At 54.3% G+C, this 69,536-nt stretch overlaps 1 protein-coding gene across 2 annotated transcripts; it reads left to right on the top strand.

Annotated features, from left to right (window-relative positions):
- Window positions 1-9,328: 9,328 nt before the first annotated feature.
- Window positions 9,329-63,453, top strand: USP46 (ubiquitin specific peptidase 46). 2 transcript variants are annotated; one of them, XR_008630196.1, is made up of 10 exons: window positions 9,329-9,529; window positions 33,773-33,853; window positions 36,008-36,221; window positions 38,824-39,053; window positions 52,012-52,088; window positions 56,159-56,242; window positions 57,102-57,299; window positions 58,808-58,886; window positions 60,535-60,852; window positions 60,897-63,453. XR_008630196.1 is itself a non-coding variant. In XM_055138294.1 (9 exons), exons 1-9 carry the CDS (start codon window positions 9,494-9,496, stop codon window positions 60,634-60,636), a joined length of 1,101 nt encoding a protein of 366 aa, XP_054994269.1. In that variant the 5' UTR covers window positions 9,329-9,493; the 3' UTR covers window positions 60,637-63,453. The 2 variants fall into 2 exon arrangements, 1 of the variants encoding a protein (XP_054994269.1); XM_055138294.1 differs by having other exon boundaries at window positions 60,535-63,453.
- The last annotated feature ends 6,083 nt before the right edge of the window (window positions 63,454-69,536 follow it).

The following is a 69,536-nucleotide window of genomic DNA, read 5'->3' as shown; positions in this document are numbered from 1 at the left end:
CCACATGCAAATCATGTTCTCAGCTTTTCCTGCTGCCTCTCCTGCCCATTACAGCAGATTTCTAACCTGCATCACCAGAGCACTTTGACTCTCCCTTCTTCTGTATAAGCCAACCCATTTTTTTTTTTAGTTCATCAAAATACATTACCAAATAAAAGCCAATTTGTGTGCCAACCTAGCTTTGGAATTCTTCATTTCAGTTGGCACTTCAGAATAAGCCAGTTGTTTCAAAGGCTTTGGGATCATCATAAAGACTCATGATTTCAGACGCAGGAACTGTTATCATTATATCACTGTATCACTGTCGTCCTGTTGCTCATCGATTTGCTTGAGCTGGCACCAGTAATGTCTCCATTCATTCCTGTTGTGCTCAGAATCAGGGGAATGAAGCCCATTATTGTTATTGTTTTTGGCATATCGAATACGCCATGGGTAGCTTGCCAGGCTCTGCCGTGAGAGATTCTACATCGCTCTCTTCCGGGAGCTTTGTTTTATAGTCTCTGGATCTTGGCCATTGATGAGGTTACATGGCGCCAGGGGCAGTTTGTGGGTGTGATTGCCTAGCTACTGGAAAATGGGGGATCTGGGTGGAGGAGGCCCAGTCCCTATCTGAGCAAACTTGGAGATCTCAGCCACGGGTCCTGCATACCTGGGTTTCTCTGTTGGTTCCATCACAGGTGTGGCTCATCCGAACGTGTGGAGAGTGGCCTTGAGCTGGGTTGTGGCTGGTTCTGGAGGTTTTTGGCTGCCAGGGCTCTGCTTGGGGTGGGGAGGGAAACTCAAACCGCTCCCCTCCGAGGTGCCAAGACAGCTTGGTGTAGGGGCAGGAGATTCTGCTGGAACTGTTATAGGAACTTTAGATTGATGCCGACTACCAAGCTAACTTATCCTTATTTTATTCTAATCGCATGCAAAACGTATTTGCCAATAATGTCAATGGGCACTCCAGGAGAGATGGAGGAGTTCAAGCCCAGGGATCTCTTTTTATTTTATTTTTGTTTGGGGACCACACCTGGTGGTGCTCAGAGCTTACTCCTGGCTCTGCAGTTAGGGATCACTCCTGGCGGGGCTCGGGTGACTATGTGGGGTGCTGAGTATTAAACCCATCCTCTGTGTGCAAGGCAGCTACCTTATTCACTGTACTATCTCTCTGCCTCAGAAATTAAATTATAAATTCACAGGGCTGGAGCTATAGCACAGCAGGTAGGGCGTTTGCCTTGCACGTGGCCGACCCGGGTTCAGTTCCTCCATCCCTCTTAGAGATCCCGGCAAGCTACGGAGAATATCCCGCCCACACAGCAGAGCCTGGCAAGCTCCCTGTGGTGTATTCGATATACCAAAAACAGTAACAAGTCTCACAATGGAGACGTTACTGGTGCCTGCTTAAGCAAATTGATGAACAACGGGACGACAGTGTGACAGTGTGACCCAGCAGTGCGCAGGTGCACCTGACTCTTGCCTCCGTGCCCAGGGGACCATGTGTTGCTGCAGATGGAACCCAGCTGGATATGTGCAAAGCAAGTGCCTTAACCCCTGTACTGTTTCTCCAGCCCTCCAGAGACTGCCTTTTATCTAAGGATCGCCAGTGTTTTATTGTACAAAGAATGCTTTAAATAAATATTTGTATATGACTTTAAAAAAGAAAAAAAGGCTGTCGTAAAGTTCTTCACAGAGGGGCTGGAGTGATAACACAGTGGGCAAGCACACGCTGCCCACTTGCCTTGCACACGCTGAAAAGGGTTTGATCTTTAGTACCCCATATGGTACCCCGGGGACACGCCTGGCGACCACCTGCCCCCACCCGGAGTTATCCCTGTGTATAGAACCAGGAGTAAGCCCTGAGCACTGCCCGATGTGGCACCCCAAATAAACAAACAAACAAAAAAAACCCAAACCAAAACAAAAAATTTCTCAAAGAACTAAAATATATTCCGGGGCTGGAGCGATAGCACAGTGGGTAGGGCGTTTGCCTTGCATGCGGCCGACCCGGGTTCGAATCCCAGCATCCCATATGGTCCCCTGAGCACCGCCAGGAGTAAATCCTGAGTGTAGAACCAGGAGTAACCTCTGCGCATCGCCAAGTGTGACCCAAAAAAGCAAATAAAAAAAATAAAATATATTCCATGGCAACCAATTTGATAATCCAACTATACTGTATAGCCAGCAAACCAGGCCCCTCTTCCGGAAAAACCAGCATTTACTGGTATTCGCATATCAAAAGAACTGCATTAACCTATTTGGCAAAGAAGGAACAAAGAGAGGGTGAGTTTTTATTTTCGGGGGCAACACCCAGTGATGCTCTGGGATCACTCCTGGCAAGGTTCACACCATACAGGGCGCCAGAGATGGAGCCCGGGTGGGCTGTGTGCTGGGCAAATGCCTTACCAGATGTAATATCCTTCTAGCCCCCGATGATATTTTAATTTGGCTTGAGCCAGAGAACAGCAGGTCAGGTGCTTTCTTGCATGCGGCCAACCTGGGTTCCATCCCGAGCTTGATAGGAGGGATCCCTGAGCATAGAGCCAGGAATAAGCCCTGAGCACTGCCAGGTGCCACCAGCAATGTTCAGAGTTTACTCCTGGCTCTCTGCTCAGGGGTCTTTTGTGATGGTGCGTGAGGTGCCCAGGATCGAACCAGAGCCAGCTGTGTGCAAGGCAAGTGTCCTACCACTGTACTATGTCTTTGGCCCCCTGATGAGATTTTTTAAAAATGTACAAGGCAGGTTCCTTCATCCCAGGAACTCCCGTGCCACTTGGGGAGAGGCAAATGTCCCAATATTTTATGTCTGATTTCTTTTTTTCCTTTTGCTTTTTGGGTCACACCGAGCAATGCACGGGGGTTACTCCTGGCTCTGCACTCAGGAATTACCCCTGGCAGTGCTCAGGGGACCATATGGGATGCTGGGAATCAAACCCGTGTCGGCTGCGTGCAAGGCAAATGCCCTACCCGCTGTGCTATCGCTCCAGCCCCCTATATCTGATTTCTTTGCTCCTAGCTACTGAGTCTGTAGGTGTGAAATGGTGCATAAAAGCAGTCCGGACATGTGCCAGAGTATAGGGAGGAGAAGGGCAGAAGGAAAGAAATTAAGGAGGGAAGAAGAGGCGATGGGAAGTGGAGGGCAGGAGCTCATGGGCATGGGGGTGGTGCAGAGAATGGGTATTTCTATATCCAAACCACAAAACCAACAACACTGGCACATGAGGCTTCAACTACATCAACCAAACTTAAAAATTGTGCCCACCAAGGAGGCAGACTGTGGGGTAGGAGGGAACTTGAAGACACTGGTGGAAGGAAGCTGATGCTAACGGTGGGGTTGGTGCCAGAACACTGTATGTCCAAGACAGCTATGCATAACTTTGCGAATCATGGGGCTTTAGTAAACTTAAAAAAAAATGTTTAATAGTAACAAAATCTATATCAAGTACCTAAAACTAAGCCAATACACCAGCCCTGTCACTGGGTATCTGATGGGGGGAGGGGGTTACGGAAAGTCACTCACCAAATGCAGACTAATAATAAGAGCTGTTACTTAGCTGTGGTCAGATTGTGCCAGACAGAGCTTAGTACTCGCATGAATGACTTTGATCACTGACCAATCACGGTGAGGGCGGGCCCTTTGCAGACAGAATGGGGGCGGAAAGAGTCTAAGAAATGTGCCCTGCGGTCATCCAGCTAGTCCGTGCTCCCGCCACTCCTTCCAAACCCGAGTGCTTGGCGGCATCAACCTACAAATAGGAGTTGTGATTTGTCCTCCTCATGAATGAGGGTGTGATAGATGGTGCGATTAGAGCGTCTAAGGAGGGGTGTGGGCAACCTCAACCTGTCCAGGGTGACACCTGAAGGCTGCTGAGTGCTCTCGCCTAAGCCCAGGAGGCCCAACAGGAAAATGCTAACAGATCAGGGTGTGGGTGAGGCTGGTACAAGAAGCCATCTGGAAGACTTCATGGAAGAGGCAGATCTGGAGGAGGAAAACCTAGAAAGGAAGGTTTAGTGGGCGGGGAGAGAGATTCAGAATCAAGAACTAAGAATGAATTTAATTGGGGAGGGGGGGGAGGGGGAGGGGGAGGGCACGGAAAGGGATCACAGTGTATCAGGATTCTTTCCGTTGGGAGGAGCAAGCTCTTTGGAATTTCCAGTGCCACGTGGAACTGAGCAGAGAGAACAAGGACTTTTCCTGGCTGGAGTTGCTGAAAAGCCCAAGATGAAGCGGGGGCTGCACGATGCTGTTACGGTCTCCCTGACGGTTTTGTCTGGTGGCAGAAAGAGGACAGCTCTAGATGTGATCCCAGTAGATCAGCAGACTCAGGAAGGCGAGGACTCACTGTGATTGGCCGAGCTTGTCTGACATCTTCTTCCCTGAACCAACATGAAGACTCTGGTGGAGCTCGGAAGTGGGCTCAGCGGCCGGCGCTGGACACCCAAACCCAAAACTTTAGCTCTGGAAAAGAGAGGGTAAGTTCCAGCTAGAGTTCAGGAGCTGTGAAGCGGAGGAAGAGCAATGTCTGAGGGATTGGTAGTAAAAGAGGATGTCACCACAGGCCTGGCTGCGGCTGTTTCTCACACTGAGGCAGAATCTTCTTCCATATGTCGGGGCTGGGAACTTGGCCCCACTTTGTGGGCGAGAATACACAACTTGCTGCTCTCCACTCACAAAGGCTGCTTGGTGCTTGCTCCCACCCCATTCGCCCACCTTTCCCCAGCCCTAACTTTCCTTATTTATTTTGTTTGGGGGCCACATCTGGCGGTGCTCAAGGTTTACTCCTAACTCTGCACTCTGGAATCACTTCTGATGGTGCTCAGGGGACCATATGGGATGCTGGGGACCCAACCCGGGTCAGCCGTGTGGAAGGCAAACAGCCCACCCGCTGTACTATGACTCCAGCCCCTCCTTCTCCAGTCCCGACGCTAAACCTTTCCTCAACCTGGCCCTGAACATGAAATACCATTCCTTGTCAGCATTTCCATCATTTTTAATTTTTAACAACTCCAAAACAATGTTCCCTCTTTGAGTGGAAGCTAAGGTTAGAATTAGTCATCTTCAACCGATGCCTTTTCCAATTTAGACCTGTGAATACCAACCTTGTAGTAGTGAAAAATGTATTTAATTATTCATGAGTCTGACAAGATCGACTGTGTTCAATTGATTTGTTGTGTATGTAATTCACGGCCGAGTTTCAGTCTGGGTGTTTGTCTGTATTGAACACTTCAATTTTAAGCTACAGGCTGTTAAAAGACCTGCAAAAGATCCTTCTAACTTGCTGATAAAGCACTCAGTAATCAGATTATGTTCCATTTTCATTATGTCGGTGGTGTTTTCAGTCCTGTGGACCAGGCCATCCATCGTGCCAATGTTGGCAGAAATACGGAACTCTATTATGGTATAAAATTTCCATATCATTTAAGGCTTTGGATTCAAGCCCTTATAGTGGAATGCCTATGAAATTGAGTGACAAGGCCTGGGCCTTAGCCTGGAAGTTGCCCTAGAACTTGTTTTGTGAATTTCTCAAGCCCCCACTTTCACTTTTCTAAGCCTCGTTCCTCTACTGGCTATAGTTGGGGTGTTCATCTTCTCATGCCAGGAGAACAAGGTAGCTTCTTTTTAACACGAGTATATGAGGAGGGTAGGAGACTTGATTGTCTTTCTTTTTTTTCTTGTTTTGCTTTTTGGATGCACAGGGGTTACTCCTGGCTCTGCACTCAGGAATTACCCCTGGCGGTGCTCAGGGGACCATATGGGATGCTGGGAATCGAACCTGGGTCGGCCTCGTGCAAGGCAAATGCCCTACCCGCTGTGCCATCACTTCAGCCCCTCTTTCCTTCCTTCCTTCCTTCCTTCCTTCCTTCCTTCCTTCCTTCCTTCCTTCCTTCCTTCCTTCCTTCCTTCCTTCCTTCCTTCCTTCCTTCCTTCCTTCCTTCCTTCCTTCCTTCCTTCCTTCCTTCCTTCCTTCCTCTCTCTTCTCTTTCTTTTTTTTTTCTTTAGCTTTTTGGGTCACACCCGGCGATGCACAGGGGTTACTCCTGGCTCTGCACTCAGGAACTACTCCTGGCGGTGCTGGGGAGACCATATGGGATGCCGGGGATCGAACCCAGGTCAGCTGTGTGCAAGGCAAACGCCCTACCTGCTGTGCTATCTCTCCGGCCCCTCCCTTCCTTTCTTTCTTTCTTTCTTTCTTTCTTTCTTTCTTTCTTTCTTTCTTTCTTTCTTTCTTTCTTTCTTTCTTTCTTTCCTTCCTTCCTTCCTTCTTTCTTTCTTTCTTTCTTTCTTTCTTTCTTTCTTTCTTTCTTTCTTTCTTTCTTTCTTTCTTTCTTTCTTTCTTTTCTTATTGAATCACTGTGAGATATACCCTTACAAAGCTGTTCAAGATTGGATTTAAGTTGTACAGTATTCCAACACCTGAGACTTGATTTTCTAAGTTTATTTTACTATTCAAAAGACCATACATGAGCTATGGCAATGACAGAAATCATGTGTAAAGTGCATGAGGACGGGCAGTGGTCAGTAATAAGTCAGGGGCTGGGGAGACAGTTGCAGTGAGCAGGGCGCTTACCTTGTATGCAGGTGAACCAGGTTCGGTTGCCAGCAATGCATTTGATCCATTAAGCTCTGCTGGGTATAAACCAACCTCCTGCCGAGTGAAGGCCAACCCCACCCCCAGCTAAAGTTAGTTATCACCAAATCAGGATGTTTGGAAGTAAGCTTTAGACAGAAAGACCTACTAGCAGGAATATTATTCCTTCAGTTCATTGACATAAATAGAGGCTCCACAAAACTCTGGTCAGCATCTGTCCTTTCTTCACTCCAGGCCTGGGAATAGCAACCAGTGGTCCTCAAATCGTAATGTACTACAACTAAATACTGGAGACTAGGAAACATAATCTTTGGCCCATGTGTTACCCTGGGTGAGATAGATGTTCAATTATGTCTATTTCTCTTCTGATATCTCCTGTCCTTAAGCAGATAGTTTTGAGAATGGATCACCCTTTCACTGCTAACTCTTCTGTGCTGAAAGCACAGAACTGCAGCTTGCCATGTAGAATGATCTGGCTGGAAGAATGTCGTATGTTCAATTATCTCTCACCTTCAGAAACAGGCTCCTTTACCCTATGCATGTCTCTGCATGTGTGTGCACTGATCTGGTAAGCAGTGTACAGACGCAGGAGCAAGACCTTCTTGTAGAAAATGTGTCAAAGCGGATCCAGACCCCTTTCTCAAGACCTGGAGGTGCTGGGTGGGCCCTGAACCCGGCCAGGCCTTTTTCTTTATTGGTTTGTTTTTGTGTCATACCCGGCAATGCTCAGGGCTCACTCCTGGCAGTGCTCAAGGGACTGTATGGGATGTCAGGGATTGAACCCTGGGTTTTCTGTGTGCCAGACAGGGACCCTCCCTGCTGTATTATCGCTGTGGCTGTTATTTTTTTTTGGGGGGAGGGGAGAGGGCAGGGTGGGGGCGCACATCCCAAGATGCTCAGGGCTTACTCTTGGCTCTCAGTTCAGGGATATAAGCCCTGGCGATGGAGTGCCGGGAATCGAACCCGGTCGGCTTCGTGCAAGGCGAGTACCCCACCCGCTGTGCCATGGCTCGGTCTCCCAGTGCTGCTGCTTTTGAACCCGCGGGAAAGCTGGGTGCCCCTTCCTTCTGCATTCACACTGCTCCCTGGACAGACTCTGCCACCGTGCACCCAAGACTCCCGCAGGCCCAGCTCACACCCAGACCCCTCTTCCTCTGCAGGCGCCTGGGTGCCCACAGTCGCTGGCTTTACTCTGCGAGTCCCTGCCGGCTTTGCAAAGAGGCTGGAAAGTCTCCTTTTAGGGAGAATCTAAGATGCTGGGGGTTGGAGCGAGAGTCCAGCGGTAGGGCGGGCGCTTGGCCTGGGTTCAGTCCCCTGGCATCCTGTGGGGTCCCCAGAGTCCTGCTGCTCAGAGAGATCCCTGAGCAGAGAGGCTAGAACACAGCCGGGTGCGACCCCCTCGGCAAACAAACAAAACCCCCAGAGAAGTTGATTTTATTTTTTTGGTGGTGGTGGTGAGGGGCACCCCCCGGCGATGATGCTCTTGGGGCTACTCGTGCTCTGCACTCAGGAATGACTCCTGGCAGAGCTTGGGGTGTGTGTGCATGTGTGTGCATGTGTGTGCGTGTGCGCATGTGCGTGAGAGAGAGAGAGAGAGAGAGAGAGAGAGAGAGAGAGAGAGAGAGAGAGAGAGAGCGAGAGAGCGCAGGGGCATCCCGGCGATGCTCTGGGTCTACTCGTGACTCTGCTTAAGAATGACTCTAGGCAGAGCTTGGGGTGTGCGTGTGTGCGTGTGTGTGTATGTGTGTGTGTGCAGGGCACCCCGACGATGCTCTGGGGCTACTCTGCACTTAGGAATGACTCTTGGCAGAGCTTGGGGTGTGTGCTTGTGTGTGTGCGTGTGCATGCGTGTATGTGTGTGTGTGTGTGTGTGCAGGGGCAGCCAAGCGATACTCTGGGGCTACTCCTGGCTCTGCACTCGGGAATGACTCCTGGCAGAGCTTGGGGTGTGTGTGCATGCGTGCTTGTGTGTGTGTGCGTGTGTGCTTGTGTGTGTGCATGCATGTGAGAGTGTGTGTGTGCGCGCTCAGGGGCACCCCCGCGATACTCTGGGGCTACTCCTGGCTCTGCACTCGGGAATGACTCCCGGCAGAGCTTGGGGTTGTGTGCGTGTGTGTGCGTGTGCATGCGTGTGTGAGAGAGTGTGCGTGTGTGTGTGTGTGTACAGGGGCAGCCAAGCGATACTCTGGCGCTGCACTCTGGAATGACTCTTGGCAGAGCCTGGGGTGTGTGCGCGTGTGCTTGCGTGTGTGTGCGTGCGTGTCAGAGTGAGAGAGTGTGTGCGTGTGTGTGTGTGCAGGGGCACCCCGGGGACACTCTGGGGCTACTCGTGGCTCTGCACTCGGGAATAACTCCTGGCGGAGCTTGAGGTGTGTGTGCATGTGTGTGCGTGTGCTTGCGTGTGTGTGCGTGCGTGTGTGTGTGTGTGTGTGTGTGTGAGAGAGAGAGAGAGAGAGAGAGAGAGAGAGAGAGAGAGAGAGAGAGAGAGAGAGAGAGAGAGAGAGAGAGAGAGAGAGTGTGTGCGTGCGCAGGGGCACCCCGGCGGCACTCTGGGGCTACTCGTGGCTCTGTGGCTCTGCACTCGGGAATGACTCCTGGCAGAGCCTGGAGTGTGTGTGCGTGTGCGCGCGTGTGTGCGCGCGCGCGTGTGTGTGAGCGCGGAGTGGGGGCCACGGGGTGCGGGGGCCGGAGCCCGGGCCGGCCAGTCCGCCGCCCCCGCCCCCCGCGCCCGCGCCCCCGCGGCCCGCGAAGTTGGCGGCGAGGCCCCTCCCCGCGCGCGGCCCCTCCCCGCGGCGGCCCAGGCTCCCCCGCTCCGCACTCCCCGCCCCTCGGCCCGCCCGCCGCCGGCCTCCGCCACCATGGCCAGCGCGGCCCTCACCCCGTAAAGATGGCGCTGCGGGACGGCCGCGAGCACCGCTAGCCCCATGACTGTCCGCAACATCGCCTCCATCTGTAATATGGTGAGTGGCCCCGCGCGCCCGCCCCGCGCCCGGCTCGGCCCGCGCCCGCCCCGCTCCGGCCCGCGCCCGCGCCCGCCCGGGGCAGCGTCGCCGCGGCCTGCGGGGAGCCGGTCGGGGCGGGGGGGGGGCAGCGCGGCGCCGGGGTCCGCGCCGGGAGTGGGGGGCGCCCGGGGCTGGGGGGCTCGGGGCGCCGCCGTCGGGAGCCGGGGGCCCTCCGGGGCGGAGCGGGCACTTGTTATCGGGGGCCGTCCGAAGGGCGCGGCCGGCCGGAGGCGTGGAGGAGGAGGAGGAGGAGGAAGAGGGGGAGGAGGAAGAGGAGGAGGTGTGCGGGGCCCCCCCTCCCGGGCTCCGCGGACCCCGGCGGGGCAGGTGGGCGTGCCCGCCTCTGCCCGGGGGACCTCTCGCGCCTGGGCCGGCGCGCGGGTCGGGGCGAGGGCGGCCCGTGGAACTTGGGCTCCTGGCATTGCCGACCGCCCTTTGCAGTTTCTGTCGGAATCGCCTCCAACTCGCCCCCCTCCCCCCAGCCAACCCCCTCCCCGGCCCCCTCCTCCTCCGGGGTGCACCTTGCCGGCACCCTGCTCGCTCCCCCCCACCCCTCTCTGAGTAAGGCACTGCCCCCCTGGGCAGCGTGGGAGGGTGTGAGCCGGACCGTCACTCCAGGCATCGCCTGCCCCCCCTTATGAAAATGCCTCAAACAGCCCCCACCCCCGCTGCTGAAATCGTGTGCCAGTCCTGTCCTTTTGGGGGATGCTGTGCTAATAATTCAGTCCTCGGAAGGGATCCAGGGGAGCCTGGATGGAGAAGCCCCAGCGGCGGCGGGTGGGGGTGGGGGGTAAGGTGATCCGCTGCCCTTTCTCCATCTCGTTGGGGTTTTTTTGTCTTTTTTTTTTCCCCGTTCTCCTGCCCCACATTCTGGGGCCAGAGGAACACCGGGCACAGGAGCACTCCCGAGCCGAATGGAAGCGTCAGGCTGGCATTGGGTCAGCCGGCTTGGGTGTGCGGCTCAGCTGGGGGAGAGCCCACCCGCGCCCACGCTGCCCAGAGCAGGAGCAAGCGGGGCGGTGGGCAGCGCCTGGGGAGGTTTCCCCTCTGCGTCTCTGCCCCTCGCTGGCAGACCCCCGCTCCCGCGCCCGCTGTCCGAGGGTTCTGTGTTGCGGGGTGTAGGGAGAAGGTCATGCCTCTCTGCTCACTTCCTCTCTCGGCTCCGGCCAGCTGCCCAGGGGCCAGGGGGGTGCAGGACACACCATGAATGTCATGCCTGCGGTGGTACAGCGCATCAGGCAGGTCCCGCTTGTGGGTGGTGCCACCTCTTGTCCTTGTTGGGAACTTGAGAGCTGGTGTGTCCCAAGAGGTAGCCGACCCTCTGCCTTTCTCCTCATCCCCTCCCCGGCTGGGGCTCTGGGTACTCCGGGCCGAATGTCACAACCTGTTTATGGTCAGATTCAGCCAGTCAGACTCAGGCGGGGTGGTGGTGGGGGGGCGGAGAGGACGACAGAAGGGGAGCAGACCAGGACCGTGTCTGTAGAGTCACCCCTCATGTGGTGTCCCCCACTCCCACCCCCTCAGCCCCCCAGTACACAGTTCAGGATCCTTGCTCAGGTGAAGTGAGGAATCATTCACAAGTCGAGTTGTTTGGCCAGGGGTGGGGGGAGGGGAACATAAGCAGCGGTGCTGGGTGCCCTGCAATGCCAGGGATTGGGCCCTCCACAGCTCCCATAGCACTGTCGTCCCGTTGTTCATCGGTTTGCTCGAGCGGGCACCAGTAATGTCTCCATTGTGAGACTTGTTACTGTTTTGGGCATATCCAATACGCCATGGGTAGCTTGCCAGGCTGTGCTGTGCCTGCGAGAGTATCTCGGTAGCTTGCTGGACTCTCCAAGAGAGGCGGAGGAATCGAACCTGGGTTGGCCACGTGCAAGGCTAATGCCCCACCCGCTGTGCTATCGCTCCAGTCCTAACACAGCCCCAGTATGCAGGTAATTTCCTATTCTTTTCTTTTTCTTTTCCTTTTTGGGTCACACCCAGTGATGCTCAGGGGTTACTCCTGGCTCTGCACTCAGGAATTTCTCCTGGTGCTGCGCAGGGGACCACATGGGATGCCGGGGGGATTGAACCCGGGTGGGCTGCCGGTGGGCTGGGCTGCGTACAAAGCAAACACCCTACCCGCTGTGCTATTGTTCCACCCTGATTTCCTGTTCTTATTTGGGGAAGGGCAACTTGCTGTTCAGGTGCTGTTCAGGGGGCCGTATGCAGTGCCAGGGATGGCGCCGTGGTTGGCCTTGCCAAGGGACCATCTTGAGCCCTGTAGTATTTCTGGTCCCAGGACTCTGTGATTTGAGTGATGGATGAAAAGTTGGGGTTTAGTCAGACGATGTCTTGGCTCAGAGATTTGCTTTTTTTTGGGGGGGGGGTCTTGGTTTTGCTCTTGTGACATATCCAGCAGTGCTCAGGGCTTACTCCTGGCTCTGTGTTTAGGGGTCACTCCTGGTGAGCTTACGGGGACCCTGTGGGGTGCCAAGGATCAAACTTGGGTCAGTTCCATGCAAGGCAAGTGCCCTTGCCCACTGGATGGTCGCTCCAGCCCCCACCGATGTGCTTTTTTGTCCTTGAACGAGCTGCTCTCTGCCTTTACTCTCCTTGCCTCCCCAAGGGGGAGAATGGTTCCTCTTGCCCAGGCCTTGGGCATGGAATGGGTTAACCAGGCTCCGGTGCTGCGGACGTACCCTGCGAGTGTAAGCCGTGTTACGGGCATCGTCTTTCTCATCATGGTGCCACCTTCCAATTATTCGAAGGACAATGGGAACGGTGCCGTCTTGGACCTGCGGGCAGCGGCCAGCCCACGGCCCACATGCTCACTTATGCAAGCCCAGCTGAGTGGCTGTGCGGAAGGCTGGGGTGGGGATCCTTCACCCCGCCCCACCCACCGGGCTATGCAGGTCATCCCTGCCCCTCCCGCCCTCACTTCCCAGAGGAGTTCCGTGCTCCCGACCAGACCTCAGCCTTCACCGCGACTCCTCTTAGAGCCTTCCTCTCTTGGTGATGAATTGCTTCCAGGTACGTCTTCGGGGGTGTCTGTTCATGGTGGGGTGCCTCCGTGGCGCTCTCGGATTCTTCCTCTCTGCCTTCAGTGGCTCCCAGCTGGGTCTGAGCACTTGCAGGAAGAGCAACTAGGGGGAATTGCATTATCCATGTATTTTTACACACTGGTCAGTGTTGGGGTGTGCGGCGCCCCTCCTGGCAGAGGGGCCGCCAGAGCCACACACCCATGGGTGCCAGGGGCCGGGCAGGTGGGCTTGGCATGTCCTGTACCTCTTGAGCTGTCTTCTTGACCCTGCAGTCCTTTTTTTTTTTTTTTTTTTAAGGATGGTTGTTTGGCCTATTTTAAATAGGCTGATATGTCCAGAAAGACATTAGATCCTCCTTCTAGGTGGGACTAGGGCAAACCAGGAAAAAAGCCCTGAAAAGCAGATTTATTTCCTTCACCAGACAGGAATCCAGCAAAGCAGAAACAGAACCGGTAGCACGTGACTGGGAAATCAATCCCCATCCCTTCTCCCACTCCCGGTGCCAGCTTTAGATACAGAAGTCTTGGAAAGTGTTCGCCGGCCTCCACCTCTCCGCATCCACCCCTGATGTTTTACGGCCCATTGGAGGTTGAATTTTACTTGCATGTGAATGTCTGCCACGGTGATTCTTGATCAACTGGCTTGGGGCATGTCAGCTTAGGCACACAGCAAGCCCGGTCCAGAGATAGTAAAGCTTGTTTGGCGGGTGTGCTGTAATTTTCACAGAGCCCTGGCTGCTGTGCTACCTGGCATGAGGAAATGTCCCTTGTTTTTAATTCTCCGATTTTTTTGTCCAGACCCCTGGGCTGAACGTCCGCTGTGTGCTCCACGGGCCCACAAACGGAAGGGTCTCTGGGGGTCAGTTTTCAGTTTTCAAAACTGAAGTTTTTTTTTTTTTTCCTCCTGGAGCTGGAGGTTATTTTCTGAACAGGAAGCGTGTGTTAGCACAAACCCAGCAGACCTTCCCGCCCCCACGTGACTCGTACAGATGCAAAGTGCCGTGGAGCAGCTGCTCGGCTTCGCGTTCCGCGGGGTGGATCCGGCTGGATGTTGTCGCCGAGAGAGATGCCATGTGTCACTGGGGAGGATGGGTCCGTTTTGTGCCCAGAGAGGGTCAGTGTTTGTCAGTGCTGGCCCGTCCTGAGTGCCGGGTGTGTGAGCTGTGCCCGCCCCCTCCCCCTCAACCTGCCCCGAGCCTGCGGGGGTGGGGGGCACACCCGTAGTGGGACCGAGCAGCTCTGAGTCGAGTGGCAGGCGTGCCGGGAGAGGGGACGCAGCCTCGGCACGCCCTGGGGCAGACACCCCCGGGCGCAGCGGGCGTTGTCTGCGCCCTGACAGAACACTCGCACTCGACACAGGTTTGACAGTTCTCTGCTTTCTCTGAGGGCTTGATTATAGTCAGTGTCACAGAGAGTGTCACGGAGTCTGTGCCGTCAGGCGTCTGATGGCACCTTTGGACACGTTGTCGTTCTTGGAATCTTCATTTTTCGTAACTTACAGAACTGAGAGGTACTCTTTCTCACGCCGCCCGGAAAGAGCATCTTACGAGAACTCCTGACGCAGAACGCTCCTTCCCTGCTTCAGTTTTCTTTCTTTTCTTCCTTCTTGGCCGGAACACCCGGCAGTCTTCAGGGGCACAATCTTGGCTCTGTGCTCAGGAGCCACACCTGGTGGTGTGGCAGGATTCAAACCCAGGTCCCGGCTGCAGGCACCTCCTAGGAAAGTGTCTTAGTCTTTGTACTAGCTCTCCCGGTCCTTCAGTCTTCTTTGGTTTGTCATGGTAACCCCCCCTCAACATTTTTTCTTTTATTTTTTGGCCTTTCTGAATGTCAAACCCAATGATGCTCAGGGGTTACTCCTGGCTCTGCACTCAGGAATTACTCCTGGCGGTGCTCAGGGGACCATCAGGGGATAGACCCCGGGTTGACTGTGAGCAAGGCTAATGCCCTATCTGCCGTACTATCATTCTGACACCAACTTTTGTCTTTGTCTTTCCCTCCCTCCCTCCCTCCCTCCCTCCCTCCCTCCCTCCCTCCCTCCCTCCCTCCCTCCCTCTATCTCTCTCTCTCTTTCTTTCTTCCTTTCCTTCTTCCTTTCTTTCCTTCTTCCTTCCTTCCTTCCTTCCTTCCTTCCTTCCTTCCTTCCTTCCTTCCTTCCTTCCTTCCTTCCTTCCTTTTTTTCTGAATCTCCGTGAATTAAAAAGTTAACAGATATTTAGGATTGAGTTCCAGGCTTATGTTGTCCCAACACCAATCCCTTTACCAGTGCCCATTACCCTCCACCAATGTAAAACTGCCATTTCTTCGGTCATCCTGAATTTTTTAGCGAGAAGCATTTCTTGAGTCTTCATAAAATCTACATTTCTTACCACACAACGTTTTCAGTACCGACTTCCCTTGTTTCACACTGTGGAGCATTCCAAATAGTGTTCCGTATTTGTGGTGGGGGTGGAGGGTTAGGTGATGCCTGGCAATGCTCAGGGCTTCCTCTTGGCTCTGTGCTCAGGGATCATTCCTGGCGGTGCTCAGGGTACCTGGATCGAACCGGGGTGGGCCGTGTATGTGTGGGGCAACTGTCTTAACCCCTGCCCCATGTCTCGGTCCCCATTTGATAGTCATGGATCCACCTCGGATGTATGGGAAGAACTAAAATCGCTTTCATGTGGAAGGAAAGCAAAAGTAACAAAAGTGAACAAAACTAGATGATTAAAAAATTTTTTTTTCTTTTTGGGTCAAACCTGGGGATGCTCAGGGGTTACTCCTGGCTCTGCACTGAGGAATTACTTCTGGTGGTGCTTCTGGGGACCATATGGTATGCTCGGAATTGAACCCGTGTCAGCTGTGTGCAAGACAAATGCCCTACCCGCTGTACTATCGCTCTAGCCCCTTCAGTTTTTTTTTTTCATTTGTTATTTTTAAAAACTAGATGATTCTAGATGAATCTTTAGATAGTGTCACTGAGAGTGTCTTGGACTCTGTGTCGTCAGGAGGTTAATGGCACTTTCCGACACTTCCTTGGGATCTTCATTTTTATCACATTACCCTTGTAGGTCAGTTACTTACCGGAGGCAACTATGGGAAGAGTGGGAAGTAATGTTTTGGTGATTGAAAAGTATGTGAATCTCTGTTCATCTGGAAGAAGTGGTCACTTGCATCTTGCCTTGTTACTGATACTCATGCTTTCCATGGAAAGCAGCTTACAGCGCCCCAACAGTTTCAAAGGGTTCGAGTGTCGTGTGAGAATTTACGGGCATTGATGACAGTTCAGAAATTGCGGCCTGGGGTGGGGTAGGTTGAAGTTTAAGAGAAAAATGATGTTTTGTGTTTTTTCCTCCCTGGCCTTTTAGGTCTCATAAGTAGGAGTTTGTGTTGGGTCAGGGCCTGACAATTAGAGCACAGGTTTTGTTAGGTTGCCCCCTGCCCCCCCAACACACGTGCGCGCGCGCGCACACACACACACACACACACACACACACACACACATACACAACCAAACACGCCTTGGACTTCTAGAGTAAATCACAGTTGCTTGCCAATATTTTAGTTACAATTAAAGATTTTTTTTGTACTTTTTTTTTTTTGGTGGGGGGGTGGGGGGGAGGGTCCTACCTTGTGATGCTCAGGAGTTACTCCTGGCGCTGCACTCAGGAATTACTCTGGGCAGTGCTGGGGGACCACACGGGCTGCTGGGGATGGAACCTGGGTTGGCTGCTTGCAGCAAGGCAGACTCCCTGCCAGCTACAATGAAAAGATTTTAATACTATATTTCTTTTTTATCAATTTGATGTGCTCCATATCACCCGAAGAATAAAAACCTATTTATTTTTTCACTCATCCAGAATGTTGGTGTATTTGGGCTGTAACTGAAAACAATTGAAGTTCTGATTTCTTAGCAGTTCAGAGACGTTTCCCTAGCCCGGGTGCCTGCCTCCCCCACCTCCCGTGTTGATGTGTCTGTAGTTCACTGGAATGAGGTCAGCAGAGAGGTTCCGCCTGGGATCTTACTCTTATCTTTAGCCCCCATGGAGGTAGCCCGAAGTGAACTGAAAGTTGTCACCCTCTTCAGGAGGCTGTGTGTGGGTGCTCCTCTGCAGTGCTCCAGAGCCCGTGCCATGCAGGGGACCCAACCTGGAGCCCAGAGCTGGACTTTCTCCCCAGCCCCCAGGATGGTATCCTTCTGTGTAGCCAACTTCTCTGGCCAAAATTAACCTTGATAATGGTAAAACACTGTATCGCTGTCATCCCGTTGATCACGGATTTGCTCGAGCAGGTGCCAGTAACGTCTCCATTCGTCCTAACCCTGAGATTTTAGCAGCCTCTCTTTACTCGTCCTTCCCAACGGTGCCGCATTAGAGGCTCTTTCAGGGTCAGGGGAATGAGATCCATCATTGTTACTGTATTTAGTGTATGAATACGCCACGGGGAGCTGGCCAGGCTCTTCCGTGTGCGCAGGAAACTTGGTAGCTTGCCAGGTTCTCCGAGAGGGAGAACGAGGCTAATTTTCTGGTAAGGAATGTGAATTATTATTATTTTTTCTGTTTCTTGCCTTCAATCAGGTGACCAGGACATCTGGGGGTAACAACTAAAATTTAAAAATAAGGCGGCTGGAATGATAGTGCAGGGAGCAGGGCACTTGCCTTGCACACGGCCAACCCAAATTCTTTTTTTTTTGCTTTTTGGGTTACACCTGGCGACACACAGGGGTCACTTCTGGCTCTGCACTCAGGGATTACTCCTGGCAGTGCTCAGGCGGCCGTATGGGATGCTGGGAATTGAACCCGGGTCGGCTGCGTGCAAGACAAACGCCCTACCCGCTGTGCTATCACTCCAGCCCCGGCCAACCCAAATTCAATCCCTGGCACCGCAAATACCCAAGCCCCGATAGCTTGGAGATCCTGAGCGTAGAGCCAGGAGTGAGCCAGTAGGCCTCTGATAATAACGCCTTCCACTCTGAGGGAAACCGTGTTGTGTTAGAAGTTGTTGATCTTTCTGCTTGCTTGTTCCCCCCCCTCCAACCGCCCCATGCCCAGCAGTGCTCAGAGCTTACTCCAGGCTCTGCACTCAGGGCTTACTCCTGGGGGGCTCAGGGGACCAGGTGGGGTGCCGGGGTTTGAACCTGGGTTGGCCCCACGCACGGCAGGTTCCTTAATCCCTGCCTTCTCTCTCCCCGGCAGATTCATTCTGTGTTTGTGTTACCTGGGGTCCTGCAGGCTTCTGGCCTGTTTGTGTTTTGGGAAGCTGGTCGGGAGTGGCACTGGTCTGAGTCCTCTCCAGGGTTCTGAGGATAGCCCTGTGGCCCACCTGAAGAGTGCGTGTGGGGTGGGGGATCCCCAAGGCTCCTCCACCCACGGGGGTGGGTGGGTGTGTGTGTGTTCATTTTCCAATTCTTCTTCCCACAAATGCTTTGAAGTAGCTGGGATTTGGGGCGCTCTTTCTGGGGGGTGGTAACTTTCAGGCCTCCAGGAAACAGGATAATAGAATGAATATTCATGTGTCCACCACCCCATGAAGAAATACAATATTGCCGATAGAGTCGAAACCTGGGGGCCCTTTCGCCGTCTCATTGCCCCTCCCCTCCAGGGACTGATTTTGAGTTCTGCGATGTGTACATTCACAGGTCACGTGTAGCATGTTTTATTTATTTATTTATTTAATTAATTAATTAATTTTTGCTTTTTGGGTCGCACCTGGTGATGCACAGGGATTACTCCTGGCTGTGCACTGAGGAACCACCCCTGGCAGTGCTCAGGGGACCATATGGGATGCTGGGATTCAAACCAGGGTCTGCTGCGTGCAAGGCAAACGCCCTACCTGCTGTGCTATCGCTCCAGCCCCTGTAGCATGTTTTAAACATGCCCTGGGATGCCAAACAAAGTCTTCTTCGTTTACCTAAGACACGTCTCATTCCGTGCTACTTGAACGGCTGTCTAATGTGCCGTCAAGAATAGCCGCGGCGTCTTCCGGCGCTGTTGATGGTCACTCGGATTTGTAGTGGTGTGTGTGGTCCATTCCGCAATGATGATCAACTTTGAACTCGTCTCCTGTGTGTGTCTATTTCAGGTTTCTCTATGTCCCCCCACCCCCGACCCCGCTTTGGTGTCACGCAGTGATGCTCTTGCCTCCGCACTCAGGGATCCATCCTGGGGACCTTATGAGTGCCGGGGATCAAACCTGGGCCCGCTGCGTGCAAGGCAAATGCCCTTCCCGACGTACTGTCGCCCCAGCCTCTCTCTGAGGTTTCCTTGGTGGCAGTGGCCGGGGCAGAGGAAAGCAGGCGTCCTGGCCCTGGGGGCCTCGCTGGGTTTGTCTCCCCCGGCCAGGGCTGGCAAGTTCCAGCTGCTCCCTGGCCTGCAGGCTCCGGGTATCCTTGGACCGGTTGTGCTGGATGGGCGTAAATCAGGGGTGGGGGTGTGTGGGGGGCTTGGGGGAGGTGGTCTGCAAGTCAGGCCTGCAGCGCTGATTGTGTCTGAAAACTGGCATTAGGGGGATTGACAGGGGAAGTCAGGGAGGCCAGGCGAAGAGTCGAGAAAGGTTGCCGTGGAAGGGAAGCCGAGGAGGAGGGACGCCGTGCTGGCAGGGCGAAGGGAGTGGAGACGCTCTCTCGCGCACCGAGTGATGCCAGCGTTTCTGTGCTCGCCAGCTGCCCGCCTCAAGTTACCTGGTGGTACTTTGCTTAATTAAAATCGACTTGGGTGGGGGGGCGGTGCGGAGGGTCCTTTCAGTGAGAATGACCAGGCTGAACCTGGCAAGTTTTCTTTGCCTGCCCGGGTGCTTTCTGAAGTTCTCTGGGGAAGGCGGGCGTGAAGTGCTGCTCTCTTCCTGGAACGCCTTTCTTAGGGTTTGCGTCCCGGGGCTAGGAACCCCTGTGATGGGAGCCTGCTTGTGCATGGGATTACAGTTTGCACTTATTTCCAGAACGTTCCCTGAGCTTTAGTTTTCCAAACACGATGATCGTGGCCTTAAGGAATGCTGAAATGTATAGTTTTAAAGATGCTAGCAGCTGCTTTAGGAATAAGGGTTCTTAACTGGTTCTCTGGGGATACGAAGAGTGGCTAACTTGTTTTGTTAAAAGCTAAGACTCTGGGATACTACCCCAGACCCCCAGAACATTTTTTTTTTTTTTTGCGGGGAGGGGCTGGGCCACACGTGGCATTGCTCGGAGCTTACTCCTGACTGCATACTCAGGAATGACTCCTGATATGGGGTGCCAGGGATTGAACTCTGGCCATCTACATGCAAGGCAGGTGTTCCTACCTGCTGTATCTCACCAGCCCTCTACCCCCAGAGGTTTTGGTTTAGTGGGTCTAAGGAAGGGCCCTGCAGTCTGTATGTTCACTATTTTCTCCTCCCTCTCACTCCATTGAGTGAAAACCATAGCGCAAGAAAATACTGCCTGCCTTGGGGCGTAACTTGGACCGCCTTATCAGAATAAAAAATACTATCCATAGAAATTATCTGCCCCGTGAGATTGGTTCTTGTTTGTTTTGGGGCCATACCCAGTGGTGCTTAGGGCTTACTCCTGGCTCTGTGCTCAGGAGATCAGTTGGGTGCTGGGGCTCAAATCTGGACTGGCCGTGCACGAGGTGAGCCCCCACCTGTGGCCCTGTTCGCTCCGGCCTGGGAGAGCTTAAGTGTGTGGGAAACTATTTCCCAGGGAGACAGCTTCAGGAGAGGCATAGGCCAGCACCGCTCTGCTGGTGAATTTCTTGATGTTTAAATAGCCAGGCTTTTATTACGTGACGCTCCTAGAACAGGTGTTCCAGGCCCTGGCTTTGGGTCACAGTTACCTGAGAAATGTCAGCCTCTCCCCGCCCACCCAGTCATTTAGTGTATGTGACCTTTTAGGCCGTACAGGTAAAAGTCACTCAAGATCTTTGCTCTAGACACAGTTGCTGGAAAGCCTGCCAGGTGTCTGCCGTCCATGTCCTTACACTTGCCCTCCGTGTTCATGAATGCGTGCATTGGTGTTTGCTTGTTGTGTTGAAATGTTTTTGTTTGTTTTTGGCCATTGTCTTTCCCCCCCACTCATCACTTCTACTTAAGGTTGCACTGACATCTGACCTAGTGTCTTCCTGCTCACTGCTCTGTAGCTGTTCTTCGGCTGAACCAAAATTCATTCATTCCTTCATTTAGGGGACACGAGGTAGGTCTCTGACCTGCAAACTAGACTTACTAAAGTGTGTGCGCACGCGCGCGTGTATGTGTGTGTTTGTGTGTGTGTTTTGGGGGGGATGCTTCTAGAATGACCGGGGATTATCAGATCAACTAGATTGTGGTCGGTTGATCTTTCCACTGGTGGGCACTTTGTTTAGAGGGGCTTGGGGAGACGTCCATGTCTCGTGGCGCCTAGCTGAGGCTCCGAGCTTGTCCCTCTCTGGCCTTCACTCCTCTTTGCCTCTTTGGTCCCCTCCTCTGGTGCTCAGCGCTTGGTATTTGGTGCCTCCTTTCACGGCGTGGCCAGTGGCTCCTGGTTGGTTCCCCCTGTGGCGGCCCTGTGGGCTGGGCTGGGCCGGGCCCGAGGTCCTGAGCTGGAAGTCCGCAGCTCTCCCCTGCTCCTCCAGCCCCTGGGACCTGGGGCAGGTGATCTGTGGTCTGAGGGCTCCAAAGGAGGAGGAAAGGAGCAGACTCCCTGCCCCCATGAGCTGACCGTGGTCTCCCTGGCCAGCGGCTTTCCCACTGGGCCTGCCTGGGGCTGCAGTGCAGGGTATGTGTGTGTGTGTGTGTGTGGGGGGGGGGGTAGCTTTGTGATGCGGCTCAGGAGACAGAGGTTTCCTCTCCCTGAAACAGAGGGTGCATCCAGTGATGCTCCCGACACTGCGGGCACACCAAGTAGCTTAGCCAGACTCATTTCTTTCTTTACTTCCATTTTATTTTTCCTTTTTTGGGGTCAGACCCAGGGATGCTCAGGGGTTACTCCTGGCTCTGCACTCAGGAATCACCCCTGGCAGTGCTCGGGGGCAACCATATGGGATGCTAGAGATTGAACCTGGGTCATCCGCGTGCAAGGCAAACGCCCTCCCTTCTGTACTACTTCTTTTGCTTTTTGGGTCACACCCGGTGATGCTCAGGGGTTACTCCTGGCTCTGCACTCAGGAATCAGTCCTGGCGGTGCTCAGGGGACCATATGGGATGCTGGGGATTGAACCTGGGTCGGCCACGTGCAAGGCAAATGCCCTACCCGCTGTACTATCACTCTGGCCCCCTGCTGTGCTATTGCTCCGGGCCCCTGTTTTTCTTTCCTTTTTATTATTTTATTGTTGCTGTTTTGGGGCCACACCTGGCGGTGCTCAGGGCTTACTCCTGGCTTCCTGCTCAAGGATCACTCCTGGCGGTGCTCATGGAACCATATGTAGTGCCAGGGATGGAATTGGGGGTCAGCCGCAAGCCAGGCAAGCGCCTTATCCCTGTATTGTCTCCCTGGCCCCTGTGGATTTACTCTAAATATTATTTCAGTCTCAGGGCATCTCCCTTCCGTGGTAAGCTCAGTTCTGTAGACGAGCTCGCAGATTCTGTCACTTCACACTGTGCCCGCGGGTGGAGCGATAGCACAGCGGGGAGGGTATTTGCCTTGCAGACAGTAAACCAGGCTTCACTCCCCAGCATCCCATACAGTCCCCGGAGCACCGAGCACTGTCAGGAGTAACTCCTGTGTGCAGAGCCATGAGCAAGCCCTGAGCATTGCCAGTGTGATTCAAAACAAAACCAAATCATCAGGAAAGGAAAGAAGAAGCAGAAACATTGTGTGTCCCCCCCCTCCTGCCCCCACGGGCTTCCTCGGCCTTGGCAGGGCTGGTCACCTCTCTCCCGGCTGGGCGCCGTCCTGATGCCCCTCCCCCTCACGCAGTGGCCGTGCCCAGTGCTCCAGCCTGCGCTGGGGACTGTGTGTGGAGGAGGGACCCCTGCGCCCCTGGCTGAGGGGCCTGTGTGCCGCCGGGTGGCCTTGGGGGCGGGACAGCGGTGGGCAGCACTGGCCTCACCCGGGCCTGGCACTTGCTCTGCTTCCGGACCACAGCCCTGGCTGTTTCCTTCCTTTCTAGATGTTTTTACATTTTTTTTTAGAGAAAAGAGGTCCTAGGAATCCATAGAACTATAGCATTGTCATCCCATTGCTCATCGATTTGCTCGAACGGGCACCAGTAATGTCTCCGTTGTGAGACTTGTTGTTACTGTCTTTGGCATATCGAATACGCCACAGGGAGCTTGCCAGGCTCTGCCGTGCGGGCGGGATACTCTCGGTAGCTTGCCGGGCTCTCCGAGAGGGACGGAGGAATCGAACCCGGGTCAGCAAATAATATTTAGCCCTACCCGCTGTGCTTTCATCGCTCCAGTCCTAGGAATCCATGTGGGAAAAAATTGGAAGTGCAGGTGCCAGCGCGATAGTGCAGCGGGGAGGGCGTTAGCCTAGCTCGTGGCCGGCCCAGGTTCCATCTGGGGCAGCCCGTACGGTCCCCCGGGCACAGAACCAAGAGTCAGCCCTGAGCATCACCATGTGTGTGTTCCCACCCCCGACGAAGGGATTGGAAGTTGTTGGGGTCGGGAGATACTACCGTGGGCAGGGCACATGCCTGGTGTCTGCGGGGTCCAGTTCCATACCTGGCACCGTGCGGTCCCTCGAGCATCACTGGGTGGCCCCAGCACTGCTGAGCGCCCCAGCATGGCCCAGCAGCATCCGGTCTTGGGCCCTAGTCCTGAGCCACTCGCCCGTTGGGCCAAGAATTGGTGGCATGGCCCCCAGGCCTCTGAATTACCCACCCCAAGAAAGAAGGACATAGGAAACGGTTTAGAGGAATATGGGAGGAGGAAAAAAATCCTCTACATGATTATTTTGTTGTTTTATGGGGGTTCCCCCTCCTGGGTGGGTGCTGGGGCTGCACTGACGGGCTATTTCTCTGGGCTCAGCCACCGGAGAACCCTTGTCTCTGGCATCAGTTAGTCTGGTGCAGTGTTGTGGCTTCCATCCAGAGTCACGCGTCCCAGATAGGCCCGGCACACGGCAGCCACGTGCCGTGCACGCTGATGTTTTTTTTTCCAGCTGGTTTTGAAATACTCAGGTCATGCTTGTAGCGTCCCCTGACCTGCTCCTGCCTGCCCCTGACTGTCCGGTCCCGGGGTGAGTCCGCCTTAGTGCCCAGTGCATCCTCATGCCTTTTTCATGACGGTGGAGTGTTCAGTTGCCTGAGCGTATTGGGTGACTTAACCAGGCCCCTGCTTTCATGGGTGCGTAGTAGTTTTACAGCCTTTGCTCCCCCGCCTCCACCCCTCCTCCCCCCACTTTATTTCTGCCCCTGTCGATGCTGCCAGGAGGACAGGGGTGGTATGCACGCCTGGGGCTCACCCGGCTGCATGTCTGGTGGGTGGGCTTTGTGCCTGAGCTCAGCTGGGCGCTGGGGAGCTGCTGCCCTGTCTGTGGGGCTCCTGTATGTTTTGGAATTTTGTTTGTTTGGGGGGCCTCGTCCAGCGATGCTCAGGGCTTCCTTCTGGCTCTGCACTCAGTTATCACTCCTGGCAGGGCTCCGGGAAACTTACAGGATTCTGGGGATGAAATTGGGGTTTGCCTCATGCTGTACTCTGGCTCTAGCCCTTTGCACATCTTTTTTTTTTTTTTTTTCTTTTTGGGTCGCACCTGGCGATGCTCAGGGGTTACTCCTGGTTCTGCACTCAGGAACCACTCCTGGCGGTGCTCGGGGGACCATATGGGATGCCGGGGCTAGAACCTGGGTCGGCTGTGTGCAAGGCAAATGCCCTACTGCTCTGCCCCGCACAGCTTTTGAGTTGCGCTGCTCCCCAGGGCTCGTGCCCTTTCGTTGTGGTGCTGGCACATGACTGGTGCATGACTAAAGTTTGCTAGTGACGTTGGGTTGACAGACAGCAGGGCTGCCGTTATGAGCAGCATGTGGCAGGGTACAGGGCTGGGGTGGGGGCAGGTTCATGGCCTCATGTTGGCTAGTCCGCACTTCACCTTGCCTACCTTGTTTTTGGTTTGGTTGTTGAGCCATACCTGGTGGTACTCAAGGGTATCAGCTCCTGGCTCTGTGCTCAGGAATCACTCCTGGCGGTGCTCAGGGATGGAACCCATGTCTGCCGCATGCAAAAAAAAAAAAAAAACCTTTATCCCCTGTACAATCTCTCTGGCCCCACCTTGTTGGGAGTGTACCTGTCAGCCGACATCCTTGAAATGGTTTTGCATTGATAATATCCACCAACCAAAGGTGTGTCTTGTCCATACAGCCTTGCTAAAGCAGCCACTATCCAAAAACCTTTCTGATCTTAGCCACTCAAAGGGAAGGTGGTGTCTTAAAATGAAAACACCATCCCAAACCACACTGTATTGTAGTTTGCAATTTTTTTCTCATGAGTAGCCTGAACCACCATTAACACATTGAAGGAAGCAGTGCACAGTTGCACTGTCATGGATTTGCTCTGGGCAATTATTTCCAAAGTCTGCAAGGAAGGACCGGTTTTATTTTTATTTTCAATCTGTTACAGGCTGATATTTTTGTGTCATATTATAAAAGTTGTTAGCAGAGAGGAATAAAGTCCCCGAAGATAGATGACACGCATCCCAATTTCTTTCATTACCAAACTCAGTGGATGCAGAACGACTCCGTCCATTCCATTCACTCGGCCCCCTTCCAGTCTCTGAACTGTGCCCCCGAGAGAATGTGAACACTGGGCACCCGCAGCACCCCCCGACTGGAGCCATAGCACAGCGGGTACGGTGTTCGCCTTGCACGTGGCCAACCTGCGTTCGATTCCTCCGCCCCTCTCGGAGAGCCTGGCAAGCTACCGAGAGTATCCCACCTGCATGGCAGAGCCTGGCAAGCTACCTGTGGCGTATTCCATATGCCAAAAGCAGTAACAACAAGTCTCACAATGGAGACGTTACTGGTGCCCGCTCGAGCAAATTGATGAGCAATGGGATGACAGTGACAGTGACCAAGCTCAGGGGATGCAGAACAACTCCGTCCATCCCATTGGCTCTGCCGCCTTTCAGTCTCTGAACTGTGCCCCTGAGAGAATGCGAGCATTGGGCACCCGCAGCAACCCCCCACCAGCCCCTTCTTCTTCATCTCATTGCTCCCATTGTCATTCTCTTTTGGAAGCCCGATCAAAAAGCACAGACTGTGTGAGTTTTGCATCTTACAGTCTCTGCATCGCAGGGGGCTTCCGTTCCATTCGAGTGGAACCTCTCCCGGGAGGCTGAGCTGGCCCAAGTGTCCAAGGGCAGGGCCGACGGGCAGCGCATCCCCGTGGTCTGCCCGCCTGTGAGCCGGGCCTGCTGCAGCTCTGGCTCTGCAATGCCGAGACCTTGGCCCTGACTGGCTGCATCAGGGCCGGGGGAGAGGGCAGGCAGCACTGAAGCCGGGTGTGCAGAGTGGGGCGCTCTGGGAACTAGGTAGGGGTCCACGGCGCCTTTCTGGAGACCGATGGGAAAGGGATCTGGGTGAGGTGGGCGGGTGCCTGAACCCCACCCCCAGCAGAGCGGGCCCCTTGGCGGCTTCATAGGAGTCCGGCCTGGGGAGGGGCTCCTGCTGCCCAGCGGCTCAGCGAGCGTGGCTGGAGATGGTCTCTCTGTGCCTGGCGCTGGCCGGCCCTTCAGCCCACTGTCCCTGCTTCTGCCTTTGAGCTGAAGCGTCTGCGGCGGGGTGGGTGGGGGGGTCTGGTGACCCTCAAACGTCCCTCTCTGAGATGACTTGGAAGATGACGGTACCTCGGGTGACATTTTTTTCCCTCTAGCCGATGTTGCTGCTACCTTGACAATAAAAAGAAAGTCATTGTGGTTTAGGTAAGATGGTTACAGTAGTGTTAAATTATTGGTATTTAGTACAGAATTACGGCAGACCTCCCCCCCACTCCCGCTAACGCACAGCCCCCGTCTCCCAGCCCTCTCCCCACCCTGTCAGGTGCCTTTACCTCTTCAACTCTGTTTTCTGGTCTCTGTCCCGTCCTCCCCGCCCCTCGCCCCCCCTCCCCCCCCCCCCCCCCCCGCTCAACACCCTTCTGTGATCCTAGGTCAGGGTTTGTCATTGTTCAGTACGGTTTCCGTGTCTTTTCTCTGTGTTGCACAGAGAAGTGAGATCATCTGTATTCTTCTGTCATCCTCTGACTCATTTCTCAGCACGATGCCCTCCAGTTCCAGCCACACTGCAGAGAACTGCATGATTTCGTCTTTTCCTGAAGCTGTGTAGTATTCCATTCTGTGTATGTTTACCACAGCTTCTTTTTATCTTTCTTTTTTTTTTTTTTATCTTTTTTTATTTTAGCCACACCTGACAGTACTCAGGGCTTCCTCCTGGCTCTGCTCTCAGCAGTTGCTCCTGACAGGCTCGGGGGACTGTAGGGAGTGCCGGGAATTGAACCTGGGTCTGCTGCTTGCGAGGCAAACCCCCTGCCTGCTGTACTAATGCTCTGGCCCTTTAGTTTTCAATTTTGGGTTTTTGATCCACACCCAGCAGTGCTCAGGGATCATTCCTGGCAGGGTTCCGGGGACCATGAGGGATGCCGGGGATCCAACTCGGGTCAGGGTCAGGCGTGTGCAAGGCAATCGTCCCGCTGTCCTGTCACTTTGGGCCCTGATCTGTGTACCTGTTTTATATATCACTATCCCCAGGGCCATGTATAGTTTCCTCAGGTGAGAAGGGGCCACAAGAGGCAAAGCTGCAGGAGCCCCAGTTTTGTGGAGAAGCGCAGACGGAGACGTGATGTTCTCTCGACAAGGGATGCACGCCGCCTGCTCTCCCTGGTGGTCCAGTTCATTCCACTCGGCACATGGATTAGGAGCCTTGTCCTAGCCAGATGTTCGGGCGGTTCTTGGCAAACCAAGTGAGGTCACCCATGTCCTTAGCTTGTGGCTTAGTGGGGGGGTCGACAGGCTGTTCAGTGAAGGGCCAGATGGTAAATATTTTACATCGTGTGTTCTAAAGTCTGTTGCAATGACTTACTTCTGCCTCCTGTAATTGTGAAAGTGACTGCATTAAGGAGTGGCAGGGCCGTGTTCCAATAAAACTTTATTCACATCACCAGTTAGTGGGCCAGCTTGAACTATAAACCGTCATTTGCAAAACTTTGAACCTGTGGGATGGGAGATATTTATGTTGTTCCAAATTGTGGCAAGTGCTGTGAAGTGTTTGACTGGATTCCGTGTCAGGACAGCCACTTTGAAGAGGGCCCTTGAAAGTGGCTGGTGAGGAAGAGAGGCTGGCCAGAGAGGAGGACTCGGAGTGGACAGGGAGCTGGCTGTCTGCATTCCTGTCTTTCAGAGGCACCCCAGGTGTTTAGCCAGTTTTCTTTTTATTGGTAGATGGTAATTTTTCCTGTAATATATAATTCATGCTAGTTGTTACCCCCCCCCGCCCCCAATAATCTTACACCCGAGATGAGCTTACTAGTTTATAGCAGTGAACGCATTCTGTGTACTTCTGGGAGGGTCTTCCTCCTTTGTCCTGCTCTTTTTGTTTTTATTTTTATTTTATTTTATTTTTTGCTTATTTTTGGGTCACACCCGGAGATGCACAGGGGTTACTCCTGGCTCTGCACTCAGGAATCACTCCTGGTGGTACTCAGGGGACCATATGGATGCTGGGAATCGAACCCAGGTTGGCCACGTGCAACGCAAACGCCCTACCCGCTGTGCTATTGCTCCAGCCCCGTCTTTTTGTTTTTATTATTATCAGTGCTTATCTCAAAGTTTAGAAGTAAGAGAAATACGATGAAACATTGAGCACTATTAGGTATAAATGACCGGTGTCTCGGAACTCATTGCTACGTGGTGATGCGCTCTCCTTTTTCTGCCTCTAAAGCTGGCTCTAGCCTTCCTCTTGAGGACATTTCATGCTTCTTCTGATTCTAATTGCACTTTGTTTGCTTGTTTGTTTGTTTTTCGATGAATTTATTTATAAATGATTACAAGGAAGATCTCTAGCTTGTAGGGCCGTTTTATATGTCTGTATTTCTAGGGGAGGGGCCATACGAACAGCCCAGGTGAAAACGTCTCGTGAGTGGGAACAGTGGGAGAGACGAGCTCCCGCCAGCCCGGCGCCTCCCAGGGAGAGAGACCTGAGAGCGAGACCGCAGCCCCAGGATGGCGCTCGCCCTTCCGGACAAAAGTCACCGCATCCCCTCCTTGGCAGGCCTTCACCTTGTCTTTCTAATTGCACTGTGACATTCTCTTTAAGCAGGCGGTGGTGGTACCCTGGGAGACTTGACAGAGAAAGACACACACGCTCCCCCTTCTAGGGCCTCTCAGGTGCCTCGGAGGGGGGGGTTTGCCTTTACGTATCTTGGTGACCCTTTTAGTTTTTTTCCCTGGTGGCAGTCAGTGTTTGTTTTGTTTTGGGGCCACACTTAAAAGCGCCGGGAGGTGCTCCTGGCATGGTTCTGGGGGGCCATGTGGTGCCCAAGATTGAACGTGGGGTCTTGGATTGAGTGCGATGAGTGCAGTGCCTGAGCCGCCGTCCTTTCAGGCATCTCCCCAGCTCCTTTAGTGTGTGTGTGTGTGTGTGTGTGTGTGTGTGTGTGTATGGTGGGGGGGTGGGGGATGTCTTCCAGAAGTGCTCAGGAGGCCTGGGACTTCTTTATTTATTTATTTTTATTTTTGATGCCATCCTCAGTGGGGCTCAGGGATCGTTCCTGGTGGAGCTCGGGAAACCATACGGGATGCCCGGGACGGAGCCCGGCTCCGAGCAGATCCTCCCGCCTGGCGGAGGTCGGCCTTCCTTTCCTTTCTCTCCCCCAGGAAGCCATTCTAGCATGTTTTCCTCACAAATGGCTTTGAAGCGTGCCTTAGAAATGCCTCCCTGCACCCGGGCCTTGGCGAGGGTGACTCATGACGCCGGTGGGTGTTTGTTTTCTGTTTGGGTAGCACCCCTCGGCAGTCCTGAATTGCTTTCAGAAGTACTTTTGAAGAGCTAACATTACAGCCTGGGTGTTGGAAGTTGGCCCAGCCCAGATTCTATTTTTACTAAAGCGCGGTGCGGCATTGTTTCCCAGGGGCTGCCATGTATGTGCAGCTGTATCCAGATCTGTGTCTGGTCTGTGTGCATCTCGCTGATGGGAACGAGAAGTCCGTGCTTCTGCTGCCCCTGGCCCCTGCAGAGCAGCCTCTCGTGCCGCCCGGACTCGTCTTGGGCAGAAGATGAAGCGAGGTGTGTGCTTCGGGCCTGCTCTTGGGGACAGTCACTGCTCGCCCTGGACTCAAGCTCTCCCCGATGAATAGACGCTCGAGCGAGTGCGGGGAAGAGGATCTGAAGAGCGTCTGATGAGCGGGGAGCGGGCTCAGAGGGCTGGAGCATGTGCTTTGCACGCGGGAGCGTGGGCTGGACCCTGGCCTTGCTGTTGCTTTCGGCCGCCACCGCCACCGGAGTCCCTTCACTTCTCCTGGCAGGAACAGGAAAGGGAAAGCATTTGGTGGCTTCCTCAGCCGCCCACTCCCAGGCGGGCGCCGGTGGCCCGCCTGACTGATTTCTTAAGTGTTCCTGCAGGGACAGTTTGAGATGTAGGTGCTGGGTGTAGCCTGGCCTGCTCCATCCACGGGCTCCTCTCTTCCGCGCCCTCAGCCACCAGCACGAAGCGGTGCTCAGGGTTTGGATGGGGGGTGTTTCCTTTTTTTGAGTGTTTTGGGGCTGGAGAAACAGTACAGCGCTTGCCTTGCACATGGCTGACCCCGCCATCCCATATGGTCCCCCGAGCACCGCCAGGAGTCATAATACTTGAGTGCAGAGCCAGGAGTAACCCCTGAGCATTGCTGGGTGTGACCCCCAAAACAGAAGAAAACAAAATAATAAACACTGTGTCTGGGATGGAGTTTTCAAAGTTGGACCTGCAGGACCAGACTGGTTTTGAACCGTTCCCTGGCGTCCTGTGCTATGGGTTGTCATAATGATTTTACAGTGTAAGTGATTTCTGTTTTTTTTTTTTCTGTTACAAATCTTGTTGGTGAGGTGGGCTGAGAGGTGGGCTCTTGTCTGTCCCCTGTACCTCCACCTTCTGTTTCCCATGTCCCTGGGCCAGGGCTGCTCAGGCACTGGCCGCCCCTGCGTGGCCAGGGACTGGACTGTGTGTCGGCCTGCGGGCTGCAGGAAGGAACTGACGTGCGTCGCCAGCGGAAAGCCGAGGCCCTCCCCATCCTGCCTGCCTTCCCCCAGCAGAGCCTTTCCTCGATGGTGGGCGTGAGGGTGGCTATTTTGGCACTGGAGCTGAGCAGTGGCTTCTTGCCTGTGAGGGGCCCCGGGGAGACAGGGGCCGAGTCCCAGCTGAGGCAGAGCTGCCCTCTCACGCACACGCCTCTCTCTGGAACGTTTGCTGAAAGGAGGGAACCGAGCTTCCGGCTCGCTAACGCCATGCGTCTGTTATTTGGGTCTTTACTCCCGCCTCTGGATGGTGCTGTCTGTGTAGACGGGCAGAACAAATCGCTTAAAGCGGAAGAACGGGCATGGAAGGCTAGGCTCCTCGAGGGTCCTCACTGGTGCCACTTCGTTGGGCTTTAAGTACCCAGCCCCGTTGTCGTCTTCATCATCCTCGTCACCGCCATCATTCGGAAACGTTCCGCGTGGTGTCGGTGTCCTTCCGTCCCAGAGAGTCACTCGTATCGTTGAATTCCAGCATCCGGTACACAGGCCCGAAAGCTCACGTCCGTAGAAAAGGCGAAGGAAGACTTGGGGTTCCGGTGTCAGTATCGGTGACATTCTGTGGCTGCAGGGAGCAGTTTCTAGAGTGTGTGTTTACAAAAGGGGAGGGAGGACGGGGAGTGGAGGGGGCCCTGCTGGACAGCAGAGGGAAAGCAGCCCTGTTCACGCGTCCGTCCGTCCACCTGCCCGAACCCGTGTGTATCCGTCTACTCGTCCACCAATTGATCCGTCTGTCCACCATCCACCCCTGTGTTCATCTGTCATCGTCTGTCCGTCCCTCTGTCTGTCCCCAGCCACCTGTCCAACAGACCCTCTAGTCAGCAGGTGTTAGACTGGACTTGATGCCGGCCTCTGAGAGAGCGCTGTGGAAGCAGACCTGTCACACTGTTGGTTCGAGGAGGCGTACAGATGGGCCCACAGTTAATAGTCACATAAATGGGGCTGGAGCGATAGCACAGCGGGGAGGGCGTTTGCCTTGCACGCGGCCGACCCGGGTTCAAATCCCATCATCCCATATGGTCCCCTGAGCACCGCCAGGAGTAATTCCTGAATGCAGAGCCAGGAGTGACCCCTGTGCATCGCCGGGTGTGACCCAAAAAGAAAAAAAACAAAACAAAACAAAACAAAAAAACACCTGGGATAAATAGTATAAAGACATACCAGAGACCGTGAGTGGCGAGGAGAGGTTGTGTGTGGTGTATCCATTTTCTCCTGCTGCTAGAAAAATGTGGCCACGGGGCCAAAGAGATAGTGCAGGGTTTAGGCGCTTGCCTTGCGTGCCGCTGACCCTGGTTTGAATCCCATGGGGTCTCCTCTTCCCCCACCGCCCAGTCTGCCCTGGGTTCCCTCCTTCGGGGGCTCAGGGCTGGACCCGGCCTCCTGTGTGCAGGGCGTGTGCTCCAGTCGTGAGCTGCGTCTCCAGCTCTGGCCCGAGGTGAGTTTAGAGCAGGTCTGGTTTGGAAGAGGGCCTTGGGGCTGGTGTGCCGAGTGCCGCACGGCACGGAGTGCACATTTCTAGATAGTCTTGGGACCCTTGGAATAGGTGCCCGGGAGTGGGATTGTGGGTCATAGGCCAGCTCCGTTCCTAGTTTCTTGAGAAGTGTCCATATTTCCCAAAAAGCTTGAGCCTGTTGACGATCCCACCGGCAGTGAACGGGGGTCCTTCCCCTCTGCCCCCCACTCTCCCCACAGCCCTGTGAGCACTGGTCATTCTTTGTGATACGAGCCCGTCTCACTACACTGGTTACCAGCAAGGTCAACCAGTAGGTGGAGGGGACATAAAAGGCTGTGGCTGGGGGGTGGGGAAGACGGGAGCTCTGGGTTGGGGCCGTGGCAGTTTGAGGGCCCCTGAGCCGGGCTGTGCGTGTGATGTGGCCCTATCTGCCGAGCTCAGAAGCCAGTGTCGGGGCTGTTGCTCCAGCCAGGGCCAGGGTGGGGGGGAGGGGGCGGTTATTCCGGGAACTCGGTGCCTGGGGAGCGGGCCGCTGGCTGGTTGAGCCCTAGAAGGGCAGCAGCGGGTGGGCCGGGATTCCTCGTGGGGGCCGGCCGGCTCTGCGGAAGTGGCACGGGGGCAGGGGCGGCGGCATCCCAAGGAGTCATCCCTGCAGGCTGGCCCCTGCCGCACGTTGCCCGGCCAGAGACGGGCGCCAGCTCTCCCCGTGTCGCCGGACTCCTGTTCCCGCTGGTCCCAGTTCCTGGGGGGTGGGAGGGCGGCGTTCCTGGGCTCCAACTCCCACGGGAGTTGGCTGGAGACTTTCCTCCGCTCTGTGGCTCTTCTCTGCAGTGGCCGTTTCCTCGGGTGCCCCGCCTGTGGGTCCCCTGGACCCTACCCTTTGTTGTGTCTACACCCGCCGTGCCTCTTGGTTGTGTAAAGGAATCGTGGCCCCGGGCCGTGGGGACTGGCCCCTCTTTTGGAGACCGTATCTCTGCCCGTGCTAGGGTGTAAACCCGAGAGACGAAGGCCCCTCCCCAGCCTCCCCTGCTGGCCTCTTGGAGTGTGGACTCCCTCAGGTCCACCGCAAAGCGCAGCGGAGGGGGGCTGGGCGGGGAGGTGGTCACGGAGAGGGGGGGGTGGGTGTTTTTGTTATTTTATTTGGTTTTGGGGTCACACCTGGCGAGACTCACTCCTGGAGGTGACCACTGGGGTGCCGGGCGTGGAGCCCAGGTCAGCCGCGTGCGAGGCAGACGCCCGCCCCGCTGTACCATGGTTCTGCTTGGCTGTGGGTTTTCTTTTTCTTTTTTGCTTTTTGGGTCACACCCGGCGATGCACGGGGTTACTCCTAGCTCTGCACTCAGGAATTACTCCTGGCGGTGCTCAGGGGACCATATGGGATGCTGGGATTTGAACCCGGGTCGGCCGCGTGCAAGGCAAACGCCCTACCCGCTGTGCTGTTGCTCCAGCCCCAAGCCGTAGGTTTTCTTGTGCCATCTTCCCTTTCCGAGTCAGTGCTGCCCGCTGCCTCGCTGCTCTCAGTGATGGTCTCTCCGGAGCGGCGTTTCCATGACTGGCCTGTTTTGTACTTACACGGGTCTCGGTTTGCTTCTCTCTTCCAGGGCACCAATGCCTCTGCTCTGGAAAAAGACATTGGCCCAGAGCAGTTTCCAATCAATGAACACTATTTCGGATTGGTCAACGTAAGTATCCCAAAATGATACTTGTTTTCTTAACCAGGTGTTTTTGCGTATGCTTGGAATGACGCCCTTAGGCTTGATCTCATCCTTCACGTCATTTAAAATAATGCTTCCCCCCCTCCCCAGCTGCTGGACGTGGTCAGCTTGTCTGGCGGTGGGGAGAAAAGCAGCCCGGGTTTGGCGGGGCTGTGGGCTGTCCTGGGACCAAAGGGCCCCTGATGGTCCAGATCTCTCTCCCGCCCCTGTGCCTTTGGGGGAGTCACATCCACACACACACGATTTTTCCAGAGTGATTTTGTGAGCCTAAGACACTGAAAATCTATTTTTTCTTTCTGGATGAACTCAGGAGATCCTTGGTTGGGTAGGCGTCATTAAAAAAAAAACAAACCGTTTTCTCCCAGCTCCTCTGGGTAATTCATTCAGCATCCTCACTTGGTGGTGGTGGTGTGTGAAGCCGGGGTGGGGGGTGGGGGGGTGGGTGGCTTTATCTTAGCTTGCCTGGGCCGCCCCTTATCAGTGCCTGGACAGAGCTGCCGAGCTGCTGCGTCCTCACGTGCTTGACTTGCAGGCAGAATTGTCCCCCCATCCCGCCCCCAACCCCTCCCCCCATGCCCTTCCCTCCTGGCCCTCCTGCGGGGCCGGAGCTGGCTAGAGCCATGTGCCTTCCTGGGAACACTCCCTCTTGGGTGAGCTGCGCTGCCCTGGGACAAGCCCGACCCCTCCCCCCTGGATCAGAATGCAGGTGGGTGATGGAGGGCTCCCGGGGAATGACTGCAGGGGGTCCTGGTACCACAGATGCGGGGAACGGAAGCTGGCCCTGCTCCGTGGAGGCTGCTGTGTCAGAGTTTGGGGGTCCCGTGTCCCCGCTCTCTGGCTGGGGGAGCTGCTGCCCCGAGGGACCATGTGGCCGGGACGGCAGCCTGATTGCGTGCTCGATGCTCAGGGTTCCTCCCGGCTCTGCACTCAGGAATCACTCTTGGCCGTGCTCCGGGCACCATGTGGGATGCCGGGGATCGAACCCAGGTCCGCCACGTGCAAGGCAAACGCCCTCCCCGCTGTACTAGGGCTCCAGCCCTGGTTCAGCCGCCAGCTTCCCTGCATCTCAGGGGCTGTCGAGTTCCTTCTCTCGCTCTCTGCCTCTCCCATTCACCCTGTCACTTGTCATCTCTCTCACATGTTCCCTCCACACCCCCCCTACTTATTTTCTCTCGCTCCTCCTGCTCACTCACTCTTGCCCTGTTCCCCCTGCTCTCCCTCTTTCTTTTTTTTTAAAATTTTTTAAAACTTAATTTTTTTTTTTCTTTTTGGGTCACACCTTGCGATGCACAGGGATTACTCCTGGCTCTGCACTCAGGAATCACCCCTGGCTGTGCTCAGGGGACCATATGGGATGCTGGGAATTGAACCCGGGTCGGCCGTGTGCAAGGCAAACGCCCTCACCGCTGTGCTATTGCTCCAGGCCCCCTCTCCCTCTTTCTTGCTCTCACTCTTGGTCATTCTCCCTGTCTTGCTCTCTCCCTCCGTCTCACTGTCTTATTCTCTCGGGTTTTTCCTCTTGCTCGTTCCCTCTTTCTCTCTCATTTGCTCACAGCCTCACTCATTCTCTCACTCTCATGCTCTTTCTTGCTCTTGTGCTCATTCTTTTTATTTTATTTTAGTTTTTGGTTTTTGGGTCACACCCAGTGATGCTCAGGGGTTACTCTTGGCTCTGCACTCAGGAATCACTCCTGGCGGTGCTCAGGGGACCATATGGGATGCCAAGGAATGAACTTAGGTCGGCCATGTGCAAGGCAAACGCCCTACCCACTGTGCTATCTCTCCAGCCCTTGTGTTCATTCTCTTGCTCTCTCTCCTTTCACTCATGTTCTCTTGGTCTCTCTTTCTTCCTCTCTCTGGTGCTCTCACTTTCTCTTGCTTTTGCTGTCACTGTCTCTTATTCTATCTCTCTGTCTCTGTTTCTCTTTCTCTCTCTCTAGCCCTCTGCACTTTTCCAGGCTAGTGCTGCACCACTGTGGAAGGTTGTTTGGTCCTTCCTCCCTCCCCCTTTCCCCCCCGAACCTGCCCCTTCATAGGAGCCACCCTGTGCCCTGCCTTGGGGAGTGGGACCCTGAGCCCGGGCACGGAGCCCAGCCTGACCCCTGTCTTGTTCCTCGGCAGTTCGGGAACACGTGCTACTGCAATTCCGTGCTGCAGGCCTTGTACTTCTGCCGGCCGTTCCGGGAGAATGTGCTGGCGTACAAAGCCCAGCAGAAGAAGAAGGAAAACCTGCTGACGTGCCTGGCGGACCTCTTCCACAGCATCGCCACGCAGAAGAAGAAGGTCGGCGTCATCCCGCCCAAGAAGTTCATTTCCAGGCTGAGGAAAGAAAACGGTGAGCTGACCGCGAGTCCTGGGTGTGTGCGCGGCCCCGCGGGGCGGGGAGTGGGCAGCTCTGTGTGTCTGTGAGAGGAGCTGTCCTCCTGCGGGGAGGTGGGGGCACGGTGAGGCCAGAAACGACCTCCTCTCAGTGCAAGGTGCTTTTCTATTTTCTGTTTCCAGCCCGGAGGCTGCAGAAAGCACCGGAGGAAAGCATCTGTGGGGGAAGTTAGGTTGAGGGGCAGGAGCCATAGCACAGCGGGGAGGGCATTTGCCTTGCCTGGGGCCGACCTGGGTTCGATCCCCAGCATCCCAGATGGGCCCCTCAGCACCATCAGGAGTGATTCCTGAGTGCAGAGCCAGGAGTAACTTACCCCATGAGCACCAAAGGGTGTGCAGCACTCCCATCCCCCCTCCCTCGGCCCTGAAGGCAAGAGCCCAGATCACAGCAACCAAACTTGACGACGTGCCTGTCAGTGAGGCAGGCCAGGAGGTGGGAGGGAACCCGGGGCCCCTGGTCGGGGGAAGTTGACCCTGGTGGTGGGATTGGTGCTAGAGCACTGTATGCTTGAAACCCAATGACGGATAACTAAGTTGCTTTTGTTCTGTTTGGGGCCACACCTGTGAAGCTCAACTAGGAATTACTCATAGAAGTATTCAGGGACCATATGGGATGCCGGGGGTCCAACCCGGGTCAGCCGCACATAAGGCAGATGCACTACCCGCTGTCCTATCACTCCGGCCCTGAATTTTTTTTTGTTTGTTTTTGTTTTTGGGTCACACCTGGCGATGCACAGGGGTTACTCCTGGCTCTGCACTCAGGAATTACCCCTGGCGGTGCTCAGGGGACCATATGGGATGCTGGGAATCGAACCTGGGTCGACCATGTGCAAGGCAAACGCCCTACCCGCTGTGCTATCGCTCCAGCCCCTCCGGCCCTGAATTTGATGTCTCTTTTTTTTTCTTTTTGGTCTTTTTTGGGTCACACCTGGTGATGCTCAGGGGTTACTCCTGGCGGTGCTCAGGGGACCATATGGGATGCTGGGGATTGAACCCGGGTCGGCTGCCTGTAAGGCAAACAAACGCCCTACCTGCTGTGCTATCGCTCCCGCCCCAACTTGATGTCTTTCTATGATACAAATGACCTGGTGTCATCGAATTTCTTACCCTTCCCCTCACGTTCTTTTTGAGGGGCAAGGTGGTGGCGAATTGTGTTATTCTGAGAGTTTTGACTTCGTCATCGGGGGCAACTCTGGAATTGCTCGATAGAGCCGTTTCTGTTTCTCCCTGACAGCAGCCGTGTCCCCGCGGACTCACACAGTCAATCAGGTGTTTGTTTTATAAAGTCTCATTTAATTGGATCCCTTCAAGTTGTTCCAGTTCATACGTGCCAGAATGAGAATCGTGTGGCCCCGGATCTTGCTGTGAACATAACGACGAGGCCTCCCGGCCCCTCTCATCTCTCCGTGCATCTGCCGGGTCCGGGCTCTGGTTTCAGGGCATCGTCAGACTGATACGGTCTCACAGTGACCGCCGCCGCCGGGCTGCTCCGGGCTTTAATATGATCTTTGGGAAAGAACCACAGTTGCTCTGGATAAGTTACAGAATGAATAATTGAGTTTTGGTGGTCACGTCATATTAAATATTCATCCTTTATCAGCACGCCTATCAAATGATTGTTTTCTTCATTTTATTTTTCACATTATTTTTATTATAACACGACAATGTACTGACTTGTTCCTAATACAGTTGTTCCAGGCATTCAGTGTTCCAACACCAGTCCTGCCTCCAGGGTGACCGTCCCTCCACCAACGTCCCCGATTTCCCACCCACCACCCCAATTAGCCCCCTTTTAGGCACAAAAATTTTACTTTACATTGTTTGTTAAAAAAAAAGCAAATGAAATTATCAGCACGTATCAATAAGTCAGTTGTGACCATTTTTATATCATAATGGTGTTCCTGAAGCCATTGAGGATTTACAGGGCTGGTTGGTGCTTAGTTGAACCTTCTCTGTGACTCTTTATTACTCATTGACCTTGGTGGTCTTTTGTGCAACTTTCTTACAAGGTTTGCTGTGATCCTACTGGACTGACAGTCCTGTGACATTTGCAGGTGTCACATGGCCACACATACAGGATCTATAAAGCTAGAACAGTTTGGTGGCTTGGCGCCTTTGTTGTGTTTTGGGCCCATAGCCAGCGATGCTCAGGACTGACCCCTAGCTTAATGCTCAGAGGTTACTCCTGGCGGTGCTTGGGATCCCACATGGGATGCTGGGGACCAGAGCCAGGTCAGTTGTGTACAAGGCAAGAACCCCTTCCCTTTTCTCCCCTCTCCTCCCCCCTCCCTATGCCTCCCTCTCTCTCTACCCCCCTTCCTCCCTTCAAGTACAAAGCACGGGTAGCTTTTCGTTGGCACGGTCACTGTAGGAAATTCACTGGGTGACAGGAAACGGAGACGAACTGAAACCCTTTCGGAAGGTACCTGCTGAAGTGGCGCGCTGAGGGGTCTGTCCCACACCCGGCCCACTCGTGGCGTCTCGCCAGGGAGATCACGCGGCGCCACGTGCCGTCCCGGACCCGAGATGGAAGTGATGGCCTCCTTCTCCTTTTTCAGATCTCTTCGACAACTACATGCAGCAGGATGCGCACGAGTTTTTAAATTATTTGCTGAACACTATCGCGGACATCCTGCAGGAGGAGAAGAAGCAGGAGAAGCAAAATGGGAAGCTAAAGAACGGCAACATGAACGAGCCCGTGGAGAGTAATAAGCCGGAGCTCACCTGGGTTCACGAGATTTTTCAGGGCACGCTGACCAACGAGACCCGCTGCTTGAACTGTGAAACCGTAAGCATCTCCCTGGGGCCTGCCGCGCACAGCGGGGGGCCGTGCCTCGGGCTCTGGCATTGGGCGTGGTCCTGGGCGGGTGCGAGGCTGGGGGCCGTTTACTGCCGTCTATGCGGACAGCTCTGTGCATGTCTAGGAACCCCGGGGGCAAGCTCAGGGACACGGCCGGCTGGGCAATGGGGCACACTCAGCACCGGGCACACTCAGCACCGGGGGGCCGTTACTAGGGCTGACAACCTTTTGTTTCTGCTGTGTCCTTTCCTGTAGTGCCGAGGATGAGACCCATTTGCATGCAGGGCAAACGCCCTGTGGCCGAGAGCCGCATCCCCGGCCCCAGGGTGACCCTGGCCCTCCACCGGTTCCCCGTGGAAGATTTTGGCCAGCCAGCCACGAGGCGGTCATGTGGGCCTTAGAACAGACCGTCTCCTCTTCTGAGAGGAAAACAGCCGATGGGCGAGGGGAAGTCACGCGCAGACGTGACCTCTGGTTCCGCCCCAGTGGTCCGGTGGGCGTGGGGGCTGGCTCCGGAGAGGAACCGCCAGTGGACAGCGTTGGTTTGACTTGGAGGGGTTCTGCCCCAGGGAGGCCCCGGACACGTGCTGGGAGGGGGGTCCTGTCTGCTTGGCTCTTGGCGTGGCCTTGGTCGAGGTGGGTGTGGTGAGCTCAGCTCTGCTGTTGGGCCGTGTGTGCGTGGCTCTGCCAGCCTGCCGCCCGCCCGGGGACCCCGTACTGAGAGCTCAGCCCCTCGGTGCTCCGGCTCCTCATGGCTCCACGGGGCTTGATGCGCCTGTGCTGTCTGCCGGGGCTTCCCCGAGGACACAGCACATTCGTACTGCAGAGGTCTCGGGAGCCCCGAGTGGCACACGGCACACACGCAGCGAGTGGCGGCTGTAGGTACCTCTCTTTCTCGCTGGCAGCGCGGCAGGGTGGTGCGTGTCTGTGCATTCGCCAGGGGCCTCGGTTTCTTGCCATCGTAGGAAAGATCGGTAGGACACTCCACTTTTCCCTCCAGGGAGGAGGAACGGTCACTTCTGTTAGATTATGCAGAGGGGCGTCAGAGCGATAGCACAGCGGGGAGGTTGGCCTTGCTCTCGGCCAACCCAGGTTCAATTCCCCGGCATCCCATATGGTCCCCTGAGCACTGCCAGGAGGGATTCCTGAGTGCAGAGACAGGAGTAACCCCTGAGCGTTGCCAGAGCAGATGTGGTCCAAAAAAGAAAAATCCAAAATTCTGCAGAGGGAATGGTAGACTTGTCACGTTAACGTCTAGGTAGAGTGAGATGCTTTAAAAAAAAAACAAACATATATTTAGCAGTGTTTCCTCTGTCCTTAAAAGAATTTTGAATCAGTATTCAGATTTGTTCTTTATAAACAATTAGAAAACATAGCTAAGGGAGGAAAAAAGAGACTCTAAAAATATATGAGGGACTGGAGGCCCAGTGTAGCAGGTAGGGCCCTTACCTCGCATGTGACCACAGCACCATGTAAGGTCCCCTGAGTGCCACTGGGAGTGATCCCTGAGGTCAGAGCCAGGAGTAAGTCCGGGACATAGCCAGAGTTCAAACAAACAAACAAACACAAACAAACTGAAATTGAGTTGAGTGATACCTTCTTAATATTCTCTGCAAATTGCGATGCCATTAGCCCAGAGATTTGCACTTGAATATTTAAAATATATCCTGCCCAGACATTTTCTGCACATTCCTCCCCATCCAGAGTCTTTCCTCCCTCTCTCTCCCTCCTCCTGCTCTCGTGTATTCTAGCGATGTTCCCGTGAATGCAGAGATGGGGGTGCCGTGGTGCATTCCAACCTTGGGTGTGTTCGTGGGGATCAGTGATAATACAGTGGCCTCCTCTCCTTACCAGACTAGTCTTTTTTTGGGGGGGGTGGGTGGGTTTTTAAATTATTTGCTAAACACTATCACAGACATCCTGCAGGAAGAGAAGTAGGAGAAGCAAAATGGGGAGCTATTTATTCTTTATCTATTCATTTTTATTTTGGGGGGTCATACTTAGTGATGCTCAGGGGTCACTCCTGGCTCTGCCCTCAGGAGTTACTCCTGGCAGTGCCCAGGGAACCATACAGGTTGCCCAGGATCGAACCCGGGTTGGCAGTGTGCGCGGCAACACCCTCCCCTCTGTACTACCCCTCTGGCCCCTGGTGCTGGAACCTTTAGGGCACTTGTCTCCTCTTTCTTCCTTTGTCTTACTGTTTTATGACGAGCCTATGAATTTTAACACTTCCTACCTTCTAATCTTTCATTTTTTAAAATTATTTTTGATACAGGATGTATTTTTAGAATGATTTTTACCCCTTTTAAGTATGATTTGCATACTCCCCCCCTTTCTTTTAATCAGGAGTATTCCTTGGTGCTATTCTGGTCTCACCTCTTGTTTCGCCAAGTCTTGCTTGTGAAGTTTTTTTTTTTTTTTTCCTTTTCTGGGTCACACCCGGTCATGCACAGGAGTTACTCCTGGCCCTGCACTCAGGAATTACTCCTGGCGGTGCTCAGGAGACTATATGGGATGCTGGGATTTGAACCGGGGTCGGCTGCATGCAAGGCAAATGTCCTACCTACTGTGCTATCGCTCCAGCCCCGTGTGAAGTATTTTTAATCATGCCACATTTCTCCATTCCCACTGCCTCCTCTGTACCTTAGGTCATGCATCTTTTCATTTTTGGGGGGAGGGTTGGGGAGCCCTCCTCGTGGTGCTCTGGGGGCTCCCTGCTCCTTCTTGGTGACTATAGGCCACCCTGGTGGTACTGCTGGGGTCCGGAGGGCCACACCTGAGAGTGTTGGGGTCTCCAAGGCTATGCCTGGCGATTCTCTTAGGAGACCAAGTGCTGGGGTTTGAACCAAGGTCTGTCATTTCAAGGCATTGCCTAACCTTTTGGACTCTCTCTCGGCCCCAAGGCGTCAGTTTTTGATGGGCGGTTCTGTCTAAAGGTGTTAGGATGAAGGAATGAACAAACACTCAACACACACTTTTCAGTTTGACGGTTTTTATTGGTGAGGGAGGGGGACACCCATCAATGCTCAGGGATTACTCCTGCCTCTGTGCTCAGGGATCATCCCTGGGTGACCATATGGGGTGGCCGGGATCAAGCCCAGAACAGCTGTGTGCAGGCGAGCGCCCTACCCACTGTACTATTACTCTGACGCCTATTATGGTCTTTGTATGAATGCAGTTAATATAATATACTCTTTTGTGTCCTGTTGTTTTTGGGTCTTTGTGTGTGTGTGTGTGTGTGTGTGTGTGTGTGTGTGTGCGCGCGCGCGCGCACGCTCCGCATCTCCCGTGAGATTCGTGTATTTGCATGATGCTTAAATCTACTTTCATTGCCATGTAGAATTGCGTGGATAGGACCACAGTTCACTCATGCGTTTTACAGGCGGTGGATAGCCAGTTGTTCCCAACTGGGCCGGCGGTGGGCACTGCCACTCGGGCATCCTGACACGGTGTGCTCAGAGCCCGGGCGTCTCGGGGCCATCCCTGCGAGGAGACTTGTTCAGTCATGCGAGGCACTCATTAACTTGATTAGAAGATATCAGGTGCCCGAAGTGATGGGGTTGATTTATGTACCCTCTCTGGGAGCATTCTTTTCCTCCATTCCTTTTCTCTTGTTTGTACCTGCTGCTCTCAGATATGTTTCCTTTGGGTACTATGTAGTGCTGTGTAGATGAGTGTTCTTTTATTCATTAATTATCTCCCCCCTCTCCGCCGTCCCCCATCTGTTGTGTTAAGTTACAGGGGTTGGAGTGATAGGAGAGCGGGGAGGGCGTTTCCTCTTGCACACAGCTGACCTGGGTTTGGTCCCTGGCATCCCATATGGTCCCCAGAACCTGCCAAAAAAGTAAGCCCTGATCACAGCTTGGTGTGTCTCCCTACCTCAGGCCTCCCCCCACCCCAACCCCTGTGTATGCATGCACGCACGCACGCACGTGCACGCGCACACACACACAGACACACACACACACACACACACACACACACAAGTACAGGCAATGGAGATACAGTGAGAGCCTTCTGGACCTTTGAGAAAGGAAGACAGGCTTAATAGCAGAACAAATAGTGATGTCATTTCCTTTGTGAAATACTAAGACCCTGTCCAGGGGGACTGGTGAGCGTATGATGCAGGAACCAGGGTAATGGGAATCGTGTCTGCCTCTGTGGCTGAGACACCTGCCCCAGACCATCCTGCTGGTCTCACTGGCTGAGTTCATTTCCTTGGATGTGGGAGTTTTCAGGAAGGCTCCGCAGATGGGCTTGGCCACATTTGCCCCCACCTCCCTTCCTCCTTCCTCCCTTCCTCCTTCCTTCCTTCCTCCTTTCCTTCCTTCCCTCCCTCCCTCTCTCCCTCCTTGCTTCCTTGCTTACTCTTTCTTTCCCTCCCTCTCTCCCTTCCTTCCTTCCTTCTGGGTGAACAGGTCATTTGCTCCTAGCAGATGCAAATATTGCTCCCTAAAATATTTGTGTTGCAAAAACTATTAGCTGCTGTTTCCTGGAGAGTGGGAGCCGGGCCCAGAGGTCCTTGGCAAAGTCTCTGGGTGATGCTGCAGGTCTCTTGTGCTTTGTGGCCGCGAATGAGAGTGCGATTGTGTCTTCACTGAGCGTAGTGCTCTCTGCAAGCCTCCATCTTTCCCCCCTGTATGACGAGATGTTGCAAGTTCAAAAAGGGTTTTTCCTCTTTTCCTTTGGGAGGAGTTTGGATGCTCTCCCTCCATTTTCTTAAGATCTTTAACTGCACAAAAGCCCACGAGTCATCCAGTCCTTTCCCTCCTAGTGCCCTGGGGTCCCCTCTGTGACACCCTGGCCAGTTGGTCCCCAGCATCCACATTGTCCAGAGACAGAGAACCTAGTCTCCAGCGGCCTTGTGTGCCCATCCTTAGCGAGCTGTCCTTGTCAGAAGGCCCTGGGCTCTCGAGCAGTTGGTGTAGAGGAAGACCTCGCTTGAGCCTTCCTCTCCGTGGGATGAGAAGGGGGCGGCATGGGGGCCCACTTCTGCCCAGCGCAGGCAGCTTTTGGCAGCCACTCTTGTCAGCGCTGCCAGGACCCGCCTCATTGAGACCTCACAGGGGGCTCAAATGCCCCGAGGAGCCTGAGCTGCAAACCAGCCCCCGGGAGCCTGCCCTGCGGCTGGGGAAAGCTCTCGTGCCAAGCCCAGTTTCCGGTCCGCCGGCTTCCCCGCCCTGGGCCGCTTCCTCGGGAGCATCGTTGGGTGGGAGGTGCAGACGGCAGCGGGGGCCCCTGTGGCGGCAGACTAGGCTTGCGGGGACTGTTTCGGGGCTCTCTGGACGCCGAGGTCTGGCCCCCAGGCTCCCCGACCGCTGGTCCTTGCCTAGTTCCCTCGGCGTGCCGGCTCCGCGGCAGGCTGGTCTTGGCTCTCCCCCTCTTTCCGCCGACCTGGAGCCTTGTGCTCTGCACACCCGAGAGGTGCTTTGTGTGTTCAAGACACGCTTCTGGGGACAGAGCCCGAGGGTGGTAGGAAGAGCCGCCGCTCAGGTTACCAGTTCCTGACTCCTGCTTTGTGTGCTGGAGGCTAAAATTTGACCTCGTGGAGCTTCAGAGCCCTTCCAGAGGGCTGGGGAGGGGGTGTGGCCAGGTGCCGCCAGGTGTGAGCTCTGAAGGTGAAGGTGTTCCTCTGTCTCTGTCTCTGTCTGTCTCTGTCTCTCTCTCGCCACCAGGTGTGAGCTCTGAAGGTGAAGGTGTTCCTCTCTCTCTCTCTCTCTCTCTCTCTCTCTGTCTCTCTCTCTCTCTCTCTCTCTCTCCCCCTCTCCCTCCCTCCCTCTCTCTCTCGCCACCAGGTGTGAGCTCTGAAGGTGAAGGTGTTCCCCTCTCTCTCTCTCTCTCCCCCTCTCCCTCCCTCCCTCTCTCTCTTGTGCTGCCAGGTGTGAACTCTGAAGGTGAAGGTGTTCCTCTCTCTCTCTTTCTCTGTCTCTCTGTCTCTCTCTTTCTATCTCTCTCCCCCTCTCCCTCTCCCTCTCCCTCTCTCTCACTCCCTCTCTCTCTCTCTCTCTCTCTCTCTCTCTCTCTCTCTCTCTCTCTCACACACACACACACACACACACACACAGTGTCAGTTCCGAGCAGACGGGGGGCGAGGGGGAGAGTGCCTCCTGGTCAGTCACCTGTCCTCACAAGCGCAGGACAGGGGGCTGGGGATGCGAGAGCCTGCTGGGAAGAAGGAAGGCGAATTAGGATGTAGCCGGGGCTGGCTGGGAGTCTGCGTCTCAGTGATGCGTTTCCTTGGAGACAGGCTGCATTCTCACTTAGACCAGAATGAGATCCTGGTGTGTGGGAAGATGGTTTTATTTTCTGGCAGCTTCTTGGGAAGAGAAAGAGAGGAAAAATTTCCCTGTTCTGTCATTGCTTCTAGCTGTGTGTGTGTGTGTGTGTGTGTGTGCGCGCACGCGCGCCACGCTGGGGGGGCGGGGGTTGCTGATAGATAATCCGAGTGGAAGACCTACCCACAGACCTCATAGCCTCTGCTTCTACGCTCCCGAGGCTGGAAGCAGCTGCACTTGGAGTTGAGAAGGTTATAGTGACATTTTCAGTTGGTTCATACGTGTTCATCACCTCACCTTCCTCTCCCAGAAACAACCAGAGGAAAAGATTTCATAGTATTGAGGAGACAGCCTTTGGGTAGCACCCCCTCGCCCCCCTGCACCCCCCAGCTCCAAGCCGCTCAAGTATGAGAGCTGTGGAACTTGACTTTAGGTCTCTAAGTCACTTGTTTCCAGTTGGCAGTCGTCTTTGGAATTTCTCCCAGAGAAGGGCCATGTAGGATTCAGGCATAGTTTCACTAAGTGACGATAAGGCATTTGTGTGGATTATTGAGAGCGCCAGGTACAGGAGTGCGGGAAAGGAAGAGAACATTTCTGCCGTTCAGGTGCCACTGCTGGCGTGTCCTTGCACTGTCGCGGTTCAGCCTTTAATCCCAGCTACTCATCTTCCCATTTAGTACATAGTCGTTTTTCTGCTACTGCTGGGAATCGTGTCCGGTGACGGTGACAGGGGATCTGGAAAAGAGGGTGCCCGCTCTTTTGTGTAGTGACACTCAGTATTGGAAGCTGCAAGTTCCCCCAGGGGCTGGGGTTTTTTGTTTGTTTTGTGTTTCCTTTTGTCCCTGTTGTTGTTGGTTGGGATGGTTTTCCTTTAATCCACAGAATACTTAACTGGTCTGCAGTTAGTTTCCTTTAGAAATATTTGGGTGTTTTTGTTTGTTTGTTTATTTTGGGGCATAGAAGTCAGGACTTGCTCCTGGCTCTGTGCTCAGAGATGACTCCTGGCAGTGCTTAGGGGACCGTGTGGGCTACCAGGGATGGAACGTGGGTTGGCTGTGTAGAAGGCAAAGCCTCTTACCTGCTGTCCTATTGCTCCGGCCCCTAGTTTAGAAATATTTGGGATCCTCCTGGATACCATCCTCTTACTGATCACTAGTTGATTTTGCTGTGGTTACATATGTGAGTTTGATCTTTAAAAAAATTTTTTTTTGTTTTACTTTATTTAAACACCATGGTTTACAAAGTTGTTCCTAATGCAGTTGTTACGGGACTTTTGATGTTCCGACACTGTTCCCACCACCTCAGTGACCTTCTCTCCACCGTTGTCCCCATTTTCCCAGCCACCCCCAAGCCCGCCTCCTTAGCAGGTACCCAGTAATCATTTTTATGTTGCTTGTTGTTACCAAATGGCTAAAGGAAGTATCAGAAATACTCCTGTAAAAGAAAATTTGTGAAAATTCTTGTTTCTCACAACTGGGTTGTTAAGTCTTTGAGGATTTACCAAGTTGTTCCTCACTAGTTGAACCTTATGTATTAACGGGTTTGTTTGTGGAATTTCGTTGACCTCTCTTGTTACTTTCTCATCTGATTGGCTGTGAATTTCTGAATCTGGTTTGCTAGAATTTCAGTGTTGTGGAAACTTGGAGGTGTGACGTGGCTTGAAAGTTCAGGGTCAGTGGAACTTGGGATGAACCTGCAGAAAGAGAGTCTGGATGTGATGTGGTGGAGTCAGGCCATTGGCGGGGCGGTGCCCAGGCTCTGGCAGGGTGGGCACTCGGCCCCCTCCCCCCCTCCCCAGGGTGCTCCAGAACTTTCAGCCCAGGGGACCCGAGTGTCCATGAATTCCAGCTGCTTGGCTTGCGCCTCCTTGGGGATTCAGTTTGTGACTCTGGAGAGCAGGGCCGGCGGGGGAGTCGATGTGGCCTATTGATCAAGGCTTTAATTTAGAAATATTTGGGACCCCCCCGGATAGCATCTTGTTACTGATTCCTAGTTGAATTTCGCAGTGGTGACCCACTCCGTGTGAGTACGGCGGTCGTGGGAGGTGGGCCTGATCTTAAGGAAGTTTGGTGCCGCTCATCTCTGGGGAGCTTCGAGGGAGCAAACCCAGGAAGAATCGGCCCCGTGAAGCGCATGCCTCGCTGCCGAGCCACACCTGGGCTGCGGGCCCTGTTCTGTGGTCAGTGCCTGCTTCCTCTGGCCCGTCTCTGCCCTGCTAAGCCGTCAGCATCGGGGCTGTGTCCTGTGTGCGGTGGCGAGGGCGGTTGGTCTCTCTCCTCCCGGGCCAGGCACCCCCTCCAGTGCTTGGAATTCTCTTCCTGGCCCCAGGGCCTGTCTCGGCATCCCGAGTTTCCCCTTGAAGACAGGCTCTCTCAGCTTGGGACTGTTACCATTTAACCTCAGACCATCCACTCTGTGCGTGTGTAGGTGTTGCTCCCGGGCATCAGAGAATTCCACGCACCCCTGGCCTCCGTAGGGTCACCCTCCAGCATAGGATGGGGAAAAACATGTTCAGATATTGCCCTGGAGGAGGTCGCTTCCCTGCAGAGAATCAGCGAGTCAGAAAAATGCTTTCTTTGGGGGTGGGGGCACACCCAGCAATGCTCGGGGGTCACTCCAGGCTTCTCTGTGCTCAGGAATCACTCCTGGTGGTGCTTGCAGGGACCACAGGGGATGCTGGGATCAAACCCAGGTCGACTGTGTGCAAGGCAGACGCCCTCCCTGCTGTGCTAACGCTTTAGGTTTGGTGTTCTGTGTTTGTCAGTCGTGATTGTCACCAAAAAAAAAAAGAAAGAAAGGAAAAGAATTGTGTGTGTGTGTGTGTGTGTGTGTGTGTTAGTTTCCCTGCAGAGAATTGTCAAGTCAGAAGCATGTGCTTTTTTTGTTAGGGTTTGGTGTACTGTGATTGTCAGTTGTGATTGGCACAAAAATGTAAAAATAAATTTATTTTTTTTTGTGTGTGTGCGTGATTCATGAGCATAAAAAAATCTAACCAGGGTTTTGAGAGTGTCTTATTTTTCCCTCTAATGATGTGAGTTTTGTTCGTGAATATTTTTTTTTTTTACCTTTTTAAAAATAACTTGGTTGCAACATAGTTTGCATGCCATAAAGGTTATCCATCTGGTGTTTTTTTTTTTTCTTTTTTTAAAGCAAAGTACTGGATTGTACAATCATGATCTGAGTCTAGTTTGGAAACACTTTGTCATACCCATGGCCTGTGTCTGTGCCCATTTGGTCCCTTTGGGAACCCCAGGCCGCACTCTCTCCGGCCTTCTCCGTGTCTGGTGAGAGCAGCCGCCCGACGGCCCCGTCTCCCCCAGGGCTGTGTCTGGGGGCTGTGTCTGCTTCTCGCGTTGCTTTGCGGCACTCTCTCTCCGATGTGCCCGCACCAGCTTTCTACGGATCGATCCTGCTTGATGTTTGTTGGATTTACAAGTGTTTGACCTTCTCCACATTTAGGAAATATTCCGCACTTTTCCAGAAGCTTGTCTGCCTGCCTCGCCCTCTGCTCCTGCTCGTAGTCCAGTTCTGTGTGTGACATTGTCTGACATGCCCCTGAGTGTCTCTGTTCTTATTCCCCCTCCCTTTTTTTGGGGGGGGGTCACACCCGGCGATGCACGGGGGTTACTCCTGGGTCTGCACTCAGGAATTACTCCTTTTAGTGCTCAGGGGACCCTATGGGATGCCGGGGATCGAACCTAGGTCGTCTGCGTGCAAGGCAAACGCCCTACTCGCTGTGCTATTGCTCTGACCCCCCACCCTTTTTTTTAACCCTTGTTTTCCTCATTGACTTTCTCATTGTATAGCGTCCATGGACCTGTCTTCAGGTTCACATGTTCCTTCTGCTGTCGCCTCAGTTTGCTCTGGAGCTTATCCATTATATTTTCAGTTCTGGACTCTCCATTTCATCCTTTTTCATGGTTTCTTTTCTTGTCTGAGGGTTTTTTTAAAAATTTTTTTTTAATTAATTGTGAGTATATTTTACTTTAACAAAGATAGTTACAATAGTGTCTTTAAAATCCTTGACTTCAGATTTCAATATCTAGTTCATCCCAGAATTGTTTAGATTGTTTTATTTTAAGAATATCTTTTTTTCCGGTTGATTCATGCATTTTAAGTTTGGATCTTCTCTGGAACATTGAGACATCTGAGAGATCTGGGCTTTTTGTTTGTTTGTTTGTTTTTAATACCTATTTTCTCTCTCTCTCTGTGTGTGTGTGTGTGTGTGTGTGTGTGTGTGTGTGTGTGTGTGTGTCTGTATAAAAGCACTGAATCTCATTAATTTTCGGAGGCATTCGTCGTGTTTGGATGCAGACTACAAACTGTTTCGTAGGCAGCAGTTTGAGTCTTGGGTCAGCCGCTCGCCTCTTAGTTTGCTCCAGGCCAGCCAGAGAGGCAGACGGAGTGGGTGTGGGTAGAGGGTCCCCCTCCTGCCCCCACCCTCCGTCCTGCAGCCCTGGCTCCCCTGGATCAGTGTTGGGGCTCCTGAGTGGAAAGGACTGGCCCCCCACCTCCAGGCCCCCCGCTGGAGGCTGTGAGGACTCACACACAGTCCAGACAGTGCTCTCCTGGCCATGGCGGTAGAACACCAGGTGGGGTATCTTGCCTTGCATGCGACTTGCCCTGCTTTGATCCATGCAGTGCTCAGGGCTTACTCCTGGCTCTGCGCGCAGGGTCACTCCTAGTGGTGCTTGGGGGGTCGTATGGGGTGCAGGGGTCAGGTGCATGCAAGGCAAGTGCCTTGCCAGCTATGCTGTATTTTCTGGCCCTATGTGTCTTTTATTTATTTATTTATTTTTGCTTTTTGGGTCACACCCGGCGATGCACAGGGGTCACTCCTGGCTCATGCACTCAGGAATTACTCCTGGCGGTGCTCGGGGGACCATATGGGATGCTGGGAATCGAACTCGGGTCGGCCGCGTGCAAGGCAAACACCCTACCCGCTGTGCTATCACTCCAGCCCCATGTGTCTTTTATTTTTTTTTTTAATTTTTTTTTTTGCTTTTTGGGTCACACCCGGTAATGCACAGGGGTTACTCCTGGCTCTGCACTCAGGAATTACCCCTGGCCATGCTCAGGGGACCATATGGGATGCTGGGATTTGAACCCGGGTTGGCCGCGTGCAAGGCAAACGCCCTCCCCGCTGTGCTATCACTCCAGCCCCACCAAATTTTTTTAAAGAGCGAAAGTTTCCAATCAGTGGACCCGGGTTCCGGGCTTCAGTACTGACTGTCCCATGCAGGGGTGAGGCCCCGCCTTAGCTTCCCGGCGAGGGACAGAGACAGGGAGCCCAGGAATGGCAGCATGTCGCAGTGAGTGAAGGAGGGATGAGCAGGAGGGGTTTCTTCCTCTCCTCCGCTGTGATTACCCGACCCCCTGGATCAGGCACCCCCTAGAGTCCCCGCAGACGTGGCTGTACCCGACCCCTAGACCCAGACACCCCCTAATGCCCCTGTAGACTAGGCTGTACCCGACTCTTAGACCCAGACACCCCCTAATGCCCCTGTAGACTAGGCTGTACCCGACTCTTAGACCCAGACACCCCCTAATGCCCCTGTAGACTAGGCTGTACCCGACTCTTAGACCCAGACACCCCCTAATGCCCCTGTAGACTAGGCTGTACCCGACTCTTAGACCCAGACACCCCCTAATGCCCCTGTAGACTAGGCTGTACCCGACCCTTAGACCCAGACACCCCCTAATGCCCCTGTAGACTAGGCTGTACCCGACCCCTAGACCCAGACACCCCCTAATGCCCCTGTAGACTAGGCTATACCCGACCCCTAGACCCAGACACCCCCTAATGCCCCTGTAGACTAGGCTATACCCGACCCCTAGACCCAGACACCCCCTAATGCCCATGTAGACTAGGCTGTACCCGACCCCTAGACCCAGACACCCCCTAATGCCCCTGTAGACTAGGCTATACCCGACCCCTAGACCCAGACACCCCCTAATGCCCCTGTAGACTAGGCTGTACCCGACCCCTAGACCAGACACCCCCTAATGCCCTCTTAGATGAGGCTGTATTTGACCCCTAGATCAGGTACCCCTCAGAGTCTCCATGGACGAGGCTGTTTGGAGAGTTTTCTCTGATTTTCACTTGTGAGCACCTGGCAGAACTTTTTTCTGGAGGTAAATTAACAAAATTGTGAGTACCCCCTCCCCCCAGTATCTCTTCTCCCTTCCCCTCCCCTCTCCTTCCCTCCTCTCCTCTTTTTTTTTTCTTTCCTTGGTGTGTGTTTGTGGGGGGGCGAGAATCATACTCAGCAGTCCTCAGGGCTTACTCCTGGCTCAGTGCTCAGGCGTCACTCCCGGTGGTGCTTGCGGGAGCGTGTGTGGGGTTGGGGACGGAGCACCTTACCCGCCGTGCCGTCTCTCTGGCCACGTGTTCTCCCAGCCCCGTCGTCCTCCTGCGGCCTGAGTTGGTGCCGGTGTGCAAGCTCCTCCTCTGGGCCCCGGGGCTTGCGGGCTGGCCGGCCGGTCCCCGTTGGGCTGAAGCTGCCGTGCGTGCGGGTAGCTGGGGGTGCTTCCCGAGGGGCTCTGTTTCCAGGCCCCCAGCTCGCAGCTGGGCTTGGCGGGTCCCTGTGACAGTGCCAGCTTCCCGCCCCCGCTCCTTTCGGGCCCTCTTCTGGGCCTTACGCTTTGTCTCCTGTTTGTTTCCGCTGCAGGTTAGTAGCAAGGATGAAGACTTTCTCGACCTTTCCGTGGACGTGGAGCAGAACACATCCATTACCCACTGCCTGAGGTAACGTCAGGGTAGTACGGGTGGGGGCCGGTGCTCCCTCAGGAACAGGCTTCGTGTCTGTGAGACCCGTGTGACCCTGCGGGTTCCTCCTTCCCTGCCTGAGAGAGACGAGGGAATAACTGCATGTGGTCCGGGAGGCCCACTGGGAGCGGGGCCCTTCCAGGCCATCAGTGGAGAAGCTTAAAGTTCGTTTTGTTTGGGCTTTTGGGCCACACCCAGCTATGCTCTGGGCTATGCTCTGGGCTTACTGCTCCTGGCTCTGTGCTCAAAAATCACTCCTAGTGGGGCTCACCGGGACCATAAGGGGTGCTGGGGAAGGAACCCGGGGCAGCTGAGTGCAAGGCAGAAGGAGAACAGGACTGGAGGAACAAGGCAGACGCCCTACCCGCTGTGCTCTCTCAGGCCCTAGAAATATTTTCTTCCTCTTTCTCCGCTCCTCCTCCTCTTCCTCCTTTTCTTCATCCCCCCTCCTTGCCTCCCCTCCTCTTGTTCCTCCTTCCCTCCCCTTCCTCCTCCTTCTCTTCCTCCTTTTTTTCTTTCTCCCTTCCTCCTCCTCCCCCCTCTCCTCCTTCTCCTCTTCCTCCTTCTCTTCCCGTTCCTCCTCCTCCCCCCTCTTCCTCTCCTTCCTCCCTCCCTCCCTCCCTCCTCCCTCCCTCCCTTCCTTCCTTCCTTCCTTCCTCCCTCCCTCCCCCTTCCTTCCTTCCTCCCTCCCTCCCTCCCCCTTCCTTCCTTCCTTCCTCTTTTTTTTTTTTTTTTTTTTTGAGGAGGGTGGTTTAACCACACCTGACAGTGCTCAGGGGTTACTCTTGGCTCCGCACTCAGGAATTACTCCTGGCGGTGCTCGGGGGACCATATGGGATGCCGGGGATCGGACCCTGGTTAGCTGTGTACAAGGCAGACGCCCTCCCCACTGTACTACTGCCCTGGTCCCAACCCATCATCGATTTTTCAGCTGGCTTCCTTTTTCACTGGCAGGTAAGATAGAGAAGGAACAATCCCCTTCATTAGGTCACCCGCCCCCTTCCCCTCCTCAGCCCCTCTTGGGAGTGATGCCCAAGCACAGCGCCAGGATCAGCCCTGAGTGCAACCAGGTGTAGTGCTGCCCCCAGACCCGCCCTCAGCAAAGAAAGAGAAGTTCAAGTCCGGGCCCAAAACGTGAAATCCTGAAATCCCTGTAGTATTGGTGATTTTTCCCTTTCCCTTCCCCTCTGTGGCTTACAGCTGCCGACACAGAAACTCGCCCTCTTCCTCGCAGGGTTGGGTGTTCTGGCCCCGCCCTCCCCGTTCTCCCAGTGCCGGGAAACAAACCTTCTCCTGTACCTTCAAGCTCTACTTTAGAAGCCGTTCTCTTCGGGGTACAGCAGGGAAGGCGTTTGCCTGGCACGCGGCCGACTGGGGTTCGATTCCCGGCATCCCAGAGGGGCCCCTGATTCCTGAGTGCAGAGCCAGGAGTAAGCCGTGAGCACCATCAGGTGTGACCAAAACGGAACTAACAAAAAAAGTCATTCTTGGCTCAGAGAGAGTACACCTGAGCCTTATTGACCCCCAGCATCCCATTCAGTCCCCCTCAGCCCGCCAGGAGTGCTCCCTGAGCACAGAACCAGGAGTAAAGCCAGACGTGCTCCCAGCGCCCCGGCTCTGGCCGCCCCTCCTCCCCCCTCGCAGCCACTCCTCTTTCCAGAAGTCTTCTGCTTACTCCGAGAAGCGCCAGTGTTAAGTTCCTATAGCGTCTCCCCTCCCTTCTGGCCACGCCGTTTCTCTGACCCGTTTCCCGTGATTCCAGAGACACGACACGCTAACTTCCTAGTCTGTGTCGCGGCTTTCCTTTGGTGCAGGCCTTCTGAGGCCTCGGGGTGGCTGTGCAAAGCAGACCCTGCAAGGGCGCCGGCCCCTGCAGCGTGGGGGGTCCCAAAGCCCAGTGTTGGCGGGAGCTCTGAGCACTGCACAGGGAGCCGCAGTGGGGAGGGGGTGCAGCTGCCGGAATCCTCGCCCTCCCTGAGGAGGTGCTGTGGGAAGTCCTGAACAGACGTGGGCTGCAGTGGGGATGCTGGGGGCGGGGAGGGGGGCGTGGTGTGGCCGCAGCAGTAGGCCAGACCCAGGGCTGAGGGCCGTGGTCGGGTTCTTGGGTTCTTGGGTCTGTATTTTCTTTTTCATTTAATTAGATTATTATTTTTAAATTTTATTTATTTATTTATTTATTTATTTCTGGGTCACAGCTGGCGATGCTCAGGGGTTACTCCTGGCTCTGCACTCAGGAACTACTCCCGGTAGTGCTCAGGGGACCATATGGGATGCTGGGAATTGAACCCGGGTCGGCCGCGTGCATGGCAAACGCCCTACCCGCTGTGCTATCACTCCAGCCCCAATTTTTGTTTTATTTAATTTTTTTGTTTTGTGGGTCACACCCAGCAATGCTCAGGGGTTACTCCTGGCTCTGCACTCGGGAATCACTCCTGGCGGTGCTCAGGTGAGATGCTGAGGATCCAACCCAGTCGACCTCGTGCAAGGCAAGCGCCTACCCGCTGTGCTGTCTCTCTGGCCCCGAGGTGTTTGTTCCCGACTGTCCTCAGGGGTCACTCCTGGCGGGCTCGGGGGACCTTTCGGAGTGCTCAGGGTCCAGCTCGGGCCCCCTTGTCCCAGGCTCGCTGTGCCTTTCCCGCTGTCCGACTGAGCCAGCTCTGCTGTCAGGGCTTTATTCCGTTAGGGACTCAGGAACTCTAAGGTGGGGGATAGGGTGGAACGCTGCGTCCTCCCTGCTCCGAGCCCCACGCCGGCCCCTCTGCGGTGGCCATTGGGCCCGCGTGCGGGCACCCGGCGCCCCTGGCAGGGGTTTGGGAAGGGCCAGAGGAGCAGCCTGTGCTGGGTGGGTGAGCTCTGGGCCGGCCGCTCCCTCGGGGGCTCTGAAGAGCCTTCACTCTCGGCCCGGGACTGGCTGGGTCAGGAAATGTCACGGCGGAGTCGTTATATTCAGGACGTTCTCCGAGCACAGGACTGTGACGTAGGCTCTCCACCACGAGGAGGGAGTGAGGAGCCGTGACATTTAACGAAAGAACGAAAGTTAAATGGTGCCAGGAAGCTGGTGGCAGCCGAGAATGCAGAATCTCCGGGCGCGGAGCATTCGTGTCTCCGGCTCAGGTCCTTGTCCCGTGGCGCCTGGGCATGGGGGTGGGCAGGGGCCTGGTGGAAGTGGCCGTCAGGAGACCCTTTGGGCCTGCACTAGTTCCCTGTAGCGGCAGACCGTGGGCACTAAACTCGGGTGGTTCTGCTTTTGTGCTCTGTGGAAGCCGAGTGCCCGTGGCTCATTCCCACACCATCTTCTACTCTGATCTCAGGCTCAAGTATTGCGTGTCGGCGTGGGCGCCTGCTTTCATGGAGTATTTTTTTGTTTTTTTTTGCTTTTTGGGTCACACCCAGCGATGCTCAGGGGTCACTCCTGGCTCTGCACTCAGGAACTCAGGAATTACTCCTGGCGGTACTCAGGGGACCATATGGGATGCTGGGAATTGAACCCGGGTCGGCTGTGTGCAAGGCAGACGCCCTACCCGCTGTGCTATCACTCCAGCCCCTGATGGAGGGTTTTTTTTTTTGCTTATAATTTTTTTTTTTTTTAAGTTTTTTGGGTCCCACCCGGTGACGCCCAGGGGTTACTCCTGGCTTTGTACTAAGGACTTACTCCTGGTGCCTGGGGGACCATAGGGGATGCCAGGGATCCACCCCGGGTCGGGTGTGAGCAAGGCAAACGCCCTCCCAGCTGGACTGTCCCTCCGGCCCCTTGTTGTAATTTTTCGCTTCTAGTTTCTAGGTCTTCTCTCTCCAGCCCGGAGCTTGCTCTGATGGGCCGACACCCTAGCTCCTGTTTCTCTCCGTCCCGTCAAGTAGAGCCGGGTGGGCGACCCCTAGCGCACTTGTCCCCCAGAGCAGTGACCCGAGGCGCTGAGGAGGACGGTAGGAGCACGCTGGTCTGTCCCCCACCGAACTCACTTAAAAATCACCCATCAGGTTATAGCCTGAAGCCAGGTCTGGGTGCGTGCGGGGCTGGTGTGCAGATGAGTCCTGGTCTTTCCCTGCAGAGACTTCAGCAACACAGAGACGCTGTGCAGCGAACAGAAATACTATTGCGAGACGTGCTGCAGCAAGCAGGAGGCCCAGAAGAGGTGCGGCAGGGCCCACCGAGGGTCTCTCTCCCCTCTCGTCTCTTTTCTCTCTCTTTCTCTCCTCTCCTCTCTCTGTCTCTTTCTTTGTCTCTCTCCTCTCTCTCCCTCTGTCTCTTTTCTCTCTTCTCTCTCCCTCTCTCTTCTCTCTCTCCTCTGTCTTTCTCCTCTTCCCTCTTTCCTCTCTCTCTGCCCTCTCCCTCTTTTTCCTGTCTCCTCTCTCCCTCTCTCTTCTTTCTCTTGCTCCTGTCTTTCTTTCTCCTCTCCTCTCTCTCTCCTCCCTCTCCCTCTCTTCCTCCTCTCTCCCCTCTCTCCTCTCTCTTCTCTCTCCTCTCTTCTCTCTCCTCTCCCCTCTCTCCTCTCTCTTCTCTCTCTCCTCTTTCCCCTCCCCTCTTCTCTCCTCTCTCCTCCCTCTCCTCTCTCTCTCTCCCTGTCTCTTTTCTCTCTCTTCTTTCTCCCTCTCTCTGATCTCTTTCCTCTTTCTCTTTGTCTCTCCTCTCTCCCTCTCTTCTCTGTCTTTTTCTTTCTCTTTCCTCTCTCCTCCCTCTCCTCTTTCTATCTTTCGTTCCTCTCTCTGCTCTCTCTGTCTCTGTTTCTCTCTCTCTCCCCTCCTCTCTCTCTCTCTCTCTCTCTCTCTCTCTCTCTCTCTTTCTCTCTCTCTCCTCTCTCTCCTGTTTCCTTGCTCAGGGCTGGGGGGCTTTGTGTAGTGAAGAGGAGCTCCCCGTCCCCTTCCCCACCCTCTGCCCTCCTGCCCCTCCTTCCCGCCCCGAAGGTCAGGTCCATGGGCGGGCCGCCCTGCAGCGGGGGGTGGGGCTGGGTCTGTGGGGCACCCCCTGACCTGGGCCTCCCGCCGCTTCCCCAGGATGCGCGTGAAGAAGCTCCCCATGATCCTGGCCCTGCACCTGAAGCGGTTCAAGTACATGGAGCAGCTGCACCGGTACACCAAGCTCTCCTACCGCGTGGTCTTCCCGCTGGAGCTGCGGCTCTTCAACACCTCCAGCGACGCCGTCAACCTGGACCGCATGTACGACCTGGTGGCCGTGGTGGTGCACTGTGGCAGGTGAGGGCGCGCGGGCACGAGGGCTCTCCCCAGGAGTCCCGTGCAGGAACCTCGGGGTGTCTGCGGGGCGCGGGGCGGGGTCTGCGCCGGGCGGGTGTGAGTGAGTTCGAGTCCCTGGGGCTGGGTCCCGGCCAGGAGAGGATTTGGGAGGCTCCAAGGCCTGGTCATTCCCCATCTCCAGGTAGAAACAAGTGGACACATGGACACGTGGACGAGGCCCCACAGCCACCACGGTCTCGGCCGTCTGTGTGTGTGCTCGGAGGGGAGCTGACGGAAGCAGTGCAGGGGGGGGAGGGGAGGGAGGAGGGGAGGGAGGAGGGGGACTCGGATGCCCCGCGCTGCCTCTGCCCTGATGAGGAGCCAGTCTGCGCAGAGACCGTGAGCGCCGGAGTGTTGCGTGATGCGCAGGGAGAGGCCGGGAGCGAGAGGGCAGACTCCATCATTTCCTGTTGCCGCTCCGGGAAATGGGAAATGTGCTCTCCAGATATTGCTCGCAAGGTTCCAGTCTTCCCCCAGGGTGCTAGAATAAGTCCACAATTGGGGAAAAAGGGGGAAAATTTAGACAAAAGACCTCAGGCTTGGGAGAAAGCAGAGCATTTTGTTTGGTTTTTGCAGGGGGTTGGGGGGTCACACCTAGCAGTGCTCAGGGCTCGCTCCCGGCCCTGCTCAGGGACCGCTCCCAAAGGGCGTAGGGACAGTACCGGGCACTGTCCAGGGATCTCGCCTGGCTTGGGCGCGTGCAGGGCAGATGCCCGCCCCGCTGCCTCGCGCCCTGGCTCCTGAAAGCAGAGCCCTGTTCAGAGCCGCCCCTTGCAGACCCCGAGGGGTCGTCAGAGCCCCCGTGTCTTCTTACCTTCTCCGGGTTCTCAGAATCCTCTTCTCTCCGCCCCGCGCCGGTGCCTTCCTGCTTATAAATCCCCCCCGGGACGGACTTTCCTCCCGTGCCCCCTCCCCTGGAAGCAGGGGCCCGCGCAGCCGGAGGAGGGCCTGGTGGGTGCGCGGCTGTCCGGCCCGAGGAGTAGGGGGGGGGCTTGAGCATCTCTTTCCCCCACTGGGTTGTGAGTCCCCAGAAGAGTCTCAGCGCTTTCTGGGCGCTGGAGAGATAGCACAGCGGGTAGGGCGTTGGCCTTGCACGCGGCCGACCGGGTTCGATTCCCAGCATCCCATATGGTCCCCTGAGCACTGCTAGGGGTGATTCCTGAGTGCAGAGCCAGGAGTAACCCCTGTGCATCGCCGGGTGTGACCCAAAAACAAAAACAAAAAAAATAAAAGAAAGAAAGGAAAGAGCGACTCTTTCCGGGCCCAGCACTCCCTCCGGGCCGGCGCCGCGCCAGGCGTGTGATGTGCGGGTGTGCACACTCGGGCCGTGCCTCTCCGTGTCTCCTCACACCGCGTCTTTGCTCGCCAGCCACCGCCGCTGTTTTCTGTGCTGTGCTGAGACTCTTCCTGCTTTCTCCAGAGGAATAACCCACTTGTGTTCTCCTGTGTGTTTTCTTCCCCCCTCCTAGTGGCCCTAACCGTGGACATTACATCACTATCGTGAAGAGTCACGGCTTCTGGCTGTTGTTCGATGATGACATTGTCGAGGTTGGTAGAGCCTGTTTCTGTGACTCCGGGGGGGTAGCGTGTGGGGAGTGTGTGTGGGGGGGTGTCGGAGACGGGCCTGTCTTCCCACCAGTGGGCTTGAAAGCCATTTATGTCACCATCGGAGCTAAATTTCCCTGACTGGTGGCAAGGGAGGAAGATGGGTGGGGCCTGCGGGCCCCCGTAAGCCTTGTTCATGCCGGTCTGTTTTTCTTCTGTGATCGTGGGACAGGCCAGATGAATTTGCAAGTTCTTTTAGCATTTTTAAAAATGATAATGAATTTTTTCCCCCATATTGAGTAGTTCTATAAAGTATTTAAGCTTAAAAAAAATTTCTTTCTGGGGGGCCTGATAGGTAAGGTCACACTCAGTGATGCTCAGGGGTTACTCTTGGCTCTGCACTCAAGGAGACTGGACCATCTGAGATGCCAGGGATCGAACCCTGGGCAGCTATGTAGAAGGCAAGCAAGCACCTACCCACTGTACTGTTGCTCCAGCCCCTTTGAAACATTTTTAAAAATTAAATAATAAAACCTATTTCCATTCTGTTGGATCTGGAACTTTTTCTATTACACCGAAGTATTGGGTACGTGGATTTTGTTGTAAAGACAGATGGGGGCCGGAGAGATAATACAGTTGGTAGCTTGCCTTACCTATCCCTCTTCTGTCCCCAAAGCCCCATACATATGGCCCCCTGAGCCTATCAGCAGTGACACAGAGCTAGGAGTAAGTGCCAGAGCACTGCCAGGTAGAGCGTGTCCTCCTCCTTCCCTCAATAGATTTTTTTTTTCTTTTTGGGTCACGCCCAGCAATGCACAGGGGTTACTCCTGGCTCTGTACTCAGGAATCACTCCTGGTTGTGCTCAGGGGACCATATGGGATGCTGGGAATCGAACCTGGGTCGGCTGCATGCAAGGCAAATGTCCTACCCGCTGTGCTATCACTCTGGTCCCTCCAATAGATTTTTTTAAAAAGGAAGATCTCCTGGGGTGAAGGCCAGACCCAGCATCTTAGCCTGTTTCAGGTCACCGCGGAGGGCGTGGGGCGGTGTCCCTAAAGAGAGTGAACCCTCGAGCGTGCAGAGGGGGCCTCATGTGCTCTGGAAAGAATTCAGTTATTCCTGGGTGGGGATGGACCCCCCACCCCCACCCCTCGCTAGACACAGGAGGGGGATGAGAACTGATGAGCATGGGCTGTTTCTAGAAGGCACGGACCGGACTAGGAGCCCCGTCTTCCTCAGAGCCTCTGCCAGAGGTCTTACTTATTTGAATTCTGGCCAGAAGTTCCAATGACTGTGCTGGGGCTGGAGCGATAGCACAGCGGGTAGGGCGTTTGCCTTGCACGCGGCCGACCTGAGTTCGATTCCCAGCATCCCATATGGTCCCCTGAGCACTGCCAGGAGTAATTCCTGAGTGCGGAGCCAGGAGTAACCCCTGAGCATTACCTGGTGTAAGCAAAACAAAACAAAACAGATGACTGTGCTCCCCAAGGCTAGTCTGCAGTTGTGTGTTTGCCCCGAAACTTGTGACTGTGTAACCAGGCTTCTCACGTGCACCTGTGGTCCCCCGTACCCCCATCGTTTCTGTCTGTTCTTACACCTTTCTCCCTGTGCTCCTTTAAACAATGGTGTTCCTTTTCTTTCTCATTGCAGAAAATAGATGCCCAAGCTATTGAAGAGTTCTATGGCCTGACATCAGATATTTCAAAAAATTCAGAATCTGGATATATTTTATTCTATCAGTCAAGAGAATAACTTAAAAAGAACTGAGGGACTCATCCTAGTACTGGGGACGGGAAGGTTCGAAGCACTGTCCCGGGTTCTCTGCAGACCACCCCCTGCCCCCAGTGGCCCCCCCGCCCGCTGTTGCTCCCGTCCCCAGGGCCGGGCCTCGTGAGGCTCTTCCCCCTCCCCCCACACTCGTTGTTGTCCCTCCATTCAGCACTACTTGTGGTTTCCCTTTAGTCTGAGGTGGTGTTCACTGCAGTCAGATGGACGTAGGGGTTGTGTCTGAGGTGGTGTTCACTGCAGTCAGATGGACGTAGGGGTTGTGTGCGTAACAGTCGCCCATGCTGGACTGGGCCTGCACCCGCCGGCCAGCACGGCCTGGCTGAACTCGAGTTGGACGTCTCCGTCCAGGGTCTGCAGTTTCTCCTGGGGCATCGGCCTCAGACTGCCCCTGTGGCTGCTGGGGTGTCTCCCCGCCACTTCTGCTCCCGCCGTGGTGTCCAGAAAGCCGGAGGACGGGGGCAGGTGCGTTCACCCTTCAGGGCCGCCCCTGTGGCTTCATACGGGCAAAGCGTGTGATGAAAATCGAGTCACCTCGATGCGGTAAGACCCTCAAGGAGTGCCTTGGTGGGAGAGGCCCTCGGCGGGGCCGGAGCTCGACAGGCGAAGCCGAGAGGAAGGACAGTCCCAAGCCAAGTCCCTGGAGAAGAGCTCCGTGCCACCCGCCCGTCTGTGGCGACACGTCTCCCTTCTCAAGGCCCGTGCGAGTTGCTGTGTTCCCGGCTCGGGGCGTGCCTCAGATCCTGTCCGCTCTGTGCGTCCCTGGCGGGACCCAGAACCACCAAGGCCCCACGCCTTGGCCGCCGTCCGTCGCCCTTTCGGCCTGTTGGTGCAGGTGCAGGGGTGAGGAGGGTGGGGCAGGGAAAGGGGGTCCGGAGAGCGTGCATCGGGCAGGGGGCACAGGCAGACAGCACAGGGCTGGGGCCCAGACGCACAGGACGCCGGTTGAGATGGGAGGTATTTTTGCGAGGGGGAAAGACCTCATCTTACCCTAGTTATTTTTACTCCCCCTCCCTTTTGTTAATGTATGTATTTATTAGATCATTTGAGTATCGATGCCTTTTATTAAAAGGGTCGATTTGGGTGTTTTGTTTCGTTTTTGTTTTTGGACATTGAGCTGGTTTCTGGTTTTCTACAGATCTGATGAGTCCTAGATCTCGGCTTCCCGTGAGGAGTCAGGGGACTTCCGTACACTATGATATACTGTGAACATATTTTGTTACCTTAATAAATCAGCGAACAAACACACAAACTTTTGGCATAATGTGAAACTAAAATTGAAGTTGGAAATGTTAGCAGTTATTTTGCAACAACTGAGAGCATAGCACTTTATCTAGATGAAAACTGGATTTCTTACCTTAGAAATACCTTGAACTGATTGTTGCTCAGAACCTAAATAAGCATGCCAACACTTCATTTGTTCATGCTTGAAGTGAAATATTTTTGCTTTTCACTGGAGAAGACAAAAAAAACAGGGTGATTTTCATGTTATTTTATACAAGTGACAAAAATATATCTTGCCTTGTTTAGAGGCAAATTCATATTTATAAATACTTAGTCTTTTTTTTTTTCCTTCCATGAAACATATGTAGTAATCAGTTAACCTGGAAGGTGAGTCTTTATTCTGTTTTTAAGGAGAAACACTTTCCACTTGAAGGTGATTGATCATAGGGAACTGTTTGTACTATATATAACCCAAATATTTGACAGCAGGTTGCTAAGTTTAAAAAAAAAAGTGATGGTTGATCTCTAATATATTTGGAACTGATTCATAAAAAAAATACAATTAAAATTATCTTTGAAACGACTCTTGCAGCAAATTTATTAGAAAAAGATGTTTCATTTGGTAGCTTAATAGAAGTAGTATCTAAATGCTAAGTCATAGTTTCAGTACATTTTGTTGTTTGTTTTTGGGGGCCGTGTAAAGAATTTTTCCCCGTGACGTCACTGAAGGGTCGATTAAAATTCAGTACCCATGGATAGATTTTTGGAGTAGATGGAAGTACGAAAATGGTTGTGTGGTGATTTAGGATGGTTGTGTGGGGAGGACAGGGAGGCCAGAGTGCACTTCACACGCCTTGAGCTTATTTAAATATTAGCACTCTGGTCATCGCTCCCCTCTGCCTCCTCAGTACCCAAGGCACCAGGCAGCCCCCAGCCCCTGGCCCCCATCATTTCTCCGTATGTAAAGACAGCATGCAGACACTTCCATGTTTTACCCGCGTAGTTCCTAGTACGCCACGAATGACATCCTCAGACCAGGGGGGGGCGAACACTCAGCAGTGTTTCCCCCCAAAGGCCAGGGTTGTTGTGTCACTTGTGAATGGGCTGCTGTACTACTTCTAACTGCTGAGTGTCTTAAAATAACTTAACAGTGTTTCCTCATCTTGAAAAGAGAAGAAATACACACCCGGTGGGTTACTTCACCAATGTAGCCTCTAGATTATGGGCACAGTCATTCATGCTGCAAAGCCATTGGTTGAAAAGCAGGCGTGGGAGGTGTGGAACCAAGGAATACCTGTGTGAGTTCCAACAGGGCGTCTTCCTGTTTGATTTCATGGCCTGATACGCTTTGGGGGTGGGATGGAGTGGGGGGGGGGCACAGAGATGGGCCCTACGCGCTTATTTTCTCGGGCACGCCTCACAGTGGACTATGTTCTGACCGGAGCTTAGGGCTTATTTTAGATATTGGACTGTAGCTTTATTACAGATGGATTTTATCTTTAAACATTGCATTTTGATCAACTTTGTATATCCATGTGTATTAAAACATTGTGCACTCAGTGTTCTGCCCTCGTTTTCGACTCTGTGGTCAAGCACTTGCCAGGACTCTGGGGAGTAACTCCTGCGAGCAGCATGGGCCAGAGGAAATACGTTTCTTCCTTTTTTGCCTGGTTAAATTTGGGTTCTCTGGTATTACGTTAATTTATTTTTGGCTTCCATTTCTGTATAACCAAACTAATTACTGTTTTTTTTTGTGTGGCATTCATTTGATCTTGTTGCTAAAAGAAAGTATAGATTTTCTTTGAAATAACCTGTACTCTATTCTTTTTTTTTAAGTTAATGTAACCCAGTTCAAGCACTTTAAGCAATAATGTCAAGCTTGTGAAATTTCAATCAGTTTAACACCCTGCCTCTAAAATTGTTTGCAAAGGTAATAATCATTGTGAATAGTAATCAGAGGAGTTCTCTTCCTAGAGAATAAGATCCAGGGACTGTTATATCCCCATGGACGGAAATCCTTTTTCTAAAATGTGAGTCACTGACCTGTGTCGAGGTCAGGTGCCCACTGCACTTTCGAAGCACTGACCGCCTAAAGCACATTTTCGTGATGATCATGTATGAGGCAGTGTGCCCTGAAGGCTGATGGAGTCCGGGTTGAAGACGACTCACCACTCTTTTGGGCGAAAGAGGAAAACAGGAATTCATCCAGTACCTGTATCTGGGATATTGCAAATGGGAGCTGGGGGTCAGGGGCACGGGGAGGCTTCAGGGAAGGTGATCAGGCCTCAGAGACATGAGCTGCCTAGTGGGGGGTTTGCATAGAAATTCTCCTTTGCCATTTATGAAACCAAAGATCAGTTCCCCAAATAAAGAAACCGCTTCCCCACACTGGGGTCCGCCAGCGGCCGTTCTGGCCTTGGGGTGTTGATAGCCAGCCCCTGGCTTCAGAACCAGTTTCTCCTCCCTCTGCCCACTTTTAAGAATTCCCAGCTGGGAGGCAGTGCGCACACACACACACACACACACACACACACACACACACACACACACACACACACACACACACACACACACACACACACACACACACACACACACTGTCATCTGGATCCGTTGGCCGGGTCCCAGTTACGGGAACCCATGTGCCCTCCAGCCCCTGCTCTCTCTCTCTCTCTCTCTCACACACACACACACACACACACACACACACACACACACACACACACACACACACCTGCTGTTCACATGTGGCCCGGGGGCTTCTGGACAAACCCATGTGGGGTCAGGAGACCGTCATCTGGATCCGTTGGCCGGGTCCTGTTGTGGGAACCCATGTGCCCCGCTTCCCTCCACCCGTGTGGACAGTTGAGTCCGAGCGGGCACGGGGACATGCTGGGGAGGTCACCGGTGTTAGCGGCGGAGACTGAAGCAGTCGGGGGGCTGCCCTTCAGAATTCCTCCTGTCCATCTGTCCAGTGGAATTTAGAACAGGACAAAAGCCTGTTACCATTCCTGTGACACAGTTTCTGGGGAAAGTGAACTCTTTCTCCAGCCTTCTCCCCCGCTGCTCACGGATAATGTAAAATCCATGGGCTAGAGAAGAGACGCTCTCTTTCCAGTGCCCTCTTTCTGCACAGATACTTGCTGTCTATTTCTGTTTCCCGAGCAGAGATGGTGAGGGGCTCATCCTGAGGACAGGTCACTTCGACAGGTCTAGAGAGACCCAAGGGAAGAGATTCAGAAGCAGTTCCCGGGCACACACCGCAGTCTGCCGGGAGTGGGGGTCAGAGCTGGGGAGTCAGGAGGTGACGCCTGTAGGACTCCTTTCTGCTTTCTTGCCTTAGAAGAAAAGCCTGTGGAAAAGCAGTTTAGGGCTGGGGAACATGGTCACAGTTGCTCGTGTGGCCGAGAGCGAGGATGAGGCAGCCTCTTGCATTTTTCCTCATCCTCCTTCCCTGCTTCGTGACCTTGCCCGAGCCTCTGAGCTCGAGAGACGACTGGGCTTTCAGAAAGCGTCTGTCCGTTCCCGACAGTGCGGCCACAAACTCAAGCGTTTGTGTAACCGCACACGGGGGAAGAAGCCCACATGCAGGAGTCTGCTAAGTGAGTTTAGGAATGAAGACCTCGAGACCGGCTCCGTGACTAGCAGGTGACTTGAGCCCAGTCAGACTTCACCAATGCCATCAGGGTTCCCAGCGACGTGTGATCAGAATTTTACCCATGTGTCCCCAGAGCTGCTCCCTCGAGGGCCCTCGTGTTTGCGTGGAGCCTGCAGTCAGGCAGACGGGGAGCTGACAGAGACGTGGAAAAGAGCTTCCTCCTGGTGGTGAGGCAGCAGAGTCAGAGTGACATTAGACTCTGTAAACGGATTCCTGGATTTTGTGCTTGTCCCCCTCCCGCTCCCACCCCCATGACGATTCATAATAAAGTATTGATGAACAGCCCTCGCGTGTCCAATTTCTGTTGTAAGTTTCTTAATGTGCCTTTCCCTTTCGGTGGCGTGGACTTCTGCAGAGACTCTCGTGTGGAGATTAGTGGGTATTTGTGACCTGAAATCTCTCAGATTTTTCTTTTTTGGGTGGGGGGCACATATCCGGTGGTGTGCAGGGACTATTTCTGCCTCTGCTCGGGAGGGACTCTGGTGGTGCCTGGGGGCTGTATTGAGTTGGACCCGGGGTTGGCAGCGTGCGAGGCAGTGTACGAGGAGATGAGCAGTGTGCCAGGAGAGGTCATGCTCTCCAGCCTGCGAAATCTCACTCTGTCCTCCTCACCTTGTGCTCATAAGGGAGCGTGGAGGAAAAACAAAAACAAAACAACAGTGTGATTTGACGTGGTAGGAAAGGCACACCGTTGAAACCTTGGTCTCCATTCGCCCAGTTCTCCCATGATCCAGCCCCACTTTATCGGGGTTTCAGTCTTCCTTGACCTGCCTGAAAGAACATTGTGTATGGAGACAGGGAGAGAGAGAGAAGAAAGATGTAATCGCGTCTTCCTGCCTTCGGGGGCACCTCCCTGCAGGGGCAGACACGCTGTGGGACGGGGTTTGGCCGCCTGCGTGATGAAGTGTCTCATGCTGCCCACTCTCCCCCCAGTTCCCCCTCCCCGCTAGAGCACCTTGCACGAGCACTTGGAAGAGAAGTAGCTTCTGCCTGATGTCCCTGGTACCCCAAATGCAGAGAACAAAGTACGTGCAGGGCCTCGCATGGGTCCGCAGGTGCGCCAACCTGAGCCTGGCGGTACTTGGGCGGGAGGAGGAGAGGAGCCCAGCCTGCCTGGTGTTGGGACGGCTGCTCTTCGAACTGAATGTTCGTGAGGAACGGACTCCCTACAGAGTGCACCTTGATACGGGGCTGGGACTTGTAGAGATCTGGGGGGGGGGGGGGGGGAAGGCTCCCAGCAGCGCGCCTAACATTACAGCAGAGCTCCCGGCCTCGGGTCCTACTCCAGTACCCGCCCCGGGGGCAGCGCGTTGACTTATAGGGTTAACGGAGCCCCCAGAGAACCCCCAGAGTCCCCCGAGCCCCTATCCACACTACATGTATTGAGCTCTGTCCTTTCTTGCCCTATCCTTGATCTTGAATAATTTGATTTTCTGGCACAGTGCTTAGGGGAAGCATGGGGTGGGGTTCCGGGGATGGAACCCAGGGCTCCACATGCAACTCCGGCACCTCCCAGGAGAGTTTGGGGCTCACTGGTAGTGTGAAAAGACGCTTCTAGACTTAGAAGCACAGTAGTCCAGGTTCCAGTGTGGACGCCGCCCTAGCCGGTGGGGGAAGAACAGCGTCAGGAGGCATCAAGCAGGGCTGCAGTGCTGGTGGCACTTCCTGGTTGGATGTATGAAGCTGCCCCATGGTCGGATGCCTGGCCTAACTCCGGAGCTGGGATGCTAACCAGTGATACTGGCTGGGGGGGGCCCTTCCCTGAGAGCCCCAAGAGGTGGTGGGACAGGCTCGGCTGTCCAGCCGGGGAGATAGCTCAGAGGGCTGGAGTGTGTGGGTGTGGACCAGAGTTCCCTATGGGCCCCGGAGCATTGCCAGTTGTACCTTCCCCTCTCGTGGCGGAAAAGCCCCAGTGGAAAACACACCCTGGTGAGTTACTTATTGAAGGGATTCTGGGGGTGCTGTGCTACATCGTTGCATTTTCTCCATCCTTAAACATCTTCCAGGCACAACAAAGCTTAAGAGAGGTGTTGGGGGGCAGGGGGAGGGAGTAAGTTCTCCCATCCAGAAAACCACCGCACTCGGGACACTGCTGGCAGCTGGCCGGGGGCTCCCTGGCCACAGAACAGTGTCCTCCAGGCCACACGGTGACTGTGTGAGACCTAGTGCTGGGCTGTGTCATTTTATCTAAGCTTGGAAACCTGAGCACAGCGGCATGGCCCCAAAACAGATACGACCTGAGTTCCATCTGGAGGGAAGGTGCAAAAACTGTTTCAGGAACCACCGTTCACCCCCAAAGATAAGATCCTAATGATGTGTGGATCCTGTATAAAGCCTAGGAAGTTTTTAGAGTTTAGGGTTGGGGAACAAGGGAAGGGGTGGAGAATGTCAAGAATCCTAGTGCAGGTCTAGTGCCCTCTAGTGGGAATAGTGTAAAATGCCCCCTGGTTGTTCCTCTGAAAAGAGTTAGTACAAGTTTTGCATCTATTTTATATAACATCGTTTATTCCTGTTGTTGTTGTTGTTATTGTTAAGGACAAACCTAAAATAGGCTGAAGTTATCTTTCATCCAAATCAAGGCTTAAGAGAAATAGGATCTCACTGCCCTGTAAGATAGGACAAGATACCGAGGGCAGTGGGTAGGGCACTTGCCTTGCACGTAGCCAGCCCATGATCCATCTCCAGAACCCCGTTAGATCCTATGAGCACCACTAGGAATGATCCCCTGAGCACAGAGCCAGGAGTAAACCCTGAGCACCCCCCCCCCCACACACACACACCATGTGGAAAGCTGGTGAACCCACATGAAGAGTTAGGTGAAGCTGATTGATAGCCTTTATTTGAAAATAAACGTCATTCTTGGTGGCTGTTGGTTTTGCCATGGATGGGGCAGTGGCTGTGTGGTTTTGATATGGTGCCAGGCACCTTGTAGGAACTGCCTTCAGAGGGGACCCCGCCCCTGGCAGCGAGGGAGGGTCCGCTTTTTATCATCGCTGTGCAGAGAAGAGAAAACCAAAACTGGGATCTGTGTTGTTTGCAGCTTTTTGTTCTGGTGACCAAAGAAGCAGCCTGGCTCCAGTTCCAGGGGCAAATGGACACCAAGTCTACCTTTGCATGTGTGAGCACTGGAAAAATTCTAAGAATGCCCAGAGAATCATTCTAAAACAACAGCTGGCTCCAAGGTGATAAAGGCACTGTTTGGATAGTACCTAATTCGATGGCAGTTCACTGAAATCGCTGATTAGTTTTTATCTACTAGTAAAGATTATTTTAGAGGTTATGAGGCCTTGATATTGTGCAAGACTGCATGTAAAGTGTCCCCGGGAGAGTGCTCAGACCAGCTGACCACAGACTTTGCATGTGGGAGACTGGGGTTCAATCGTGGCACCCCGTATGGTCTCCTGAGTTCTGTTAGGAGTGACCCCAGGCACAGAGCTAGGAGAAGCCCTGGAGTACAGCCAGCTCTGATCCAAGAAAAAAACAAAAGATGTGTCGATGTGTTTGTGGGTGCACCTAAAATGGTACTTGTACGGGCTTATTTGTTTTAGTTGTGGAATGAAAGAACACAGAAACTTTGATCAATCAGCTTGGAATAAAAATAATGGCTCTGGCAACAAAACAAAACAAAAACAAATGAGGTAGTTTTGTTTATCTCAGAATAGTTATTTGCCCAACAGCTAAGAGCTTTGCAGAGGAGGGCTGGAGCGATAGCAAAGCGGGGAGGGCGATTGCCTTGCACACGGCCGACCCAGGTTCGATTCCCAGCATCCCATGTGGTCTCCCGAGCACTGCCAGGAGTAATTCCTGAGTGCAGAGCCAGGAGTAACCCCTGTGCATTGCTGGGTGTGACCTAAAAAGAAAAAAAAAAGAGCTTTGCAGAGGAGATGCTCGGCGAGCTGGGGCATCTTGGATGCAGACGCCTTGGATTTGGTCCAGGTATGAGCCCGAAACAAAGGGGAAGGGCTTTGAGATCAAGATCAAGTGC

Source organism: Sorex araneus, chromosome 5, assembly GCF_027595985.1.
Source record: "Sorex araneus isolate mSorAra2 chromosome 5, mSorAra2.pri, whole genome shotgun sequence".
Classification (NCBI taxonomy): domain Eukaryota; kingdom Metazoa; phylum Chordata; class Mammalia; order Eulipotyphla; family Soricidae; genus Sorex; species Sorex araneus.
This window is presented reverse-complemented; position numbering and strand designations above follow the sequence as displayed.

Excerpts from the sequence above, each read along its gene's own strand:
- USP46 (XM_055138294.1), top strand. The coding sequence starts at position 9,494 with ATGACTGTCCGCAACATCGCCTCCATCTGTAATATG. Across the intron at positions 36,222-38,823 it reads CAGGCTGAGGAAAGAAAACG|ATCTCTTCGACAACTACATG; the intron begins GTGAGCTGACCG and ends CTCCTTTTTCAG. Across the intron at positions 52,089-56,158 it reads TCCATTACCCACTGCCTGAG|AGACTTCAGCAACACAGAGA; the intron begins GTAACGTCAGGG and ends CTTTCCCTGCAG.